The following is a 71751-nucleotide window of genomic DNA, read 5'->3' as shown; positions in this document are numbered from 1 at the left end:
GAAGTTTGTGAGAGCGTTATTAGTCTTCATCAACTTACCAGGCAAGTTCACTTTGACCATGTTTTTCATTCCTATGTTTTATTTGCATGTAGTAGCACCTTTTCAATAATCCCGCCAGTAGTGATATTGATTTCTTGTAGTGGAGTAGAATGCATGAGGTAGGAACCCATCTCCCTGTTATCAAGCCCGGAACGTTATATAGTTTTAATGCTACGGTATAGTAGACGGGGTTTGGTATGAGTGCATGAGTACGTCAATGGCGGTAACTTCATGATGGCACCGGCAAGGACTGCATCTTCAGGACTCCTCGAGATTTTGAGACTCAAGACAAGAATTCAATACACACTACTGGGTGAAGGACGGTTGACGGGCACCCTGGAGAAACCAGTGGTTGGTCGGGATGCATGGAGAAGCGCCATGACATCTTGCGGAAAGCTTCACCCAGACTCAAAGAAACGGAAGAATACTTCATGCCCGGAAGCTTACCTGTGCAACCGCAAGTCACTATGGGCTCTGGCTTGGTTGACCTTAGTTGTGATTCTGGCTGGGACGGTGCTAGCAGATGTAGAACTACGGTAGGATTGGATGAGCACCGGACAGTGGTCAGAGGAACTCTTCGGAAGACCATGTTTTGGTCATCTTGTTCTCAAACACCATGAAGTGCGAAAACATAAAAGAGGGATCGAATCTTGCGGGTAAAGTGTACAAACCTCTGCAGAGGGTTAAAACCTAATCGATTAGCCGTGTCCCCGGTTATGGACAATTTGAGCCTCTGGACTTGGATCTATCTCAGAACTCTCAACACCGGACTGATAACTTAATTGTGGGAAACTTATGATGATTTGGGCTATGAGACATCGGTTGGTGGAACCATGTCATGATAGAAAACTCCGTAGTACAGACTCCGGTTAATTCCTTTGATGTAGGGAAAATAAAACCAGCTTTTATGCACACAAAACTCAGATACAGAGCCACAAAACCATATTGCATATAATATAGTTTATCATTTGTTTTCTCTTATTGTGATCATGCCGGTACATTCAATGTACTGACCTACACGGCTGCAACGTATCATGTTGCAGATATTTCTTCGACGAGTAAGAGTTATGATACAGGGTTACAGTCTACACTCAACTTGCCGATGGCGTGGATGGGACTCCACACCCGATTGTTTGTTTCCGCTAAGACTTATGAGGTATATATCAGTTTTACGTTATTTATACATGTGATTGCACTTTGATATATACATTGATGTACTATGTGTGTCAGCATACCGATCCAGGGATGGCACAGATACACAGAGGCTTGACCGTCTGAGGCCAGGTCGCTACAGATATGGTATCAGAGCACATGTTGACTGTAGGATGTGACCCTAGAAATCGGAAAGCCCCTAGGAGAGGAAATATCTAAAACTTTATTTTCAAAAGAATCTATTACTTCTTATCTTTTCTGATTTTATAAAATATCCTCTCTTACCTCAAATAGTTAGAATACACCCCTTTTCCCTTTTGACCACACGGAGGATCAACTGAAGCCGATCCAAGAAGGACAAGATATCGGAGAACCAATGACCATTTCAGAGTAAACAGGATTTGACCATACATTAGAAGATTTGAAGCTACAACAGTTGAAGACTCCAGAGACTCAAAGAATCTGAAGACTCTAAAGATTTATTTGACTTTTAGAAGACCAAACCCCTGTTATATACTTACGTTAGATGCGACGATTTGTGAGCTATCATTTGTTTGATGTTTTTCCGACAGCCACAAATAAAACCCATTTTCAAAACTATTGTTTGTATTATGTGTATCCCTCCCCACCCCTCTCTTATCTCACCCTAAACCCTTGGACCCAGTAGATGATGAATGAAGTTGGACTGGTATTCTCTGGACCGAAAACCCAGCCGGAAGCAGAGCTATGGATTCAGAACATGGAGAATCACTTTAGGAGTAATTTGATTTCAAGGAAGAATGAAGTATCGTGTGCTCTTCAGTACTTTGAAGGAAGTGCTGCAACATGGTGGCAGATGCATCAAGCTATACAGGGATGGAATGGAGTAAGGACTTGGGAAGAATTCAAGAGGACTCTGACAAGATCCCATCTTATCCGGAAGCACCATGTTACCCCAAGAAATAAACCTCGTGCCTGCAAGATTTGCAGAGAAATAGGACACACCCAGGAGGAACACAAGGATGGATGCCCTCATTGTGAGGAGAAACACCCAGCTAAGGAATGCCCAACTAATCAGGTGACTTGTTTCTTGTGTGAAGGAACCACCCACTACCCAGCTCAGTGTCACATTTACCCCACGGTGCAACAAACTATTCAGAAGCAGGAAGAAGGAATGAAAGAAGCCCTCCGAGAAGTTATGAAAGAACCTGTGATTAAGGAAAGTGTTGAAGACCCTGATGGAGAAAGCCTCAACAGATTTTACTCCAATGCCTGTTATTCATGTGGAGAAGAAGGACATTTTTCATAGTATTGCACCAAGGAAAGAAAAGTGCATCTAGGATACTTCCCGACAGAAGCAGTGGAGTTTGATCCACAGGGAATAGAACATTTGATCAGAATGAAGAAAACCAGGAAGAGAAAACAAAGACACCCTCAGAACAACCCAATTTCTGCAAAGAGGGACAAGAGTCATATTACATGTTTTGAATGTAAGGACGTCGGGCATTATGCCAATGATTGTCTCGAAAGGAAGCAAGGAACTCAAGGAGCAGGCACCATCACTAAGAAGCCTCGAGACATGCCGGAAGTTATTTGTTTTCGTTGCAAGGAAGCAGGACATTTTGCTAGGGATTGTTCAAATCATGAGAAAGCTGGAGCTGAGTAGTGGAGATGTTGATATCAGTAATAAGGGTAGTAAGGAAAACACTTTTTCATGAGAATGCGGGGTTGAGTTATGTAATAGATTACTCAGAGATTGTAATAATTCATGACTCAATAAAGTTGATATGTCATATGCTGAAAGGCTTTAAGGAGTTGTTATATTTTATCTTGGAAATTAATATTCTGGGTGAACATGGAAGAAAATGAGTTGTGATGCATAAACTGGATGTTGGAAATTGAGTTTGAAGTTTTGTTTGGATGATATGAATGTGTACCCAAGGAGATATGTACCTTATTCTGAGCACCATTTTTGTTTTACAACTGCAGATGACGACCCTTTATGAGTCTTTCCTTAAGGGCCCGGAGACGATCATGACCCTGACAAGTGATCATGATTACCCAAAGATCCTGAAGGACATGATGAAGCATATTCACCTTGAAGGAGATGCAGTCTACAAAGGCTACCCCTTCATGCAAAAGGGAGTGGAACTTTGGTATGTGGAGGTATACCTCCACCATATGAAAGGAGTTTTCCCAAAGATGATGGGGCATTACTATTTCATCTCACGTGTACCACAAGAAACTTTCTTCGACGCTGTTCGTGAAGCAGCCATGGAAGCCATACTCCAGATCGGAGAAATACTTGAAGCAAGACTCCATTATACTCAGGAATACCTAAGAGAAGTGCATGCAGAGATGATGGAGATGAAGCTCAAGGCCACCATGATGAAACAGAAGATTAAAGATTTCAAGGAGCATGTCGCACAATTCCTGTGGGACTAAAGGATCCTCAAGGAGGAAAAATGAAAAAAGTGAGAAGTAATGCTTGACCATACCAAACCATGTGGATGGCGGCATTTGTAATGAAGTACCTTTTTGGAATTTGGATTTACGAAAAATGGTTAAGGATATAATAAAAGATTTGATATGAAAATAATATGATTTATGGATGAACTAGTGCATTTCATTTTAAGTGTGTTAGTACTTCGTAAAGCCACAGGATCAATGAAGAAATAAAGGTGTTGTTCATGACATTCCATAGAAAGGAGCCAGACGAAATAAGTTAGAGTTTGATTATGATGGTTACCCCAAGAGTATGACAAAATGAAGTACTATTGGATTTAAAGGAGGTGTAATGTTGGAATATGGAACAACTGTAACTCCACGGATGAGTTAACACTATGCAAGTGCTGAAGTGGACCCATAACCCACAGGCCCAGGATTTGACCAAGGCACAAGCACAATCTTGTTGAAGGAAGAATTCTGGAAGAATATGTGATTTGATCAGCAGACGTTACATAGGATGTTACGTAAACCCCGAGATTGTGAAGAACGATAGATGTTTTGTTCAGCTTACAGAATCAATGGATTTACCCGAACCCAGTTCGAGGACAAGAGAAATTTCTGCAAAGCTTGTGAGGATGCCCGAGTGTTAGAAATACGAGATTCGCTAAACCTTATACAGGGTAATGATCTGGGTGTGGAATGGATTGATCACCATACCGACTTACTCTTATCACTCACTCTTGATATTTGGAATGGTAAATCTGAGAGACTTACCCATAGTAAAGTGACGACGCTCATTGAAGCCTTGCTTAAGCCTTAAAATGGTATATGATAAACCCATGTACATGGCAGCTGTTACCAATCGTAGATTATACGGTGAGAATGAAGCCAAGGCCCCTTTTGTGCAGAAACCACTAATGGTAGACCACCATGAGTATTTCAATAGTTGTCTAGAATGGACGCAGACCTATCAGCTAAGAAGATCCAGTCTCGGACGAACCTCATCTTTGACGAAGCGATCCAAGATTTTGAGGAAAACGCTATGCCTATGACAGAAGAGCATCAATGAAGGAGCTATTGTAAGATATGTGAAGAGACAGATATCGTCGGCACTCCAGAGGAAGTACCTGAGTTTATTGGAACCCTAACCTTGCTTTTAAGCGTGGTAGCACCCCTGACCTTTCCGACCAAAATATTTGCTAGAAGACCCCCAGCCCCTAACCTTTTCTTGCAAGCCTCTTCGAATCTCGAGGGCGAGATTCATTTTAAGTGTGGTAGGTTTGTAACATCCCAAAATTCTAAATTTTGGAATGAATTTTGGGATGTTAAATTAATTAAATAAATTTTATTGGTTGTTTGATTGATTGACTGAAATGAGTGGAATTTGAAACACAAAACAATCGAATGAGAGGGAATAAAAGGACTTTCCCAAATTTTTCTATTTGAATCCCTATTTGATTTTTAGTTTGAATCTTGTAAAAATTCTCTGATAAAAAAATAATATGAGAGGAGGAAAATGACACTCCAAAAGATCAGAGACAATGTTGGGATTGAGATTCAAATTTGAAAAAAAATTGCAAATTATTTGGAACTCGGATTCTATTTTTGGAGTTATTTCGAAAATAAATGTTTTTTTGTATTTTATTTGGCCGTCAAAATATGTTCATGTTTTAGGAAATTTTATTCTAAAACTTTTGTTATATAAAATGCCTATATAGAATATTTTGTGTTTCTTCTTTTTATTAGCTTTCCTCACTGTTTAAAAATAATAATAAACATTTTTTTAATCCGCCCGTCCAGGCCAGCGAGGCCCTGCCACAGGACGGCCGAGCCTAGCGCTAGGGCTATGGCTAGCGCACGCGCGCACGTACGCTCGAGGGGAACTCCCAGGAGCGCCGCCGCCACCTCTCTCTCACGTGCATCCCTCTCTCCCTTACCGTGGCGTTGGACCCCACCCGTCATCTTCTCCCGTCGCACAAAATCCCAGCTCGAGCACGGTTGCCATGCCGCACGCGCAAACGACGGAAACCCTATCTACGGCTTGCCCCCTGCCTCAAGAACATGTCCTATAAATACCCAGCCACCTCCTCGTCCCACGCCCCCAAAACCCCACGCCGAAACCACTTCTACCTCACGTGATCTTCGTTTGGATCTCGCTGGAGCCGAGACAGTTCACCGTAGATCCCGACGTTGGTGAGCAACCCCGAACCACCAAATCTTGTCCAACATACTTCTCTCATCTTTGCGCATCTCCTTGACATCGTTTCCTCGTCCAGGGAGCACCGGAGCCTCGCCGTGGACCTCGCCCGACATTGCCGGAGCACTGAGTTCATCTCGACGCTCCGCTCATGTCCGTCATCCCCGACCTTCACCTTCAACTAAAAATCGGACCCCCTCGGAGTCCTCCACCCGCTGGACATCGCCGTCTCCGCCGCCGGTCACCGGAGCCGTCGCCCCCGATGACATCCACTTCCCTGCCTACACGAGCTCCTCTCTGTAAGCAACGAGCGCCTCCCTCCGTTTTTTCTGAAACGCTAAGTGCAAATAATATTAGATCGGTTTTTCTTGTAGATCGGTTCCTCGGTTTAGATCGAACCGGCTCCCCAGTCTTCTGTTAAATAAACGCACGTGTACGTATTGTTAAGTTTCGCCCGAGCATTTGGTAGCTACAGATCGCACCCCCGTAGGCCCATTAGCGCCCGTTTGTTTTTTTCTATATTTTCTTTTCTGTTTTTAAAACAGAAAAGTTTCAGTTTCGTAAATTCTATATCTCTTAGGTTATTTAGAGTTTTTGATTGATTCTTTTTGCTCTAGTCTGCAAATTTCCTCTAGTTTCTGTATAACATAATTTCGGCCATGTTTGTAGTTTTAAAAATTGTGTTATTTAAGTTTTAGTCAGATTAGTATTTCTGCTATAAAGTGAGCTAGGATTAAAAAAAATTAGTGTTTCTTTTTTTACTGCTTTGTTTTGACCTTGCCTTAAATTGGGCATTTATAGATTTTCTATAAAATTAGTTTATCACAAAAACAAGCATGTTTTAGTTTATTTCATTTTGTTGCTGTTTTCTGTTGTTTTTATTACTTGAAATATTGTTTCTGCCTTTGTTTTATTTTATTTCTGATTATTTTCTATACTTATAGAGGGTGAACTTTTATTTACAGAAAAATATAATGTTTATTTCTTTTTCTTATTTTGTTTTAATCATAACTAGAGTTTAAAAAATAGTTTTTAGGTGTTTCTTTTTGCTAGTAAAAGTTTATGAAAAATATCTTCTGTTATTTTAATAAACACTATATTTCCTTTCCGTTAATTTACTTTAGTGTTTTAATTGCTATTAAGTTTTACTTAGGGCAAAACTATATTAGTTGTTTGTAGTAAAGTCTTAGACTTTCCCTAGTAGTTTTCTATGTAGTTTTATTCGAGGGTTCTTTGGAATTTGTTTGAGTTTTATTATTGAGTTTCCTTGTTGTTTTGATTGTTATTTTGAGTGGTAGAATGATTGCTTATGTGAATGCCATGTTTATTATTATAGATTTCATAGGAGAGTTGCGTATAGTCTTATCAAGTTTCTGAGAGTGTTATTATTCTTCATCAACTTACCAGGCAAGTTCACTTTGACCATGTTTTTCATTCCTGTGTTTATTTGCATGTAGTAGCACCTTTTCAATAATCCCGCCAGTAGTGATATTGATTTCTTGTAGTGGAGTAGAATGCATGAGGTAGGAACCCATCTCCCTGTTATCAAGCCTGGAACGCTATATAGTTTTAATGCTACGATATAGTAGACGGGGTTTGGTATGAGTGCATGAGTACGTCAATGGCGGCAACTTCATTATGGCACCGGCAAGGACTGTATCTTCAGGACTCCTCAAGATTTCGAGACTTGAGACAAGAATTCAATACACACTACTGGGTGAAGGACGGTTGACGGGCACCCTGGAGAAACCAGTGGTTGGTCGGGATGCATGGAGAAGTGCCATGACATCTTGCGGAAAGCTTCACCCAGACTCAAAGAGACGGAAGAATACTTCATGCCCGGAAGCTTACCTATGCAACCGCAAGTCACTATGGGCTCTGGCTTGGTTGACCTTAGTTGTGATTCTGGCTGGGACGGTGCTAGTAGATGTAGAGCTACGGTAGGATTGGATGAGCACCGGACAGTGGTCAGAGGAACTCTTTGGAAGACCATGTTTCGGTCATCTTGTTCTCAAACACCCTGAAGTGCGAGAACATAAAAGAGGGATCGAATCTTGCGGGTAAAGTGTACAAACCTCTACAGAGGGTTAAAACCTAATCGATTAGCCGTGTCCCCGGTTATGGACAATTTGAGCCTCTAGACTTGGATCTATCTCGGAACTCTCAACACCGGACTAATAACTTAATTGTGGGCAACTTATGATGATTTGGGCTATGAGACATCGGTTGGCGGAACCATGTCATGATAGAAAACTCCGTAGTACAGACTCCGGTTAATTCCTTTGATGTAGGGAAAATAAAACCAGCTTTTATGCAAACAAAACTCAGATACAGAGCCACAAAGCCATATTGCATATAGTATAGTTTATCATTTGTTTTCTCTTATTGTGATCTTGCCGGTACATTCAATGTACTGACATACACGGCTGCAACATATCATGTTGCAGATATTTCTTCGACGAGTAAGAGTTACGATACAGGGTTACGGTCTACACTCAACTTGCCGATGGCGTTGATGGGACTCCACACCCGATTGTTTGTTTCCGCTGAGACTTATGAGGTATATATCAGTTTTACGTTATTTATACATGTGATTGCACTTTGATATATACATTGATGTACTGTGTGTGTCAGCATACCGATCCAGGGATGGCACAGATACACGGAGGCTTGACCGTCTGAGGTCGGGTCGCTACAGCAAGTCTCTTCGAATTATCAGTTTGGTTTAGCCTACTAGATTGATCTTTCTTGCAATGGGAGAAGTGCTTAGCTTTGGGTTCAATCTTGCGGTGTCCTTTCCCGATGACAGTAAGGGCAGCAAGGCACATATTGTATTGTTGCCATCGAGGATAACAAGATGGGGTTTTCTTCATATTGCATGAGTCTATCCCTCTACATCATGTCATCTTGCTTAAGGCGTTACTCTGTTTTTAACTTAATACTCTAGATGCATGCTGGATAGCGGTCGATGAGTGGAGTAATAGTAGTAGATGCAGGCAGGAGTCGGTCTACTTGTCTCGGACGTGATGCCTATATACATGATCATACCTAGATATTCTCATAACTATGCTCAATTCTGTCAATTGCTCAATAGTAATTTGTTCACCCACCGTAGAATACTTATGCTCTCGAGAGAAGCCACTAGTGAAACCTATGGCCCCCGGGTCTATCTTTATCATATTGATCTCCTACTACTTAGTTATTTCCTTTGCTATTTACTTTGCCTTTATTTTACTTTGCATCTTTATCATAAAAATACCAAAAATATTATCTTATCATATCTATCAGATCTCACTCTCGTAAGTGGCCTTATAGGGATTGACAACCCTTATTTGCGTTGGTTGCAAGGATTTATTTGTTTTCTGCAGGTACGAGGGACTCGCGCGTAGCCTCCTACTGGATTGATACCTTGGTTCTCAAAAACTGAGGGAAATACTTACGCTACTTTGCTGCATCATCCCTTCCTCTTCGGGGAAAACCAACGCAGTGCTCAAGAGGTAGCAGGGTCAGGTCATGAACCAAACTGACCAATAAAGTTTGAGAGAGATTGAGGAGCCCCGATAAGGCTGAGTGGTGCATCAAATAGCTGATAGGGGGAAAGAGATATTCCATCCGCTCGATAATGCAATGCATGTAAATTTTTTTAGAAGTCAAACTTTGGAAACTTTGATCAAGTTTACGCGAATGTTATTTATATCTACAATACCAAAGATATATCATACAAAACTACATCTCATGGTGAATCTAATGGTATATGTTTGCCGTACTAGATGTAATTATTTTTCTCCACGTACATGGTCAAACTTTGTGATGTTTGACTTTTCAATAAATCTATATGCTATGGACCGAGGAGAGCGCCTCAGTCGAGACAGATCAAGTGCGTGTGAAGGAGAATGAGTAAGTGTGCAAAAAGAGTATGTGCGTGAAAGAGAAAGTGACAACAAACGATAAATTAGAGAGAGTGTGTGTTTTTTCGTTTCTTATGCGAACATATCACGCATGCATCTCCGAGATGGAAAAGCGAGGCGAGGAGATACACGAAGATAGCTAGTGTGTGATTGTTTGCAATGGAGAGAGACACCCCTATAGCACATGTCCAATAGAGGTCTGGCCAACAAGGAACAAAGGTCGAGAGGGACACATGGATGGCATGGACGCATGGGGAGGGAGAGAGGGTGTGTATGTGATAGAGAGATCCTGTCGAGATTGTGAGGGGACTATATGGGTGGGATATCGAGGGAGTGTGTGCGTGATAGAAAGATGCCCCGAGAGAAATCGAGATAGACCATGCACATGTTTGTGATGGAGACTAAGATTAGCTAGTCATATACATATAGGGGAGCCTGCGTGTGCCTACAATTGAGTGAGAGACCATCATACTTGGCTAGCTAGGCATGAGATTGTGTGTGTGTGCGCGCGTGTGAGATGGAGAGAGAACGAGGGGGAGAGATAGAGTTTTAGATGGGCCTATCGATTGCGAGTGAGATATGCATGTCTATGTGCGACCCAGGTGGATGGAGAGTTTGAGAGAGGGCGGAAGAGCTCCGAGACGACATAGTGGTGCGTGAGAGAGTTACGGGCAAAGAGCCAAGGAATTTGTGTGCGTACGATGAGTGCACCCAAGATATCTAGCTTGGACTAGCTAGAGTATCATACATAGTGTGCGAGAGAGACCTATAGATGGTGTATATATGCATGCGAACTAGAAAGACCCCCCCACACACACACACACAAAGAGAGAGAGAGAGATGGAGAGAAAGGGAGAGGGACCAACAAGTTTTTGTGTCGGATGCGTGCGACAGAATTGAAGATTGTCGGCGAGAGAGAGAGAGAGAGGACAGGAGTCCGGGAGAGGGGTGGTCGCGTTTTATGCACCAAACACTGATATAAACCATGTTTCGATATAAACTTGCATTCAAATATTTAAATTGGAGAACATGTTGTCTGCAATCCACACATGAACGGATATATGCGTATATCAAACAAGTTCATTAATTTGACTTTCAACATGCTCATGGAGTACTATAATACTGTACAACATGCTACTCGATTGAGGTGTTCAATTTTGGATTTAGTTCACTATTTTGACCTACTGAACGAGCTATTTCATTGGATCGAGATATTTCATTTTGAGTTTGATTCGCATTTTTGAGTGGGTCAACTATTTGTCATATAGTAAATCGCTAGCAACGAGCATGTAAAAACACATTACTCCCGAGCATCATCTCTCCATCTAAAAAAGAAGTGGCAAGCTAATATTTCAAAATTTGATCTGAATCGACTTGGTAAGGTAGACGTGGATGCTCGTTCTCCCAAAATTTGAGCGAACCATTAAACATCCTCTCTGCTCGGTGGAATTTGCCCGAGCAAATAAATGGGAGACGCTAAATTACCGTCCTAGGTGGGACACACATCAATTGGCCCGTTGTACATCGAGGGTAGGTTCGTAAATTCATCCAAGCGCGCCTCTCCTCGGCCGAAATGACATGTGCTGAATAATTCATAAACCATGGTCGGCAAAACATGCTCCCCTCGCTCGAAATAGCTCGTGCCCACTATTTCAAAACACGCTCTCCTCGCCCGAAATCGCTCGCGCCCACTATAGTTCAAAACACGCCCTCCTCGCCCGAAATCGCTCCCGCCCACTATTTGGGGAGAAGCAAAGTTACTCTACTATCCCCGACCCTCAGTACACAGACCCAAGCCGAGAAGCCTATAGGCAAGGGTAGAACTGTAACTCCCCCTCACATTTCAGACAAATGCGTCCGTAAGACATGGTTCCACTCCCCTCCCAATCCCCCCCCCCCCCCCGCCGCCCGCCCCATTCATACCTCGTGGGCGCCAAATCACCTTCTCCCTGGGAAGCTCCCTTCTCCCGAGCCGCGAAACCTAAGCCCCACCTCCATGGCGCCCCCCACCGCACCAATTTCACAGCCGCCCTCCTCCCTAATGCCGGAGACGCTGTCCATTTGCCGTCGTGCACTGGGCCGTGTGCCACTTACTCCGTGCTGCTGGTGCTGCCTCGACGACGGCCGCGTGAACCGTACTGGAGCCGATTCACCCCCGCCGTTGTTCACGGTGCCGGAGCGGCTCCAACTTTGGATCCGTCCAGAGTCCTGGCGCTGCTTCCGCGTAGCCGTCGACCGTCGCGACATCGCTCTTTCCCTACCGCCGGTCGCCACCGCAACCGCGCCGGCCTCACCGACTCGGCAGCTGGACCTGCCTACTTCACCATGCCGCTAGATAGGTCGCACCCTCATCTCAAATCACTTCATTTAGGCGTCAATTGTCTGAATTTTTATTCTGGGCCAATCGATTCCCAATGGGAAGCAGCACCCCTCGAGGCGGCAGAGCTCCTAGGCTGCCGGTTGGCTGGTGTCTAACGTAAGGGTGCGGGGCCACAAGTTCGCTACGGAAGCAGCACTTAGATGGCTATCTTTTAGAGTTGCGTGGGTTGAAGGTACTGTCGCCGCCGGATCTGGATGACGGGGAGTCTTTGTGGATTGGCCCGGGGCGGCGCAACCACGGCAGTGCGGTGGGGCGGGGAGCGGGGTTTTGGCCGGGGCCACGGACGGCGGAGGCAGGCTGCTCTGCCGTTGGTCGCTGGCTCTTCGGGGAAGATTCCGAACAGTGTCAGCCAGGAGGCACAAGACAGCCAGCCATCCGGCGTAGATTGGACAGTACCAAAATAAAATAAAATCATGTGACCCCAATTTAGTCTTCAGTCAACAGACGTGTGACCACTCTCGTACCTTGCTGTGATCTCTTAGTGTATTTTTCAGATCAAAGAGATATGTCGTTCTTAACATTATGTGTTATCTGCATCTTCAGACACACCGTCTTCCGACTCACCGCAGCTGCTCCAACAAGGGAAGCATACACCAGAAGGGAGCTACAGTCCCCACTCAACAGTTCCCTACATCGAATGCGCGTGCCCGACATGGACAGCCACAACAACTGCAGGGCCATCGACAAGTCAGCACATGATGCTCACTCCTATGGATGGCAGCCAGATAGGTTGTACCCTCATCTTACTTGTGTGCAACATTTATGGCTTTGTTATTCATCTAAGCATGGAAAATAGATCATCACATTTCACTGTATATTCATGCTCATCTCTTATGGGTCTTGTTCAGGAGTTAACGTTGTTCCATAGTTCAGCTAAGATACTTTGTTCTTTAGGTAACGCTGTTCCATAGTTATCATCCATCAGCCAATGCTATCCCACAGGCTGGTGATTATAGTATTATACCACTTCTAGTATTACCTATGTTGTTCTTTAATACTTTTGTGTGCCATCTAGTTAATCTCGAGTACAAACAATACATATTCTGTAGCTTTCATCTGTGTTCTCCCTTTAGTTTATGAGACCTGTTGCTGCTAGTTAACCCCAGTCCTACTATTTATGTCGTCTCCTACAGGCACTCATTACATAAATCTAACTACTAGTTGTCTTCCATGCATGTCAGATATAATTGCACACATTGATATATCCACAAGAACCTCACGGAGCAATGTAAAGGCCAATAAACTTGATGTCAATGATACCCAATATGATGGAACATGTAAAGGCAGTTCTTCAGAAGACTTGCAGAAAGATGATGAATCCTCTTCACCCCACAAGGTCCTTGCTCTAACTTGGCCTGTGATATGGGTACAACATGCATATAATGTCCTGGAGTGTATCTACTCTGTTGCAATGCCATGTGCTTAGCATGTTGATCATGCATGTAAATATGTCATGCCTTCCTGTTTTTCCGTACCTATTCCATTCATGATAACATGTTTTCAAATTCAAGTATTGTCATTCTACTTTATCGCAACGCCATCTGCTTAATTTGGACATCATGCTTCTGAATATCTTATGCATTGTTATTCATCAGTATATACTTCATATGTCTACCATACCTTGCAGTGTTGTTCTACTGCTCTGTTGCAATGCCATCTTATTTTCCCAATCATACACGTGTATGTTGCCTTAGTTATTTCTGTATGTATTCCGCTAGCATACAGTTTTACATTCAACTAGTGTTTTTTTGTTGTGTTGTCCTGTCGTATCCCTAGCTCTTACACCATACTCCCTCCGTCCGGATTACATGTTGCCGAAATGGATAAAAAGGATGTATCTAGAACTGAAATACGCCTAGACCCATCCATTTTTTCCGGATGGAGGGAATACATGTCAATATGCCATGCCTTTCTATTCTTCAGTACCAATTCCATCTCTCTGTTGTCACATGTTTTATAATTAAAGCACCATTCTTCTATACAAGGCATGCAAGGGGAAGACGACTATGTTAGAATCTGAAGGGTTACAAACAAGGCCTTTGCAAAAGATCCAAAAGCCAGGAGATAATAAACCAACTCCAGTTTTTATAGATACTGCTCCAGCACAGAGAAACCCAACTCCTACTGATAATAACCAGATTCCGGTGGCCAAAGAACTAGTCCGCTCCAGTCCAGCAAAAATATGTCAACTCAATTCTATTAAGCATGTGTGTATCCTTGCATCATGAAATTTTATAGCATGCTGATCATATTTTCTACATGTTTCTTACCCATCTCTCTTTTAGAAAATAAGCTTAACAGATAGAAGAATTTCTGCAATGGTATCGTTTATGAGGAAAGATTCTTGCAGGAATTCTCTGTGCTCCAATGTAGATGTAAGTACCTGTTGTATATCACTATATTTTTACATCAGCATGAATCGGCGTGAATCCAACCTTTATCTGATCTAAATTTAGTTGTAGCAAAATGCATGATTAAAGGCCACAATGTTGATTTTTGCAAGGAAAACTGCCTGGTAGTTTTACATCCTGAGCTGCATGAGTGTACTACCTCATATCAGTGGGTTTGAATACTTTGGTTCTGCAGTGGGTTTTTCAGTGTGTTTTTTTACTGTGTTGTCCTTTCGTATCCCTAGCTCTTACATCATACTCCCTCCGTCCAGATTAAATGTCGCAGAAATGGATAAAACTGGATGTATCTAGAACTAAAATACGCCTAGACCCATCCATTTATTTCTGGATGGAGGGAATACATGTCAATATGTCATGCTTTTCTATTCTTCAGTACCTATTCCATCTCTATTGTAGCATGTTTTATAAGTGAATCACCATTCTTCTATATAAGGCATGCAAGGGGAAGACGGCTATGTTAGAATCTGAAGGGTTACAAACCAGGTCTTTGCAAAAGATCCAAACGCCAGGAGATAATAAACCAACTCCATTTTTCATAGATACTGCTCCAGCACAGAGAAACCCAACTCCCACTGATAATAAGCAGATTCCAATGGCCAAAGAACTAGTCCGCTCCAGTCCAGCAAAAGAATGTCAACTCCATTCTAAGAAGCGTGTGCGTATCCTTGCATCATGAAATTTTATAGCATTCTGATCATATTTTCTACATGTTTCTTACCCATCTCTCTTTTAGAAAATAAGGTTAAATGATTCAAGACTTCCTCCACTAGGATCGTATTCGAGGAAAATATCTTAAGGGAATTCTCTATGCTCCAATGCTGATGTAAGTACCTGTTGTATATCACTATATTTTAACATCGGCATGTATTTTGTTAATCGGCGTGAATCTAACCTTTATCTGATCTAAAATTAGTTGTAGCAAAATGTTAAAGACGCCAATGTTGATTTTTGTAAGGAAAACTGCCTGGTAGTTTTGCATACTGAGCTGCATGAATGTATTATCTCATATCACGCACATTACTGAATTGTAGTGCTTCTCTGGTTGCCCATTCATTCATTGTGTCAATGTTGCTTTCGTATTACCTTACTTGGCTGATGATAGCTATGCCATATTGTGTTAATTTGGTGTAGGCTAGTTGCCCGAACGTTCGTTGTGTCAATGTTGCTTTCCTATTATCTGACTTGGCCAATGATAGCAATGCTAGTGTGTTAATTTTGTGCAGGCTGCTGAAGATAAGAAGACAAACTCTGAAAACAGCAAGGCAACCCCATTGTTTCTTTCCAGTAAATCTAGGCCAGGTAATATGGCAATAACTCATGATTAATCTGTTTGGTTCCCGTCCTAATTTATGTTATGATGCAGTGGTCGAGACACTCTCCACTATCAATAATACAAGCCTACCAAAATCGCCATCTAAATCTGTTCAGTATCCTCTGTCTCGAATGCAACGGAATAAATGTATGTTTGTGAACCAATTAATGGCTGAAGAAATGATGGAAATGGTGGATGAATCAGAGGTGCAGAGTCGTGCGACACAACAACTGATCAATGTTTTCAGAGACAGTGTAGCAAAGCAGCAAGAACTTACCCACATGCTTATGGGCGTCATCTGTGCTGAGGTTGCAGATTGTGACGTTGTAGATGGTTAGGTTCTGCTCATTTATTTGCACTGGCATCAATCTTTGATTGCCCAGTGGATGTAATTTCCTGTAATTTATGCTGGATGTGCAACGTTATTCCCTGTATGTCGTACCTTTGCTTGATCGGTTTTGGTCATGTGCATAATTGCTCATCGTAATGGGCTCAAATTATCTAATTTGGCCTAAAGACATGAACGAACTTTAGTGGGCCCATTAAGTTAATGGGCCGTTACTAGGCCAAAAGTTAATGGTCGGCCCTCTTACCTCCCGGGTCGTTAATAGGCCGACATCGAAGCGGGCAACAAGTGGCCCCAATTTATTTCACGGGCCGTTAATAGGCCGTTACTAAGTTTGGGCTACATATGGCCCAACTATACTGTAGGCCTTTAGTAGGCCGAAAGAGACAGCGGGCTTTTACTGGACCATGAAGAGCATGGGCCGCTAAGAGGCCGAAAGTCAGGTCGTATTGTAAACGGCCCAACTGTATTGTGGGCCTTTAGCAGGCCGAAAGAGAAATCGGGCTGGTATTAGACCATGAAGGGCATGGGTCGTTAAAAGGCCAAAACTAAGGTCCGACTACAAATGGCACAACTCATTTATGGTCCGTTAATAGGCCGAAAGGCACACAGGGCCAGGAATTGGCCCAACACTTAAATGGATCGCTAAAAGGCCAAAACTCAGGTCCGACTACAAATGGCCCAACTGATTTATGGGCCGTCAACAGGCTGAAAGTGACACCAGGCCAGAAATTGGCCCAACACTTAAATGGGCCGCTAAGAGGCCAAAACTCAGGTCCGACTACAAATGGCTCAACTAATTTATGGGCCGTCAACAGGCTGAAAGTGACACCGGGCCAGAAATTGGCCCAACACTTAAATGGGCCGCTAAAAGGCCGAAACTCATGTCCGACTACAAATGGCCCATCAGATTTATGGGTCGTCAACAGGCTGAAAGACACACCGGGCCGGAAATTAGCCCAACATTTAAATGGGTCGCTAAAAGGCCGAAAGATGTACATCCTGAAAATTGGCCCATCCATTAAATGGGCCGTTATTGAGCCCAAATATATAGCAGCCGATATTGAGCCCAAATATATAGCGGGCTGTTAACGGGCTCGAACTGATGATGGGCTGCAATGGTGTCAAATCTTTAACGGGCCATTGACGGGCGGAATTGGCACATCTCGTATGGGCCGTGGGCTTAAATGGACCTGACACAAGTAGGCCTTATATGGGTCGGGCTGCTAATTTTTACTGGGCCGGCCTTTTTCACTGGAATGGGCCACTGTTGGTCCGTGCCACGTGTCGACCTATCATAGGCGCCTCTTGTCCAATGAGTGGATGACATCTGTCCCAACGGTGAGGCAACACGTGTTTCCTGCGGCCAATGATGATTTTACACGTGGAAAATCCCCATTGGTCCGGGCTGTTAACGGGTTATCGGATCCAAAACCGGACCCGATAGCTTAACGGCGTTTCGTTACGGTGGATGCCACGTGTCGGTCACCCTTGACGAAAGCACTTCTATGACGCGCGATTTATTGTCATGGAAATGGACACTTCCATGATGATAATTTTGGTAATGTCATGGAACACTTCTACGACAGCACAGGTATGACTATCTTGATTCTGTCATAAAATCGTCATGGATGTACATGCATGACAAAAAACGCGACCTACTGTGACAAACACGTATCATCACGAAAGTGTATTTTTTTTGTAGTGATGCATTCGTATTTTATTAGTTAAATCATACTTATAAACTAGGACGGCGGTATAGTAGGTAATTAAATCGCAAACATTTTTTATTAACCGTATATGTGTGTGTCCTTTTGTCCTCCTCTCGCACGTCTTGTCATCCCGCTGCCGCAGACGGCTTACAGCGCAAGCTTGCGCAGCGCGTGGGGCGTTCTTTTGGCCAAATGGTGGCGCCAATGAATCATCGGTGAGCCCGTTCCCGCGCAACCTCGCAGGTTCCCGCACAAGCTTCCCGCCCGACTCGGTGAAATCCTCCAAAATCCCAATGCTTACCGGCTTGCTATATATAAACCCTCACGGCCGGCGAGTCCTGCGTCGCATTTTCCCCTCCCTCCATGTAGCTTATCTCATCTGCTTCTCCCACAATCGCCAATGGCACCAGTCCGTCGTCATCGCTCAGCCACTCCGCCATCATCACAGGACAACTCCAGCTGGGAGGCTACACCGCGGTGGCGGCGTAGTCCCCGGCATAGTGTAGTGTGTGTGGCGTCCCTGTTGGGTGTGAGCAGAACACCCACCACATGTTCTGCCGTCGCTGCCCGTTGGCAGCTGATGCCAGCCGCCACACCATCGTTGAAAGCCAGGGCCATCGCCCGCTCCGTCGCCGCGGCCCGAAGGCGGTAGGTGGCCGTCGTGGCTGCCACCCCACTACCGACCATAGTGGCCATCACCAGCTCCGCCATCGCGACCCGAAGGCGGGAGGTGGTGGTCATGTCCGCCACCCCATTGTCGGCCACCATGGCCGCCAGCCACCATCGACTGCCGGGGTCATCACCCGCTCCGCCATCGCCGTCCGCAGGCAGGAGGCGGAGGTGGATGCCCGCACGTGCGTCAGCGAACTTGCGAGCTACACCGAGTTCTTGCGGGAGGAGGACGAGCGCCTCATCGAGCATGCAAAGAGACTTACCGCCACCGTGGTCGCGGCACACGTCGCCTCAGGGGCGAGGAATCAGGAGATCTACGAGGAGAACCACCGCTTCGAGAGGGGTCGTCTAGAGCGGCAGAGGGCATTCGAGGTGAGCGTCGCTGAAGCTGCAGCAGCAGCAGCAGGCACCGTATTTGCAGTTGTCCAGCTCGTCGGTAGGCTCCTCCTCCTATGCCTCTTACTAAGTGCGCTCGTGTAACACCCCGGATGTAACTTTCCATATTTGTACTCCAACTCTTGCCATTTCCGGCAATGTGATATTATATTTCCTTCGTGGTTGGGTTTTATCTTTCGTTTTACTTTTTGTTCATGTCATGCATTTCATCTCATATCATCATGTGCATCTCATTTGCATTCGTGTTCGTCTCATGCATCCGGTCACTTTCCCCGTTATCCGTTTCGCAATCTGACACTCCCACATGCACCCGTTGCACCCCTCTAATCTTGTTTCATGAGCGGGAGAAAAACGTTCTCGGAATGGGTCGAGACTTGTCGTGTGGCCTTGGTATATCACCGGTAGGCTGCCTGTCAAATTTCGCTCCATTTGGAGGTCGTTTGATGCCCCAACGGTTAACCAGGTAACCGTAAAAGCCCCTCTCTTGTTGCAGCCCAACACCCCTTCAAAACAGCCCACTAGCCCATCTAAACCCCCTCCATGCTCTCCGTCGTTGGATCACGATCGTGTGGGCGAAAACCGCACCTCATTTCGACTCTCCTAGCTCCCCCTATCTATAAATATGCATCCCCCTTTCCAAATCACGGATGAAACCCTAGTTCACCTCCCTCCGCGCCGCCGGACGTGTCCATACGGTGCCGGACACGCCCTGCGCCGCCGCCTGCACCACTGACGTCGCATCACCTATCCCGTGGATCCGCCCCGCCGCCGCGGCCCGGCGAGCCTGCAGCGGGCCCGCCCGGCACGAACCGCCTCCATCGCCGCCCGAGATTCCTCCCGCGCCCGCGGACGCGCGCTTCGCCTCCTGCCGACGTCGCCAACCGTCGCCGCCGAGCCCGCACTTCGACGGTGCCGCCGCGCTGCCCCGCCATCGACTTCGCCCGACGCCGCGCCGCCTCCTCCGCCACCCCTCGTCGCCGGCGCCACCGGATCCCGTCGCCCCGAAAAAGTCCGGCGACCTCCCCGCGCTCCGGCCTCCGCCACTCCTTCCTCTCCGGCGAGATCCCGACGAACCTTGAGAAATGCGCCCAAACCCTAGATCAGGATCCGGAGGTTGACACCGCTTTTCTCTAAGTCTGTGAAGCTAATATCATTTGCATTTTGCCATGTTCCTTTGAGCTTGTTCTAGTGAGTTCTAGCAGGAGCTCAGTGTTGATGATTTGTAGAGCTTCATGTGTACTTTAATGCCATGTGCTTTGTTGCTATGTTGGAGTGTTGTAGCTTAGTTTCTTGTTGCATTCTAAGTTCCATGATGTTGTTAATCGCAGATTTGCATCATTTTTGTTTTGCTTGTCATTTGCAAACCATGCATCCGTTTTCGGTGATCCTTATATCGATTTCGAGCAAAATCACCCCATCTTTCCATCGGCACACTTGGTTTGACAAGTTGATGCCTTGATCATTCATTTCCTTCCGGAGAACCCATATGCATTACACATCATATCTTGCATTACATGCCATGTCTTGCATCATGTTGCTTGTGCATTGCACCGTGATTGATTGTTGTTCCATTGCTTGTGCTCTTGCTTTGGGTAGAGCCGGTAGACGAGTTCGTGAACAAGGAATCTGTTGAGTACGCTAACGAGGAGCAAGCTTTCGACAACTCTGAGAACTTTGCAGGCAAGATGACCATTACCCTCGATATCACTTCTATCTTTGCTTTCTAGTTGTTCGTTCTATCGCTATGTCGTGCTACCTACCACTTGTTTATCATGCCTCCCATATTGCCATGTCAAGCCTCTAACCCACCTTCCTAGCAAACCGTTGTTTGGCTAAGTTACCGCTTTTGCTCAGCCCCTCTTATAGCGTTGCTAGTTGCAGGTGCCTTGCAGGTTGTTCCATGTTGGAACATGGATATGTTGGGATATCACAATATCTCTTATATAACTAATGCATCTATATACTTGCCAAAGGGTGGAAGGCTTGGCATTTTGCTCGGTGTTTTGTTCCACTCTTGCCGCCTTAGTTTCCGTCATACCGGTGTTATGTTCCTTGATTTTGCATTCCTTACGCGGTTGGGGTTATGGGACCCCCTTGATAGTTCGCTTTGAATAAAACTCCTGCAGCAAGGCCCAACCTTGGTTTTACACTTGCCTAACAACCTATAACTTTCCCTTGGGGTTAAAAACCCGAGGGTCATCTTTATTTTAACACCCCCCCCCCTCCCGGGGCCAGTGCTCCTCTGAGTGTTGGCTCGAACTGGGCGATGTCCGACGCCCCCTGGGCAACCAGGGTCTCAGCCAACCCGGCATCTTAACAATCCGGTGTGCCCTGAGAACGAGATACGTGCGACTCCTATGGGGATTTGTCGGCACATCGGGCGGTCTTGCTGGTCTTGTTTTACCATTGTCAAAATGTCTTGTAACCGGGATTCCGAGACTGACCGGGTCTTTCCGGGAGAAGGAATATCCTTCGTTGACCGTGAGAGCTTGTGATGGGCTAAGTTGGGACACCCCTCCAGGGTATAAACTTTCGAGAGCCGTGCTCGCGGTTATGTGGCAGATGGGAATTTGTTAATATCCGGTTGTAGAGAACTTGACACTTGACTTAATTAAAATGAATCAACCGCGTGTGTAGCCGTTATGGTCTCTTTTCGGCAGAGTCCGGGAAGTGAACACGGTTTGGGTTATGTTTGAACGTAAGTAGTTTCAGGATCACTTTTTGATCACTTCTAGCTTAAGGACCGTTGCGTAGCTTCTCATCTTACTCTTATATGCGTATGTTATCCACCATACTTGCTCAACGCTTGCTGCAACTCCACCTCACTACCTTATCCTACCCATAAGCTTAAATAGTCTTGATCTCGCGGGTTTGAGATTGCTGAGTCCTCGTTACTCACGGATACTTCCAAAACAGTTGCAGGTGCTGATGATACCAGTGCAGGTGATGCTACCAAACTCAAGTGTGAGTTCGACAAGGACCTTGGTCGTTACTACGTGTCTTTTCGTGATGATCAGTAGTGGTGTCCAGTCAGGACGATCGGGGATCTAGCAGTTGGGTTTATCTTCCTTTTCATTTGGTTGTCCATAGTCGGACTATGAGTGTACTCTGATGATGTATGACTTATTTTAATACTGTGTGACGTGGCGAGTGTAAGCCAACTCTATTTATCCCTTCTCATTCATTACATGGGATGTTGTGAACATGACCCTCCTTGCGACAAAACCACCATGCGGTTATGCCTCTAAGTCGTGCCTCGACACGTGGGAGATATAGTTGCATCGTGGGCGTGACAAGTTAGTAATCAGAGCCATCCCCGACTTAGGAGCCCCCTGCTTGATCGAATCGCTGACGTTGTTGAGTCTAGAACAAAAATGTTTTGAGTATTAGGATTATATATATCAGAGAGTAGGATTCTTTTGCTTCTCAGTCCCTTCGTCGCTCTGGTGAGGCCTCCTGACGTAGATGTTTTGACTTTCCTCTCCTCAAATTTCACGAAAAAAATTTAGGATCACGCGGATATCTTGGGATGGTTCCGATATTGTTGTGACAAGAACATTCTTCTTGGTGCCTCCTGGCATTTAGGGGTTGTGGCAGTGTCTCGGGGAGTTGAGCTCCGAGGTGTTGTCGTCACAATTTTATCGTTGTAGTTCTGGAATACTTGAGTTCGCCGACATCGAAAATCTCTTTTATGCAGTTGTTGGTGAGATAACCTCGACGCCACCCAGTACTGAGGCAGGAGTTTGGGAGTATTGCCATAACTCGTATAACGTATGTTTTTCGAAGGTTGAGGTACATGATTTCCGAAGGTTTCTTGGTTATGTGTTGATGGATGGATACAGTTGGAGCGTAGGGCTTGTTAGTTGTGTGATACTAGCAAACATGCCCATGCGTTGCACCGGAGGATACACATTATATGACCCCGAAAACGGGCAAGGAAAAAATATAAAATGTTTTTCGTAAATTCAAAATTTTCAAGAAATGTTCAGAATTATTTAGATATTGAAAAAATGTTTGATATTCAAAATTTTGTTCATCGTTTAAAAAATCATATTTTTGAAATTTTGTCCATGTTTAGAAATTCCAAATTCCAAATAAAGTTCGAAATTAGAAATTTTTATCATCTTTTCAAAAGTTGTTCAGGTTTTAAAAAAATCACGTATATTGAACAAAAATGCTCACTGTGTATAAGTTTTTTTCATCTTGTATGGAAATTTTGTTCAACATGCATTTGAAAAAAGTTCATCATATATTTTAGAAATGTTCAGTGTTTATTTAAATATGGTTAACCGTATACTAAGAAATTGTTCAGTGTGCAGTTTAATTTTTTTAAAATAAAATTGTTCGCATTTCAAAAACAATAGTTCAGAATTGAAAAACACTACATTTTTTAGTTTGTGTACATATTTTTCAAAAAAAACTCATGCTATTATTACATTTCTGAAATTTGTCCACGGCTTTCAAACATTTGTTCGATTTTTTGAATAATTATTGTTAGTGTTGCTTCTTAGTCATCTGCTGTTGTTAGCTTGGGTGGTTAACCTCACTACTAACGAGCGTGAGGTAGCGAGTTTGATTCCCGCTATTGCCATTTGATTTTTCTAAGATTATAAATTGGGCCGGCCCATTTGCACGTGTTGTAGTTAAAACTTGTGTTCTTTATTGGGCCGGCCTGTTTGCACGTGTCATGGTCAAAACTAATGTTCGATATCTTTCGATCGATAAAACTGTTGTTCAATCGCTAAGCACGACGTACGAAGTTACGTAAAAAAAATCTTTGACGAAAGAAAGTAGAGAAACAATCCTCTCTTTAATATTAGGTATAGATATAGTGTGCCTCCCTGTATCCCCAACACCAGATTGCATAACCAGAAAGTTTCGGGAGTTTATAGGTGGGAATTCAAGTAGCTCTAGTTACTCTTCCCGCAGATATTTGGTTTGTGATTGGGTAATCCTTACCACTTATTTGTTCCAGCCGTACCTTGTTGTTTCATTCATCAACCTTTATCTAAGTGGCTTCTCAACTTAATGGATGTGTGATGTTAACTTTGGAATTCATTCGTTCAATCTCTGTTCGGATGTTTATTGTGAAGACTACATGTTGCAATTTTTGTCCATTGATTCAGCTTGTCTATCTGTCTATCATGGTTCTAATGGATGTCACCCTCTTCAGGATGGCTCCTCCAACGCGTCTGAATCCGGACTGCAATGAAGGGAGTCAGGCGAACCCTCCACCTCCGCCTCCGGAGGCATGGCAAGCTGTCATGGCAGCCACCAATGCCAACACCCAGATGCTTTTGCAACTCTTGCAAGAGCACAACCAAGGCCAAGGCAACCAAGGAAATCAAGGTCAAGGGAAGTTCAACAATCAGCCTCAATTTTCTACCCTCAACCAGTTCCTTGCAAATCAGCCAAAGTCTTTCAGCAAATGTGTCGAGGCCACAAACGCCGATGATTGGCTCGTGGACATCTGCAAGCATTTTGAATGTAGAAATGTCAAGCCTGAGGACTTTGTCAAGTTCGCTTTGTTTCAAATCAAGGACCAAGTTGTTGATTGGTATCAACAATACAAAGATTCCAGAGGAGGTAGAGTGATTACCTGGGATGACTTCTGCCGGGGTGTCAAAGCTCACCACATTCCTACAGGTGTTGCTGAGAGCAAGCGTGAGGAGTTCCACAGTCTCAAGCAAGGCAGCATGTCCGTTTACCAATACAACATCCAGTTTCAGAAACATGCTCGCTTCGCAAGGCAGGATGTTCCTGATGAAAAGAGCATGATCTATCACTTCAGAGGTGGCCTCAGAGAAGATCTGCAGTTAGCGCTCGTGCTTCTTGAGCCTGCTAAGTTTGATAAATTCTATAACATGTCCCTCAAGCAAGAAGGTGCTCATCTCAAGTGTGAGGCTTCAAAGAAGAGAATCAGGGATGCAGTTTAATCTTCTTCTTCCTCACAAGTGGCAGCTAAGCAACAGAAGTTCTGGCTTCCTCCTCCTCCGTTTCGTCAGCCCTACCAGCAAAAGAACAAAGGTGGCCATGGATCTTCTCACCCACCCAACCCAGGCTATCAGAACAAGTCTCAGACTCAAGCTCCAAGGTCAAGTGCTCCTTATCATCGTCCGCTCTCAGAAGTTACTTGCAACAAGTGTCAGCAGAAAGGTCACTATGCGAACAAGTGCTTCAACCAAAGGCACCTTCCGCCTCCTCCTCCTGTGAGGTCTTCAAGCAATGCAGTGGTCAAGCATAATCCCAAGTCTACAAGGGTCAACATGATGAATGCAGCTCAAGCAGAGGATTCTTCAAAAGTGATCATGGGTAATCTTCCATTTAATGATATTCCTGCAAAAGTCTTATTTGATACTGGTGCATCTATTTCATTCATATCAAGACCTTTTGCATCCATGCACAATTTGCATATTGTGGATCTGCCTAAGCCGATAGCGGTTTCCTCTCCGGGTTTGTTCATGAATACCAAAATGATGGCTCCGGATGTTTCTATCAAGATGGGCAACTATTTCTGTCTTACCCAATGGTTCTTGGCGACTCTGATATTGATCTAATTCTCGGGATGGACTGGCTTTCTAAGCACAAGGCTCAACTTGATTGTGCTGCCAGGGAGATTCAATTGACACACTTTTCTGATGATGTGATCATCTATGCCGCTCGGGACGAAACCATTCGATTTTTTCTCTAAATGAGAAGGGAGATTTAGATGCCATCTCTCATATTCCAGTTGTTTGTGAGTACCAAGACGTCTTTCCGGAAGAGCTTCCGGGAATGCCTCCTCACCGGCCAGTTGAATTCCTTATCGATCTTGAGACTGGCACTGAACCCGTTTGCAAGCGTCCATACAAGCTTGGACCAAAGGAGATGAAATAATTGAAGAAACAGCTCGATGAACAAGAGCGTCTGGGTTTGATCAGACCGAGTTCATCTCCGTGGGGTTGTGGTGTTCTTTTTGTCCAGAAGAAGGATGGCACGGACCGAATTTGTGTCGATTACCGTCCATTGAACAAGAAGACAATTAAGAACAAGTATCCACTTCCCAATATCAATGAGCTATTCGAGCAACTTCAAGGTGCAAAAGTATTCTCCAAGCTTGACCTCCGTATGGGTTATCATCAGATTCGCATTCGTGAACAAGATATTCCCAAGACAGCATTAAGAACAAGCTTTGGTTATTATGAATATACGGTCACGTCTTTCGGCCTTGTCAATGCTCCTCCAACGTTCTCTTGCATGATGAACTTCATCTTCATCCCCTACACAAATGAATTCATCCTAGTGTATCTCGATGATATCTTGGTCTTCTCCAAGAATAAGAAGGATCATGCCAAGCATTTGCAATTGGTGCTCGACAAGCTCCGAGAGTATCAATTCTATGCAAAGTTTTCCAAATGTGAGTTTTGGCTTGATGAAGTTATTTACCTTGGTCACATCATCTCCGCCAGGGGCATTGCTGTTAATCCGGAGAAGGTTTCTACAATTGTGAACTCAGAGCCTCCTTAGAATGTCAAGCAGCTCTGCAGTTTCCTTGGACTTGCAAGCTATTCCCGAAGATTCGTTGAGAATTTATCTAAGATTGCAAAGCCTCTTTCCAACCTCCTCCAGAAGCATGTCAAGTATGTCTGGACTCCTGAGTGTGACGTTGCTTTCAACACTCTAAAAGAGAAGCTCGTCTCAGCTCCTGTCTTAACTCCTCCTGATGAATCCAAACCATTCGAAGTTTTCTGTGATGCCTCATTGCAAGGTCTCAGCGCTGTGTTAATGCAAGAGAAGAAAGTTATGTCTTGTACCTCTTGTCAGTTGAAGCCCAACGAAAAGAACTACCCCACTCACGATCTTGAGTTGGCGGTAGTTGGCCATGCATTAATAACATGGAGACATCTCTTGTTGGGAAGGCAAGTGGACATTTTCACCGATCACAAGAGCCTCAAGTATATCTTCACTCAACCCAATCTCAACCTCAGGCAAACTCGTTGGGTCAAAATGATTCAAGAGTACAACCCAGATCAGCCCTCCCGAGAGAGTTTAGGGCTTGGCGGTGGCTCCGTATCGTAAAACGCGATGAATCCTTCTCTCCGTTTTTTCTTCCCGAAAGTGAATATATGGAGTTGGAGTTGAGGTCGGTGGAGCGTCAGGGGGCCCACGAGGCAGGGCGCGCGCCCAAGGGGGTAGGCGCGCCCCCCACCCTCGTGGACAGGGTGTGGGCCCCTTGACGTGGATTCTTCTTCCAGTATTATTTTATATTCCAAAAATAATCTCCGCTTATTTTCAGGTCAATCCGAGAACTTCTATTTCTGTACAAAAATAACACCATGGCAATTCTGCTGAAAACAGCGTTAGTCCGGGTTAGTTCCATTCAAATCATGCAAGTTAGAGTCCAAAACAAGGGCAAAAGTGTTTGGAAAAGTAGATACGACGGAGACGTATCAGTCCACGACAAGTAGACCAAAACGATTCTGCATCTACTACTATTGCTCCACACATCGACCGCTATCCAGCATGCATCTAGAGTATTAAGTTCATAAGAACAGACTAATGCATTAGGCAAGATGACATGATGTAGAGGGATAAACTCAAGCAATATGATATAAACCCCATCTTTTTATCCTCGATGGCAACAATACAATATGTGCCTTGCTGCCCCTGCTGTCACTGGGAAAGGACACCGCAAGATTGAACCCAAAGCTAAGCACTTCTCCCATTGCAAGAAAGATCAATCTAGTAGGCCAAACCAAACTGATAATTTGAAGAGACTTGCAAAGATAACCAATCATACGTAAAAGATTTCAGAGAAGAATCAAATATTGTTCATAGATAAAATTGATCATAAACCCATAATTCATCGGATCTCGACAAACACACTGCTAAAAGAGTTACATCAAATAGATCTCCAAGAAGATCGAGGAGAACATTGTATTGGGATCCAAAGAGAGAGAAGAAGCCATCTAGCTAATAACTATGGACCCAAAGGTCTGAGGTAAACTACTCACACATCATTGGAGGGGCCATGGAGTTGATGTAGAGGCCCTCCGTGATCGATTCCCCCTCCGGCGGAGCTCCGGAAAAGGCCCCAAGATGAGATCTCTTGGGTACAGAAGGTTGCGACGGTGGAAATAGGGTTTCATGGTGCTCCCGGATGTTTTCGGGGTATATGAATATATATATATAGGAGGAAGAAGTAGGTCGGTGGAGCCACAAGGGGCCCACAAGGGTGGAGGGCGCGCCCAGGGGGTAGGCGCGCCCCCTGCCTCGTGGCTTCCTCGTCGGTTGCTTGACGTCCACTCCAAGTCCCCCGGATCATGTTTGTTCCAAAAATAACTCTCCCAGAGGTTTTATTCCGTTTGATATTCCTTTTCTGCAAAACACTGAAATAGGCAAAAAAACAGCAATTTGCATTGGGCCTTGGGTTAGTAGGTTAGTCCCAAAAATAATATAAAAGTGTATAAATAATCCCATTAACATCCAAAACAGATAATATAATAGCATGGAACAATAAAAAATTATAGATACGTTGGAGACGTATCAGTGTGTCTGGGCACTCGTGAGCCAGCGCAGGACTCACGAGGCCCTACCTCAAGGCGGGTTGCGCCTGGTCTTGGTTCTTGATGGTTGCGGCGTTCCTGCGAGATGGTTAGACAACCTGCGCCGAGTAGATTTCCTGAGGCTATCGCGCGAGAAGGCCAAGCACCAACGACCCCAGGAGGTGACGTGAACAGGGTCGGCCCGCCAGACAGAGCTCAGTTGTTGAATTTATCGACGCTGCAGGGACGGGCCCGAGCATAGACGTCGTGCCTAGCCTTCTTATGCGAAGGATCCTGAAGAAAGACAATCGGCGCGCAGCTCCCTTGGTGGGTGACAATCAAGCAGGTGATAACCATAGATAGATTATGCATGAGAAGCAACTAGCTTAGGTAAATGTGAGGACGATACATGCCACTGGGTTGGACCTGAGCGGCCTGGGGTCGATGCAGCCCGAGGGGCACTCCCGGCAGAGTGAACTAAAGATGCAAGAGGATACATGCCGCAGGGACGGACCCACATGGCCTGGGGATGATGCAGCCCAGGGGCGCTCCCACCTGAATGAACTTGGAAAGATGTCACCTGGTTTGGTTGCTGAAGGGGTGTTGGGGTAGCTGAAGACACATAGCGAAGAAGCCGCTTCTCACGAGCCGCCGCGACCCTGAGCCTCAGGAGGCTCTGGAGGCTCAGGTGGTCTCCGGAGGACCGTCTCCATCTCCGCCAGGACCGCGTGGTGTCTGGCCTCCTGACCTGCCAGGATGCTCCACAGATTGCGTTGGAAGGCGGCAGCCACGCTCGGCAGGCCGAACGGCATGCGAACGTAGCTGTGAGGCGGGCCCTCACACCGGCCAGCACGCGAAGGCCAGAAGCGCTCCTGAGATGCGGCCCTGTTGAGCCCTGGGATGTCGATGCAGACACGTAGCTTGCCGCCCTTGCCTGGGTGAGGAGCAACGCCAGGTGGGCGGAGGTTGCCGCGTATTGCTTGCTTCCTAAAGCTCCTGAGATGCCTTGGTGATGAACTCCTGAGCGTCGGGCGCTCCTCGCCCGGTGTCCTCCTAAGGGAAACGTGTCGCGAAGCACGCCTCCACATGGTGCCTGAGCACCTCCCTCGTGATGTTGGACAGGTCTCAGGCCCTCCAGAAGGGAGCCCCCGAGCCCTGCCCGAGGAGGGCGCCGGGCGCACCTCCCTATGTGAGGGAGGGAGGCGTCCCAGGCGCTGGCGTGGATCCTGAAGTGGTGCCACTCCCCTGAGGCACAGCGCGGAGCAACTGCTTCTTCTTCTTGGGGTTGGCCTCAGGAGGGTACTGCGCACCCGCGCTGTCTGGGTCTTCGATTGATGCAGCTTGGAAGGCGCGCTCGAGGGAGCACACCGCATCTCTTTCTTCGCAAGGGAATGTGATGATTCCGCCGCTTCCTGGCATCTTGAGGACATTGTATCCATGGTGGGTGACTGCCATGAATTTGGCCAGTACTGGGTATCCGAGGATGGCATTATACGGCAGGCGGATGTGGGCGACATCGAAGTCGATGAGCTCGGTGTGGTAGTTGTCGCGCTGACTAAAGGTGACAGGGAGGCGAACTTGCCCTATCGGGGTGTTGGAGCCGTTTGTCACTCCTAAGAAAGGCTTGGTGGGTTGGAGCTGAACGTATGGCACTTGAAGGCTATCGAACGTCTCGACGGACAGGACACTGAATCCAGCGCCGCCATCAATGAGGGTCTTGGTGACTTGGACCACCTGAGCGATTGGACAGAGCATCGGGAGGACGCCAGCGGTTGCCGCGCATTTGAGCTGGTCCGCCGAGCTAAAGGTGATGGCGTACTTAGACCACCTGAGCGGGCGCATAGCTTTGAGCTTGGGGAGGGCTGCATTCACTTAGCAGGAGAACTGCTTGAAGATGCGCTGGGAGGCTGGGGCCTGAGCTGAGCGCCACCCAAGATGCAGGCGATGGCGCGCGGCTCCTGGAAGCCCCCAGCCCCTTCGTCCTGTTGGTGGTCGTCGTTCCTTCTTGGCGGTGGCAGCGGAGGGACACCGGGGTTGCCCTGAGGGCGATCCTCACGATGCTGGTCCCTCCAGGCGCCCTCACGAGGTTGGTCCTGCCAACGATCCTCACGAGGCTGGTCGCACCACTCTTGGCGGGGCCCACGGTCATCCCAACGTCCTCCACCTTGTCCACCTCCTCGGTTGTAGCCCCGGTCATTGCGCTCGGGGCGTCGACCGAAGCGTCCATCTCGAATGGCCCTGAGCTCTTGACAATCGTTGTGTTGTGTGTGCATAGGTTGTGGAAGGCGCGGAACGTGCGGCCGCCCTTGGATGACTCGGGAAGATCTCGGTCGTGCTTGGTGTCAAGTTCTTCCGCGAGTACGGCCACTCCTTTGCGCTTCACATCCTTGACCTTGGCCTTCTTCTCCTCTAGATCTGCGGCAGGGAGCTCGAGGAGGGAGAGGCGCCCCTCCTCAGCCCTTGCACACTTGGTTGCTATGTTGAATAGCTCCAAGGTCGTGCATAGCTCCTCATGAATGGCGAGCTCCCCCTTCATCTTGACGTCGCGGACGCCGTCAGAAAACGCTGAGATGATGGCCTCGTCCGTCACCTTGGGGATCTTGATACGCGCGTTGTTGAAGCGCTGGATGTACTTCTGCAAGGTTTCTCCCGGTTGTTGCTTGATGCGGCGCAGGTCACCCGCGATCGGGGGGCGATCGCGCGTGCCCTGGAAGTTGGCGATGAAGTGGCTGTGCATCTCCTCCCAGGAGGAAATCGAGCCTGGGGGCAGGTTCAGGAGCCATGAGCAGGCGTCGTCCTTGAGAGCCATGGGAAACTAGTTTGCCATGACCTTTTCGTCACCGGTGGCCGCTTCGATGCTCAGCTCGTAGAGATGCAGAAACTCTGCAAGGTCGGGGGTGTCGTCGTAGCGAGGAGGCAGATCCGGCTTGTACTTTCCCGGCCAGACGACGCTACGCAGCTCAGGAGTGAAGATGCGGCAGCCCGCCATGGCCACCGGGGCCCGTCGTGGAGGCCGAGCTTGACCTTGGCGTCCCTACACTGCCACGGCAAGTGGCACATGGCCCTGCCGCCTCAAACGATCCTGACGTGGTGGTGCTGGAAGTGGTGAAGCATCTTCTTGCAGACGGGGAACCTCCTGGCAACTTCCTTCTTCGCGTGCGGGCACACAGCACGGCAGATCACGCCGTTGGGCCGCGCATCTTGGAGCGAGGATGCCATCTTGACGCGGGGGAGGCTGAGGCGCTCCATGAGCCGCGCGCCTCGGCGCGAGGGAACCATCTTGGTGCTGAGGGGGCGGAGGCGCTCCGTGAGCCACATCGCCCGCAGCCGGGGGCGGGCGAGGCAGTGAGAGGGACGGTGCGGGAGAGCCCCCCGCGGCACTGACGAGCTTGGCGATCCGGTCCAACCAGTCCTTGTAGAGGTCGTCGACTGTGCGGTAGTGCAGGAGCTCATGTGCCATGAGCAGCACGACCTGCGCGTCTGTGGGGGCGCGGTGAGCGTGAGACGATGAGACGGCCGGAGTCAGCGATGGGGTGGCGGTGCGACCGTCCCGCCGCACAGAGGGGTGCAGTGAAAAGGCTTGCTGCTCGTTTGTCGTCGGGCCGGTGGCAGCGTTGGCGGCGGGTGACGGAGAACGACGGGGAGGTCCGCCGACAGGGGTTATCTGAGCGACACGGTTGGCTAGAGCGGCCCGGCGCTTAGCGCGGGCCCGACGAGCGTCGACCATGAACTCGGCGGAGTGGCGAAGCGTGGATCGACGAAGAGGAAAGCTTTGGCGCACCCCTACCTGGCACGCCAAATGTCGGATTTCGGGTTCCAGCAAAACCCTTGAGGTTCGAACACTGGGGTGCGCCCAAAGATCTCTCCCCCTCTCTAGCTCGCACACTCTACGGTCTCACGGCCTAGCTCGACGATCCCAAAGAACATGAGACACAAGATTTATACTGGTTCGGGCCACCATTGTGGTGTAATACCCTACTCCAGTGTGGTATGGTGGATTGCCTCTTCGGCTGAGGATGAACAGTTAGAAGGGAAGAACAGCCTCACGAGGAGAGGTGTTCTTGTGCTTGGTGAACTTGTCTGGTGGCCTTGGTGGAATGGATCCGGTTCAAGATGAGCTCGATCCCTACGGTGGTGGCTAGTCCTATTTATAGAGGCCCTGGTCCTCTTCCCAAATATTGAGCGGGAAGGGATCCCACAACGGCCAAATTTGAAGGGAGACAACTAGTACAAGCTATCCTGACAAAAGTAGTCTTCACCTGCCAAAGGCTCTGGTGGTGATGCCGTCTTAGGCTCCATGATGACCTCTGTCCTGCTATCCTGCTGGTCTTGTTCTTGTTGCACCGATATGGAAACCTTTGCCTGATGCCTCGGGACTCCTCGTCTTCGCTTGCCCCTTTAGCACCAAAGATAAAACGAAGACATTGTGCGCGCTGGCGCCCACCTGGCTCAAGTCATCATGGCTTGCGTCACAGAAACCTCGCGAGGTGCCCCTCGCCTTGATCTCTCCGCCCCTCGCGAGCCAACCTGGTGAGGCCGCCCCTGAGGAGGTCTTGCGTCGTCCGCCTCGCGAGGCTTGGCCCCTCACGAGGGTCTTGAATGTTTGTTGGTGAAGATGGGCCGTACAGGGCCGCTAGTGGTGCCATGTCGTGGGCCGCAGGCAAGCAAGTCTGGGGACCCCCGTTCCTAGAACGCCGACAGCAGGGGCGAGCGGCGGCAAAGGTGCGTCAGGAGGAAGGCGAGTGGCGGCTGAGGATGGCGAGGGGCAGAGAGGGAACCCGTAGGGAAACCAGATGTTGGGCGCGGTGGGGGTGGGCCTAGGGCACGACATCGGCCCGGCAGGAGCGGGTCGGCCTGCTAAGGACTCCCTAGCTGGGACCGGATCCAGGGCGCGGCAGGCTGAACACGCCACCCCCACCTGACGGCCCACCGGGCCACGGCCCAGGACCCTAGGGCCCAGGGAGCAGGGCGGCGTACCCGCTCGGAGGGTTTCCCCTCGACGAGCAGGCGCCGCCGCCGGCGGCGCCACGGCCGCGGGGGAGCACGGGGAGGACAGATGGATGCGATGGAGCGGAAGCGGAAGCGGGGCATGGAATTGGAGACCGGAAGACCCAAAGCGCGCGATAAACGGCCGAAACAGGGAGCGGCGGGCGGGGAGGGCGAAGTCGAGAGCAGCGCGCGGCGAATCCATGCCGGAGGCCAGCGAGCCAACGGACGAAGGCGGCGGGGGCGGACGCCATGAGGCAAGGGCAGGGCCAAGATCAGACCGGCCGGCAATGCCCCACGAGCGGTGGCGGCTCCAGCAAGACCCAACATGCCCCAAAGCTCCAGCTTTGGCACCGGTCCCCGGCCACCTCGGCGGCAGCCTCCGCGAGCCCGAGTCCGAGCCCCGCACGAGGGAGGCTGGACAGGGAGCCACGCTGGACGGCGCGGCCAAGGCAGCGAGGGCCAGGCAGCGGGGAGGGGACGGAGGAGCAGGGGAGTTGGCCGGCGCGGGAGCCACATCCTCGTCCACGAGATCCGCCCACCGGAGACACGTCGGGGCAGGGCTCGAAGGAGAGTCCGCGGGGGCCATCGCGGGAGCCAGGGTCGACGTAGAGGCGGGGTCCGGCGCGGGGAAGGGGCTGCAAAGGCGGAGGAGGCGTCCGGCGAGGGCGCGGGCGGGTCGCCCGAGCTCACGGTCGTGGGAGCCATCTCACGACCTCCTATGTTGTTTCTGAAATCTGAACTTTCTATGGTGTTATTTTAGTACGAACTCTTGGGCTATTTGTGACGCTTATAGGAATAGCTCGATAGATTGATCAGAAAGGATAACTTTGAGGTGCTTTCGTACCCCACAAACAATTTTATCTTATGTTCTCCGCTAAATAAGAATGGGTGATTCTTTGTCGCACGTTGAGGGATTGCTATATGATTCAATTATGTTAGCACTGTTGAGAGATTGCACTAGCGAAAGTATGAAGCCTAGGCCTTATTTCCAAGCATTTCAATACCATTTGTGCTCCATTTTATCACTTGCTACCTTGATGTTTTTTTATTTTCGGATTACAAAAACCTATATCTACTATCCATACTACACTTGTATCACCATCTCTTCGCCGAACTAGTGTACCTATATACAATTTACCATTGTATTGGGTGTGTTGGGGACACAAGAGATTTCTTGTATTTGATTGCAGGGTTGTTTGGGAGAGACCATCTTCATCTTACGCCTCCCACGAATTGATCAACCTTAGGTCATCCACTTGAGGGAAAATTGCTACTATCCTACAAAACTCTGCACTTGGAGGCCCAACACGAGTCTACAAGAATAAAGTTGCGTAGTAGACATCACACCACCTCAACGTTGATCCTAAAATGAAACCAGTCCGGCAGTAACTCCGTCGTTTCAATGAGGAAAGACGAAAAGCTATTGGTGAAGAAGTAGGATTCATCGTTGAAGTTTTTCACCTAGGGTAGTTGGCAAATCCAATGCTTGTGTTGAATAAAAATGGGACTTGGCGAATGTGTGTTGATTACATAGACCTTAACAAAGCTTGCCCCAAGGATCCGTTCGCTCTTCCTCGCATTGGTCCAATCGTCGATTCCACGACTGGTTGTGAGAGTTTATGTTCCCTGGACGCTTACTCTGGGTATCATCAGATAAAGATGGCCATTGAGGATCAGGAGAAGACGGCCTTTATCACACCCTTTGGGGCTTTCTGCTATGTATGTATGCCTTTTGCGCTTAAGAGCGCGGGAGCTACTTATCAGTGTTGTGTACAGAATTGTTTTCACAATCAGATCGGGCGTAATGTTCATGCTTATGTTGATGATATCATGGTCAAATCACAAAAGAAGGAAACGCTATTGGACGACCTCAAGGAAACATTTGACAACCTTCGGGTTTACAAGATGATGCTTAAACCAACCAAGTATGTTTTTGGCGTTCCTGTAGATAAATTGCTAGGTTTTCTGGTGTCTGAACGGGGCATTGAAGCTAATCCGGAGAAAATCAAGGCGGTGACCTCCCTTGCTAAGCCAGCCAACATCAACGATGTCCAGCGTATGGCGGGTCGAATCACCGCCCTGAGCCGGTTCATAAGTCGCCTTGGAGAGAAGGCAATTACTCTATACCAAATGATGAAGAGGACAAACAACTTTGTCTGGAGTGATGTTGCTAATGATGCTTTAGAAGCCCTCAAGAAGCAGTTGGTTGAGCCGCTCGTCCTCGTTGCTCCCATTGGCAAAGAGCCTGTGCTCATGTACATCGCTGCTAATAACAAAGTAGTGAGTGTGGCAGTTGTCATCAAGCGAAAGGAGGCAGGACAAGAGTATCTAGTCGAGAGGCAAGTTTACTATGTTAGCGAAGTTCTGACTGAGTCCAAGTAGGCCACAGGCCCTCTGGGAGATATCATCCAAAATATGGAGGCCACAGGCCGAGTTGCTAAGTGGGCGATTGAGCTTGGGCCACATCATCTAAAATATGTGCCCCAGGAGGCTATCAAATCTCAGGCATTGGTGGATTTCATCAACGATTGGACTGAACTTCAAGTTCCCAAAGAGAAGACAGACAATACATATTGGACGATCCATTTTGATGGTTCCAGGCAATTGGAAAGCTTGGGGGCTGGAGTTATCATAGCTTCCCCACGAGGTGACAAGTTTTGTTATGTTCTGAGGATTATGTTTCCCTGTACTAGCAATGCAGCTAAATATGAGGGCCTCCTTCACGGCCTCTGTATGGCTAAAGAGATGAATCTCAGCCGCGTCAGGTACCTGAGCGGCTCTGATCTAGTTGCTGAGCAGGTTTCTGGAAAGTGGGATTCCAAGGACCCTCTCATGGCGGCTTATCGACAAGCAGTGACTAATATCGCAGGACATTTTGAAGGTTATCAGGTTGATCACATTGATCGGCGGCTCAATGAGGCGGCTGATGCATTATCACGACTCGGCTCTCACGTAAGCCGGTTCCTCCCAACGTGTTCCTTGATGTTCTCCATAATCCTTCTGTCAAACTGCCGTCAGAAGAAGATTTTGCTATACCTGACCCAAAGGCACATTTGGTGGCTGCTCTCTATGCTATACCAGATTGGGCGACCACTTATTTCGCTTATCTGACTCAAGGAGAACTCCTTGAGGATGAACTCATTGCTCATCAGATCATGCGATGCTCCAAGTCCATGACCATTGTCAATGGTGAGTTACACGGAAGAAGCATCACAGGTGTTTTTCAGCGTTGTGTTTCCCCTGAAGAGGGACAAGAAATCCTTAATGAGATTCACTCTAGTGATTGTGGTCATCATGACAGCTCAATATCCCTGGTGGCGAAGGCCTTTCCACACAGTTTTTATTGGCTAACGGCTCATGCAGATACTGAGGATATCGTGCGCAAGTGTGATGGATACCAAAAGTTTGCATGTCAGGCTCACATGCCGGCTCAAGAACTCTGGATGATTCCAATCACCTGGCCATTCGCAGTCCAGGGGCTTCATATGGTTGGCCCATTCAAGCAGTCTAAGGACAAGAAGACTCACCTTGTTGTTGATAAATTTACCAAGTGGGTTGAAGCAAAACCAATAAGCAATTGTGATGCAGCCACAATAGTCAAGTTCCTGAAAACGTTGATTTTCGTTTTGGTTATCCACACAACATCATCAATAATAATGGCACTAATTTGTCTAAGGGAGCTATGAAGCAATTATGTCAGCGAGAGCATATCCGGCTTGATGTAGCATCAATAGCACATCCTCAGTCCAATGGGCAAGCAGAACGCGCTAACCAGGAGATTCTACGAGGTATCAAGCCAAGGATCATGGTTCCCCCTGAGCGTACTCCGGGTTGTTGGGTTGAGGAGCTCCCCTCTCTCCTTTGGAGTATATGGACCACCCCCAACAGATCAACAGGCTATATGCCTTTCTTCATGGTCTATGGCATAGAAGCCGTGTTACTTAGTGATATTGGTCATGATTCCCCCAGAGTTGCAGCTTATGTTGAAGCAGATAATGAGCAAGCTCGACAAGACTCCTTGGATGCTCTGGAAGAGGAACGTGACTTTGCCGCAGCATGATCAGTGATCTATCAACAAGACCTGCGTCGCTATCATAGCCGTAAAGTTCGCAGCCATACTTTTCAGGAGGGCGACTTAGTGCTCCAGTTAATCCAAGAACAAGCCGGCATGCATAAGCTTTCACCTCCATGAGAAGGGCCTTTTGTCATCGGCAAGAATCTCAACAACGGGGTCATATTACCTGATTAACATACGTGAACGTAATAAATCGCGCACATCTGAGGAGGAGACCAACAGACCTTGGAATATTGCTCATCTCCGACCCTATTATACTTAGAGCCACTGGATCCAGCTTATTGTACATACCTTTGTATATATCTTTATGATCATTATAATAAAGCCGGCATCCCCGAAACTCGGGGTCTGTCGTTCTCATCTCATAATTTGTGCATGAGTCTTTATTTTTTGATCATAGGTCACTTGGGCGCTTCCAACTCATCGATTCTAGCTATTAACATCCCTCTTAACCTGTCATATGCCATTATAATTATTGGTTAAACCTGCCTGTCTGCTTGATGCTACTCCACCAAGGTGACCCGGCGTACTCTTGACAAGTCAATCTATCACGACCATGAACTTGTCAAGGTTAAAACGCCGGCTTACGTCACGTGAGAGCCGGCTTACAGAAAGCTAGGGTAAACCATGGGCTATCAAGCCAGCTTCATTGAAACAAGACTCGAGCCTCGAAAACCGGTCTTTGTTATCGTGCCTCAAAAGCCGGTTTAACATTATCTATATATCTTTGAATCTTCTTCTATTTTACAGGATTTCTGCTCCTTGATCACTTGTTGCATCGACCATGAGTCGCCGGATTAACAAGTACCCCGGTTTATTTTGATCAAGATTGAGCTCCTATCGACCAAGAGTCGCCGGGTCATTATACATCGGATCTCTATTAATCAAGGATTGCCCTATTCACCAGAGTCGCCGGTTCATGAATAACTGACCCCGGCTATCATTCAAACAATGGCGCATTGCCACAAACAGAAGGCCACTACAAGTATTAAGGACAAATCGGCGGGTTAGCACACACCACGCCAGTTCGATATCTTGTGCCAAAATCCCCAGTTCCAAGTGCTCGATGGCACCACAGATGAAACAAGTATTTTACTCTCCTATTACAAAGCCTCAGCTGGGCTCAAAATCAGGCTAACATCACGACTCGCCTAAGAGGACTCCGGGTCAGCATCTCCTTGGTGGCCTTCTTCGTCAGTCGTCGCCAGGTCAGCCTGCATCCGCTCATCCTGCCCGTTCTGGAGGTCTCTTGGTTTCCGCTGGATAGTGGACAATCTTTGAAAAACTGAGTCGTCGGTGATAATAGCGTACGGGTTGACGTCAGGGGCGAAAGTTTGCTTACGACGTGGTGGAGTAAGCACAAAGGATTTGTGCTCTGGCGGGTTGATACGCTTGTTATCTTCCGAGTAGCCAGGCTGATATTTCACCAAGTCTAGCTCCTCCACCATTTGAGTCGCCGCCACCCAGTCTCCTTCACGCAGCGTGCAAAATCTTCTGGAGAGAACTCTGTACCATCCATATTGAATTGAGGAAACCTGCCCACCATCTCAGTAGGATCTATCTCAGGGAAAAAGGCTTTGGCTCAGGCGAGAACCATGTGATAGGCAAACTATTTTGAGCCAAAGTCCACTGAAAGAATTTTAGTTTTCTTTCAATCTTGAGCCTCCAGATCAAATCAAGTTCAGGATTGGCAATAGAGCTAATGAACTGGCGGAGTAGGCTGATCTGAAAGTGTATTGCTTAGCCTCCGTCCAATTCCAGTGGATGGCGTCTCGATCTTCAGTAAGAGTAACATTCTGAACATTTTCCCAAAGCTGTAGGAAAGCATGTAGTTTATCATGGGAGTATAGTCTTTCCATCCTCTTCATCCATCTTTGGTGTTGCAGTTCCCGAGTGACAGTGTGGTTCCTCCTGCGATCCAACTTGAAAAGAGTGAGCGCAAGTTCTTTTTGAGCAACCCCATCAAGCCATTTTGACTTCCAGAAACTTGCACTATGCCCATCTCCTAGGCGCACAGTGGTTGATGCATTGAAAAGCTGCATATCTAATTCAGAGCAAGGTAGTTGCATGCCGAACCAGGGACGAGGTTGAGTCTGTCACGCGAACCAAGCCCACCATACTTTTTGAGGTGCAAACCTGCTGCCAATTGACTGCATAGTTCCCTTAGCCTCCTCATCGCCACCTTTCCATAGAAATCTTCTCGAGAGAAGTCCACTTTTCAACCTCGAACTAACCACTCGGTTTGATTTACAACCCTGAACTACGAAACCGATAGAAATACACCCCGAACTAACTATAAGGTCCAAAACTCAACCCTGGTTTCGGTTTTGTGTCGGTCAAGCGGTTTTGACCAAAGTCAAAGCTGACTGGACTGCTGACTAGGCACCCAGGAAATTTTTAAAAAAAACTTCTCTCTCACTCCTACCCCTCTCTCTCTCTCTCCGCCGCCGGGTACTGGATGCCCGTGCCTTGCTGGACTCGGTCCTTGCTACTGTTGCCGCTGCCTGTAGAAAGTGAAGTGAGGACAACTGTATTGATTCACTCAGTGTACATATACAGAGATTACACACGGTACACAGCTATCTTAACTAACTTAGCTATGCACAGGCTAACCACCCCTAGAAATGAGTAGTAGCATGCAGATCGTGGGCGTTGGCACAGCAACAGCACGCACGTTTGTGCATGCACTACTACCTGAAAGACCGGTTCCAACACTGCCGTCCCGAGCTCCGCTGACGCCCCTCCCCGACCACTCCCCGCCGTCCATCACGCAGTGCCCCTTTCCCGGCCATGCAGCAGCGCCGCCAACTTGAAGCAGCTCGGGGGCGAGGTCAACGGCGTCGGCACCCTTCAGCCAGTACCGGACGACAGGCTTGTCCGGATCTTCGAGGTCCATCCGAGGAGATCCCATCCATGAGGGCTCGCCGGAGTTGACGAAGATGACAGGGCAGTGCGGTTCTCGTCAGGATCGGTGTTTCCTTGGTCGTCTTCTTCCGTGGGATGGCGCGGGAGGTTCGTAGTGACGAGGCAACCGTACAATCATGCTCGGAGGCACCGGTTTCCATCTCCTCAGGCGGCAATCTCTCGCCGGAGTTGACGCAGCGAGGCGGCGGCAGAGAGCATAGTATCCTCCCGGTCGTCATCTTCCTATACAGGCGACGGCGGCCCGGAACGGCTGTTCCAGGCTTCCAGCTAGAGGCTGCAGTTGGTGTTGTCTGGCGACGGCGACGGACGGAGGTACTGCATCGGTGCTGCCTAGGCGCCGCGGACTGGTTGTTTGCGAGCAGCTAGAGCGGTTGTTCCGGTTGCAGGCTGCAGGTGATGTAGGCTGCCGCCGACGGCAGACAGAGGCAGGGGTGGCTGGGCGATGAACAGAGATAGAGAGAACGAGCTGCGCGGCTGCATGCATCCTTTTACTCATCGGCGGAGAGAGATAGAAGAGGGGGTAGAGTTTGGTTCTTGTTTTTTTATTTCCTGGGTGCCTAGTCAGCAGTCCAGTCAGCGTTGACTTCGGTCAAAACCGCTTGGCAGACACAAAACCGAGACTAGGGTTGTGTTTTGGACCTCGTGGTTAGTTTGGGGTGTATTTCGACCGGTTTCAAAGTTGGGGGTTGTAAATCAAACCGAGTGGCTAGTTCGAGGTTGAAATGTGGACTTCTCTCAATCTTCTCCTTAGCTTATCAATCCTTTTGATTATCATTTGCTGGGGGCGAACAACGTCAAAAAGTAGATGGTGATAGATGTAAGAACCGAGTTTATCAGCGTAAGCTAACCCACTTTGTTCATTAGCTTGCCTCTCCATCCTGCCAGCTTGCAGCAATCTTATCGGTCAATATTTGAAATCAGCTCGCCTAAGCTTGCGAAGGCTAAGGGGAAGCCCAAGGTATTTACATGGCAAGGAATCGATGGTTTTAGCAAACTCTAAGAGCACCTCAGTGATCAGCTGGTCATCACAGCAAATGGGGAAGGCCGAGGACTTGTTTAAGTTGGCGAAAAGCCGAGACCCACATGCCGAAACTATTGATTGGGTGGCCTTCATCTCCTGTTTGTAAGGGTTTAAGAAAAGAGCGGCAGCATCGGCGTATAGGCTTACTCCGATAGAGGTCAATTTGTGCATGATAGGCTTGAAGATACCAGCTTCAATGACGTGCGCGAAGATGCGCTGTAGAGGTTCAATGGCAAGCAAGAACAGGAATTGAGAGAGGGGGTCGCCTTGTTGCAAGCGTCGTCGAACAGCAGCCCAGGTGCGCCATTCTGAATTACCTGGGAGGAAGTGGGGGAAAGTGATATTGCAATGCATCTCTGACCAAAACCCATGTGGCAGAGCACCTCGAGTAGGCAATGCCATCTGACGAAGTCGAAAGCCTCGGCAATGTCCAACTTCAGGAAGATTGCACCTTTCTTGGCCCTGTGCAGACTCTGAATGAGTTTCTGGACATAGAGAAAGTTGTCTTGAAATGCACCGCTCAACAACCTGATTCACGAGTTCATAAATAATGAAGACAGACGGCACAAGATGGAGTACTTTGAAGGACGAAATGAAATTTATTGCTGAAATGCAAAATCAGCGAAGCATGGTCCTACAAGACATGCTCCCGTTCCAGCACCCACAAACTTGTTACCACTAAACTATTTGCTACAGTAGTACTCTATTGCTATAGCCACAGGCTTAAGTTGTGTTACAAAAAATCTCTGCACAGCAAAATCAAAGGCAAGATCGCACTAACTGCAAACAAATCGAGAAAGATCCTTTACATGGGGGCTGCCGAGTGTCATCTCTGCTACACAAAGAATCAATGCAATCAAAATTCAAAGAATCAGGTCACTTGGTTTACCAATCATCCGAAGGACAAGCTGGAATCACAACGATTAAGAGCTTGTTCTGTCAGGGATCTCCTGTTTACCAATCATCTGAAGGAAAAGCAGGAATCACCACGTGTAAGAACCTGTGCTGTCAGAGTACGCTTGTTTACCAATCACCTGAAGGAGAAGCATGAATCATCGCAATTAAGAGCCTGTACTGTCAGGGCGCCAGAAACTCTTCCTGGCAACAAGAAATTGCCGCCTCATAATAGCGGTCTTGTAATGCAGAGAGCGAAGAACGCGGTCCATTTTTCTGATCATTCCAATATTGTCTTGCAACACAAACCATCTACCAGGTCTAAGTATCCTGTCAATTTCCGCTGCTATTTCAATGATATCACACCTAAAACAAAAGCATAGGCATAGGCATAAGCTTGCTTGCACAACTATAGAAGAGAATGTTATAATGTACAGTACCAGTTATTCAAGACTCAAGGCAAGCTAGTGTACCTATTTGCGAGGCTCTGAAGGAGATAGCTCATGTGAAGAAGATCATAGGTTCGTGGGTATGTATTAAAAGATTCACACCAGTCATGATATACACCTATCAAACCTCTGTTGAAAATGATAGGCAAAGTGTCTGGCTGATCAAAGGGTACAACATTCATCACCCATAAAGGTCGATCAATGAATGATGCTGCAAATCTGGAATAAGAAATCAACTTTGATAAATATCTTAACATGAAACGAAGCATGTAACTAGAGTGGTCGGCATTTTGAAGGAAATTAGGAGCTGTGAAAACAAAAAATGCTATACTTCAAGCAAACGCAACCAGCCAAAGGAAATCAGGAATCATGTAAACATGTCGTATGTGCTTTAAAGATGGGTCATTAATTTAACAATCTAGTGGCAATCAACTAGATACCATTTTTTTTCTAAATTCATTGCTGAGAATAAGTAAAAACAGTATCCTCCTGTCTTCTGCAACCAAAAGATACTCAATAAGGAATGACAAGTACTGGGTCCAGTGCCTTAACTGTGCTCATCAATAGTCAGAATATAAACCAACTAACAGTCTACACTATTCAGCAAACAAAGGGCAAACATCTTCAACGGGATCTAGCAGAAGCACCAAATATATGAATGTCATGACTTGTTAAAAAAAAGTCTATTGCATAAAGGAACAAACTGAGTTTCCTTACCCTCCAAAGCCAGCATTCATGTCCATAACATTCCGAATACTAGACCAATTAACTGCAAATTCACTGGAATATACTTCTGAAATAAGGCCATTCCAGTTTTTTGTATCAGAATCAAAATTTTCTTGAGAAAACCAAGTAGAAGAATTCTCAGATGAAGTTGAAGATCTGATGTTAAGCCTTTCAGGCCAGGATATGGGCCAACTATTTCCTTCACTTGACTTTGACAGAACAGGCAACAAGAGACAACTGTCGAGAGGAGTATACCTGAATAGGATACATTAGAACATTAGTATTTATCATATCACTGGCATAAAGGAACATTACCATAAATATTATCTGATGCCTATATCTCCATAGCCAGCTACTTTCACATGGCACAAATCATACATGGCCCACCAATGCATCAATCCATCCGACAGAATGATCCTAACCACTGGTAACTACTCCCTCCGTCCCATAATATAAGAACGTTTTTGACACTACACTGACACTAGTGTAGTGTCAAAAACGTTCTTATATTTTGGGACAGAGGGAGTATAAGACTAGCATATATTACAAGCCTGAACTGCATGTGACATTATATGAACCAAAGGTTATCCGAAGAAAATGTACCATGGAGAGCGGCCATTGCTCCCAGAGCATAGAGGTGGTTCATTATTTTTCCTCTCAGTGTAGCAAGAATTTGAGGTTGGCTTTTGGTAAATAACAACTCCAATCCTATTAACATCCTTTGATTTTACAACTGTCCTCCAGCAGATTGATTTGGTCAGAGTAACCATTGCTGCCAGAAGTTGAACACATCGAATTAGCAAGAAGTTGATCACCACATGGATGCAAAATAGACAGGGTTGTTGGCCTAAATACAAAAATTCTAGCTCCTAGGTAGTAATGCAAACCTGTTTTATTAACCTTAGTGGAAATGATGTCCAATTTTTAGAAAGTCTTACCACTTACCACTTGTCTAACTGAAAAGATGACTACCATTCATATGTCTTGAATGAATTAACTAATGAACTACATCAACTGACACAGCTACCTCATTGTCTGTCCATTGTTTTTTATGGATTCATGTTATTAGTTAGACGGTAAGAAACGGTTTTGCATGTTGATATAACAAAATGAAAGTATATACGAGATCATAATTTTTGTATATGGTGCTATTATATATGCTTAGAGATCATGAAACCTTGCCAGAGACAAATTATCTCCAGTTCAGTAAACATGCATAATTTGTTCAACACTAATAGTAGGCTTTGTTCAACGCTAATAGTAAGCTGAAAACTTATGTTGATAACAATCATTATGATGGGAAAATATAGATCTTAACCATTCCAGTCATCTTCATCTCTCTTGCCACGTCGATAGACTGGCGTCGCAGACCAGATGTAATATCCTCCAGGCCTGAGTACTCTATTGAGCTCCAACAATGGTTTTCCACCTGTACGCCCCAAGGTAGTAAAATTGTAAATTAAAAATGCTTGCACCAAGCCACCAACTAAAAAAAGCAAGGCGGGCAAAAGAGGTGGATTTGATGCTCCTGGAATCATATGGAACCCATTTTTATTTGCACTTCGAAAATACTCAAGCAACTCATATATTTAGAGCACATTACGATATGTGCAAATGCAATAATTTGTGCAAAATAATGATAATACATGCACTGCAAAATGAAAAAAAAAACAGACTTAAATTACATAAGATGTGTATTGACTACTACTCTAAACACTCTTATATTCCTTTACAGAGGGAGTATATTTTTGTAGAGTACATGTGTGATCATATTTTTACACAGGAATTGCATGGCACATATTCTCACATGTTTTATATCCATGATTTTTTTTCGAATTACACAAAACCAAAACATGGGATCATATGATCCTGGGAGCAGATTCCTTTCCTCCGCAAATGCTGAACCTTGAAAATAAATAGTAGCAAAACTACACAAGATAAATAGCAGGAATGGTTCAAAGTACTTGCCATCAGCATACCAGTGAACCCTACAGGATCACATCAAATGAATTATCAGGGAAGGGAAGTTTTTGTGTTCCAATCACTGCCAACAATGCCGGAATTCCCCGCTCTAGCGCAAATTGTATCTGAGCTTCATGCTCGTCTTTTGGGGCAATAGACATAGTAATGACATTCCTGTCAAGCAAGTATCCACCAAAGCTGGCAACACCACATCCAACATCCAGCACAGTTCTTGCATGAGTTCCCCATTTAATTTGTGGCATTATCTATTGAAACAGAATGACTGCAAGCTGTGAGATATCGCAAACAAAAAGGGGAGCTATTATATTAGCAATACTGAAGCCATAAAATAAGAACTTGCACCGATAATCATAGGAATGCACCATGTTTTTTTTGAGCCGGGCATAACCCCTTTCCATTACTTGCATAACGGAAATACAAATAGTCTTAAGAGTTCAAAAGGAGACCTAGAAAGGGGAAATGCACCATGTATTTGATGTTGATTTTAGAAGCATGTCACTGAAACAATGAACTTATGGTGTGCAGTCGTCTTAAAAGTTAAGTATCACCAAGAATGTGAATAAATAGATTTATCATCATAAATATGCAACTTCAATGGAAATTCATGAGGTCAAAAGCAAGTAAAGGGCACAAAATAATATACCTGTTCAATGAATCGGATGTATCTGGTCACACCTGCTTTAAATTGAGTTCCACCTCCAGGAAAGACAAAATAATTACCAGACTTCCTCACCCAGTTCTGGTCCTTCTTGTATTCCACTAGCTTTGGGTGAGGAACATTGTTATACCAAATCTGAAATTTGCAAAAGGAATATGCTATGACAAGGTTACAAGTCATGTTATATAAAAAAGAACATGCTCTAGCTTATTGCAAGCTTGAACATAGAAGAATCAGTGCCTAAGTACGTTATTATACATGCCCGAATATCTAGTGGATACACATGTAACCATGTGGCAAAGGTCGTTTGCAAGAAGCAGTTAAAAAGGGTGATTCATAAGTATTACCAAAAGGATATACACCCTTCCAACCTGAAACTAACAGTAGGACGGTATAACAAGATTTGACAATAAAGGGTACAATCCCAACAGAGCACTCTACTGTGTTTGGAGGATGTGCAAATATGCACATTTCTCCTCACAATCAACTGCACTAGCAAACCACACAGGACAACACTGCCTCTAATCGGACATAAGATCACAAATTAGCAATATTAAATTACTACTACGTTGTGGAATAAGCGAGCAAGCACTAGCAAACCACAGCACAAAGCTACCTTGTGGAATAAGCGAGTATTAATTAATCAGAGCATGAGAGCACGCCTTAGCCATGTTAAAGTACCACTACTACATTGTTCAATAATCAAACAAGCTGCGAAACCGCTTCCTCGTTTACCGAAGAAGACAAGCAGGCATCCTCACCATGTCACGGCTGCGCGGCCAGGGCAGGGGAAGCCGGTACCCCGCGGGGAGCGGCACCAGGCACCTCGGGCGCGGCTTCGTGGGGCAGTGCCGCTCCCGGTGCTCCATGTGCCGTATCGACTTGAGCGCCTTGACGGCCTTCACGTTGTCCAGGCACGGTATGTAGTCCGCGGGCTCGACCCGCCTCCCCACCGCGCACAATCCCCACGACGGTGCCTCCACCGGCTTCTCCTCCCCGCCGCCCCCCTCTGCGCCTCGTCCGCCCGAGACGCCGGCGGTGATCTCCTTTGTGTCGACCGATGTGCTCACTTGTGCAGCGGCAGCGGGCAGCGTGCCGTGACCCAGCTGGGTTGCGTTGGTGTCGGCGACATCTGCAGTGGCGGCAGCCTCTGGTCGGGGTAGATCGGCGGCGCTGCTGCTGCTCCCGCCAGATGCTGTTTCGTGTGAAGATGCGTCGGCGGGGACCGGAATTGGGGTTTGGGGCGGCGATGGAGAGGAGACGGGCAATGGGGTTTGGGGAGGCGCTGGAGAGGAGACGGGCAATGGGGTTTGGGGCGGCGCCAAAGCGGAGATGGGCAGTGGGGTTTGGGGAGGCGCTGGAGCGGCGCGCGAGGAGAAGGAGGAGAAGCGGGAGGTGGGGGAGAAGAAGAAGGGGAGAGCGGAAGGGGCGGGGCTGAGGAGGAGGAAGAGGGAGGAGAGGAGGATGAAGAGGGCGACGGAAATCGCGATGGGGCGCTTGCGATCGGAGAGGGCGGAGGAGATGGCCATTTCCTCTGCTTCCCGTGCGGGGACGGGAAGCCGGAGTTGCGGAAAGTGAGCGGGAAGGGGCAGGGGGAGAAGGTATATAGATCTCGGGGGACGCCGGGACGGCGGCCGTGGCCGGGGAAGGAGGTGCGGCGCTGTGGGGCGCGCGGTGGCGCGGGATGGTTTCAGTGAAGTGAGGACCCACGGGCCAGGGAGGCCAGGAAGGTGAGCCTAGTCGGCTCTGTTTGTTGGGATATTTTTGCATGCCGGCGTGTGGGCAATTTTTGGTTGGCCATCAGGCCTGAACGGCAGGACCGAGCAGGAACAAGAGAGCTTCTCCGGGATTCCATTTTTCTTAATTCACACATGAGTCAGTTTACCAAAACATGTTTTATTACTTATTACTTACTAGTAAAAAGGGCCCGTGTGTTGCAACGGAAGAAAAAAATTACGAACTTTTTTAAACTCATGAACAGTTTTCAAATTCATGAACACTTTAAAAAAATTCGAACATTTTTTGAATTCATGAACATTTTATACCATTTGCAAACATTTTTTAAAAAATATGTTGCATTTTAAATAATTTTCTTGAATCGGCGAACATTTCTAGAATGGATGAGCATTGTTTTGGAAATTGGTGGAACATTTTTTGAAATTCACGAACATCTTTTGAAATGCATGATCATTTTTAGGATCAGCAAAAAATTATAGAATGAATAACTATTTTAAGTCACAAACAGTTTTTGAATTTTTAGGATATTTTTCCATTCATGAATATTTTTTGAATTGGCTAAAAGTTGTTTAATTCCATTAAAAATCATGAACATTTTTTGATTTCCTGAACATTTGTTTTCAAAATTTTGAACGCCTTTTGAATAAGCAAACATTATTTATAAAATCGCGAACATTTTTTGAATCCACAAACATTTTATTTCAAAATTCTCAATTTTTAATTTCCAAACCTTTTTGAATTCCCAAATTGTTTAAAGTAGAAAAAATGAAAACAAAAAAGTAAATAAAATTTCAAAAATAGGTCGCTCGGACATGGGCCGGCCTAGGTGCCCAACAAATTGAGCCATATTGTTTACCAATACATGTTTCATTGCTTATTATAGTATTTTCAACACCCCTTTGGCCCTTCCCAGCCCTAGCTGCTGCCGCCATCTCGGTTCGTCGACGGTCTAGAAGCCTCGTCGGTGGCAAGAGAGGTCTGTTTCTTTTGTCTTTCCTTAGGTTTTGTTTCTCTGTCGGCATCGATGAGTTAATGTCGTTGTGTTTGAATAATGTATCTTCGGCCTTTCCCTACCTCGATGACATCTGATCTGGGAATTTGTGTCGCTAGATCTGTTCATATATGTTTAGATCTTGGCAGTTGGTGTGTCTACGAAGGACATCAATTGGTTGGCTATTGGTCTAGTGACTTTGACATCTTCTTTCATCATGTTATGAGGCATAGTCCGGGGTCTCGAAATGTATGGATTGTTGGTGTTGGATTGCAAGTCTGCATGTGGTGATCTTCCAATGATATTTCTTCAGCGACTTCTAGATCTCGTTCCAAGCGGTGACTTGCTATTACGATCTTTAAGGTCTGATATAGCAATGGGCGTTTACAGGTGTTCCTTTTCTTTATTGTTGCTTCAGTGCGATTTTGGCAGACGACAATCAACCCAAGGAAGAAGAAGGCTAGTTTGACTTTCAATGTGATTTTAATTTTATTGGTCGTTTCCATTGTTCTGGCTATTTTCCTTTATAATATCGAACCTAAGTACCTAACATACATTAGGGTGAAACATCTTTTTATCTGTTAGTTATTACAGAGTCGTCATATGCCTTTGGATCACCATAATTTATGGAGAGCGCTTCATATCGAGCATGTGGGCCTCCATATTTGGAGTCGGGGCATTGATATGGAGCGGCCTCCATCCATAACCGCTCGAGCGGGAGGGTAGTCTCAGTCCGGATTCTTCTTCCCGCACGCAACCCGGTCAATGGCGTTGTCACCGTCTCGTACGGCTGCCACTTCTGCCCCTGCCAATGTTACAACCGCTTTTCCATCAGGAAAGAGCGCCAATTAAAGGTCGATGTCATGTGTTGCACATGTTTTCCGCTGGAGCACGCTGATATGTCTCAAACGGATTTATAATTTTTGGTTGTTCTATGGTAATACATTACTCCCTCCATTCCAAAATATAGTGCGCCCGCGCTTCCCGATGTCCAATTTTGACCATAAATTTAACCAACGAGACCAACTGCGGCGGGAGAAAAAATTATATAATTAAAAACTTCTTTCGAATACGAATTCACTGATATAATTTTTGCTCCTGCCGCAATCGGTCTTAATAGTTAAATTTACGGTCAAAGTTGAAGCACGTGGATAAAGGAAGCACTACATTGTGGAATGGAGGGAGTATCATTTTTGTATATTTTTATATTTATATTTATTCTAGACTAACATATTAATTTAGTGACTAGTGTCAATTCATGTTTCTGCATGCTTTTGATTTTATAGGAAAATCAATATCTACGGAGTCCAAAATAACTTGTCGATTTAATATGATTTTTTCGAGCAACGATGGACCTAGGAAGCTTAGCGAGAGATCGAGAGGAGCCATAGGGGCCCCACACGGCCACCTAGCATGCCCCTGCCCTAGGGTCGTCCCTAAGTCATATGGGGCCCACCTGCATCGCCTTTCGTCCATTCCATTGCCATAAAATCCTATAAATACCGAAACCTCCCGCCATATTTTTAGAAGAATTTTTCTACCACCACAAGTTCCTATTTCGCGAAGATCCAATCTAGAGTTATGTTCCGGAGCTCTGAGGGGGAATCCATTATCAAAGGCTTCTTCATCAACCTTATTGCCTCTATAACTGTGTGTAAGTAGTTCCATCAGAACCTTAGGGTCCATAGTAGTAGCTAGATTATTCTCTCTCTCTGTTTGGATCTTCAACACCATGTTCCCGTGAGCTGCTTCACATGATCGGGGTCAATTCAATGTATTTCCGTAGTGTGTTTGTTGGGACATGATGGATTATCACTTTATGAATCAGATTGTTCATTGAAATCAGTTGAATCTTTTGAGGGTCTTTTTGGTATAATTAAATAGCTTTGCATGCTCTCTAATCTATCTATTTTCTTTGGCCAAGTTTGATGAGTTTTTCTTCAGAGGGAGTGGTGCTTCGTAGTGGGTTCAATCTTGTGGTGCTTTATATCTCAGTGACGGAATGGGACAAGACACGTATTTGTATTGTTGCCTCTGAAGATAAAACGATGGTGTTTCGTCATACTGATTGATGTCTGCATTATATCATCTTGCTTATTGTGATGCTCTGTTTCTTGTAAACTTAATACCTCAAGATGCATGTTGGATAGTAGTTTTAGAGTAGAGTACTAGTAGTACATGCAGTTGGATTAACGGTCTACTTATCACAGACGTAATGTCTATATGAGATTATGCCATAAATGATCATAGTCATAAATATTGCAATATTAATCGATGCCCAACTGTAATTTCTTTACCATGTCATTTTCTTGTTTGAGAGAGATGTCACTAGTGAACCTATGGCCACTTAGGTCTATTCTACACAATTGTTACGGTTATCATTGTACTTTGCTACCAATTATCTCTATCTATTGCGTTTAATCTTGTGACTTGCGAGGCAAGGGGCTTGACAATCTTCTTGCTGTGTTGGGGACAAGTTGTTCTGAGTGTTGTGTGCAGGTATTGCTTACTTTGTTTGCTGGGAGAAGTTCCTACTGAATTGATAATCTTGGTTCTCTAACTAATGGAAATAGTTGCTATTGTTCTACTTCGCCCATACACTTGGGGGAATCCCAACAACTCCTACGGGAGCAAGCACACGCTCATTCGCGGGTATATAAAACCACCATCGCCGTTGCCACCGCACTCACCCTCATCGATGCCCAGGCCGGCCGTGACCCTGCCCCTTTCTTCGCCCTTCCCAGTCGCCGCCACAATCACCACCATCGACCATGTCGGTGTGGCTGCGCACTCTCGGGGACCTTTCCTCAACGAGACCGAAGAGGACCGCACCGAGAGAGATTTCTGGGAGAGTGCGTGTGACTACTCCGAGTGGGTCGAGGACGACACACGCGATAAGGCTGAATCAGTTGTCGGCCGCAACCGCTTCCCCGCAACCCTCGAGTATTTCGACCACATCTCGACAGATGCTTGCATAGAAATGGAAGCCGCACTCACTTGGACCTTAAAAATGTGGTTGTATCCCGCATCCAGGATGCCCAAGTGTTTATTGATTGCGTGGTCGGCAAAAGTCGCGGCAGCTGACCCCTCACCCGGTCTGCCCGCCTATGATGTCACTTTCTAGAGGAGGAAGAGCTCCTGGTTCATTTAGTAGAGAATCGTAGTGCCCAAGGTTGTTCAAATCCTAGTTGTAATCCTTCTTGAAATCCATTTTGTTAATCCATGTTGAAATCCTAGTTTAAAAACTTTCATTATCGAGGTGAGGAAGGATGGTGTCTTCTAGCCATTGACAAACCGGTCCCACGTGGGAGAAAAAATTATGTAAGGGGCTTTTATGGCGATTCTGTGTTTGCACTTTACCTCGGCAATCTCCATATGAATATGGAGCATGCTCTATATACAGTACGGAGGCCGTCCACTTGGCAACTCCGCTAGAGTTGCTTTTACCGTGCTCGATGTGAACTATCTTCTGAGTGAGGACATCAACCATGGGTCGTTGGCATTCATGCCCGAAATCTAACGTCTTTCTTGTATTTTCTTCCTTTTTAAAATTGTTCTTTGCTCTTTACACTTTAGTAAATAACTCTGCTCATTCTCCCATTTTCCTATCTTAATAATGAATTGACCAGAGCGTCTGCCTTTTTGCATAAAATGAAAGCAATAATAACTATTTTAAAGGATGTACAATTTCCCGTTTCAATATATGCAGCTACTGCTATTTGTTAGTGGACTATCTTGACCTGCCTCCGAAAAAGTTCGGGTTAATCTTGATGAAGTATCGCTTCAGAACCACAGAGCAATGCAAAAAGCAAGTACAATGGCCATCTCTCTTGGATTCCTCTGTGTTATAAGAACATGAAACCCAATCAGGCATGTCTCTGAATATAACAATGCGAAGTGAAGTGCCCATGCCCAAAAACAAAAGAAGAAGAAAACTAGGCTTCCATAAATTGGAAGCAACTTCTTGTCGGGCAAAGTGCATCAATGTTCATTGTCATCGCAAACAAAAGGAAAAACTGCCATCGCAATCCTTTCAGCAGAAGCAAATACGATTCCGATTGTAAATCGGTACATCTAGACCCAGTAGGCCAGCTGAAATGCAGCATCTTATACTGAAACTTTAAAGATCAGTTGACAGTTCAGTTAACGGGGCAAACCTTGTGTCCTGGGCTTGCTCTTTTGTGCTGAACAATTTGCAGGTGCTTTCCCCTGCATGCCTCTGGAAGTTCGCCGTCATAAGCGTTGCAAACGTAGGCTTCAAAATTGGTGTAATCCTTGCAGAATGACAGGTAACGCTAAATCAGACCGATAGATTCAGGAAAGTGTTTCTCGGATGAAAGTAAGCGGCAACTCACATCGCCAAGGGGTCTCCCGTTCACGACCACCCAAGGCACAAACTTGTGTGGGGGCTGGAGAGCATTCGTCTCTGCCGCGTACTGGAGTTCAAGCTGCAAACTCAATTGGTTTCTTAGCAGATGATTGTACAGTCTCAACTGCCATTGGTCAAGACAAACAATTCAGCTCACCTGCCTGCCGTATCCTGAGTTGTAGCAGTCCAAGACAGGCTGAGAGGCCAGACCAGTTTCGTGAAAGCACGACTGCCACGCGCCCCATTTCTGAGTCAGGGCCAAATGCTCGATGCAGTATATGAAAGGGAAATGCCGTTCCTGTATGTATTCAGGAGAAAGCATACTGACACTTAGTGCACTGCCTTAAATTCAGTTTCTCCGAGGGACAGATGAGCTCGAGAGATTTATCATAGATGGATGATTACTGAATTGTTACACGCTAAAGCATGAGTTGGACTGTTGGATAAAAGAAACAGAGGATACATGCATGAAGAGGCATTACCGCATCAGGCCAGACACTGATAACGCAAGCTTGTATCGCGTTGAGTCGGCACTCATCCTCCCCATGCTGCAAAATCAAGAAACCCAGCAGAGGTGAATACTTCGAGGAGGCAATGCATAAAACGAACTCGTAGTTAGGGACATGAGGCCTACGATGGGGAGCAGACCTGGCAGGTCATGGACCCGTCGGGCGAGAAGCGCCCATTGCCGAAAGGGACGAGGCGGAGGTCGACATTGGAGGAGAGGCCGTTCCGGAAGATCCTGGCCAGCTCGTTCACGACGAAGCCGGAGCAGAACGGGCACAGCGTCTCGTAGTAGACCGCCACCGAGACCCTCCGGGCAGCGCAGGCCGGAGAGAGGCAGAGCAGCACGAGGAAGGGGACGAGGACCTGAGGAAGAAGAGGCAGGGAAGCCATGGCGTGGCGGCGGAGAAAACCCACAAGCCACTGTAGTTTAAGATCGAGGCTAGGTATGCGTGTGGATGAATCTATTCTATGCCGCGAGAGATGCTTTTCTTTGGAGGGGGTAGGAGAGGGAGGAGGAGATGCTCTTGATCTATTGGCAGGCAGCCTTTGTTGGAGCGGTTACCCTTTCTCCCAGGTTGCGCGGGAGGGAGGTTTTTATGAAGTTGTGCTCCGGGGAGGGTCAGGCCGGCGCATCAAATCGAGTGACCCAGCTTTGAAGCTTTTGCCACTTGCTAGTGTATTCTAGTACCCTTTTCTTTTGATGGTGTGGCATGTCATGTGGGGCTCAACGGTTCCAAGTTCCATATCACACATACCTCGGAGGGCTGCTCTGCCTATGATTCGCAGGAACCCTTAGGATTTTTTCCTGCATTGGTCGTCTGGTTCATAGTATTGGATCCTATAAGATTTTTTTCTAAGAACTCATGTGTACTACATTTCATAGTAAATCTAGCATCCATTGCAATCCTTTTTTTTACAATTCATTTGTTTTCGTTGTGGCATTAAACACTCTCTACTTAATCCTATAGGATTCAAGTGTATATGTAACTCTAGTCAGTGGCGGATCCAAGACCCAGGCCCGGGGGGCTGGACCTGGGGCGTGAAGAACAAACGATGTGTTCAGTGTAGCGACACTAGGGCACTGTAGCAGGCCTGGGCCCCGGGGCTTGGCCCAATCCTGACTCCGCCCCTGACTCCTTTGTGATGTTCCAGGTGTGTAGTGGCTGCATTTGCAGCCACATGCGGCGGCGAATGGTCAACAATAGTATAGATCCTGCCTAACCGGCCAGCAGTGGCGGCGATTGCCGCCCTAGTTCTCTAGACATGTGGGGAGATATAATGTGAGCATCAGTGATGGATCCACACGGGTGGTAGCACATGGTTGCTCGGCTATTGTACATTACTAGTGGTTGGGGCGCCACCTGTGGCGCCTTCCGAGAGGAAGTTTGTGCGGTGCCAGGTAGGATAACGCCCATTCAACAGCTCTTTTTGGTCAGCTTTACAATCTAAAATACATTTCATTCAAAAAAGATGGTTGCCTACCACATCGGCGCATTTCACATGATCAGTACTACAAGTTCTATCTCTTTACAAAATAATATAGCAACGCTGCAAGCTTGTTGCACTACGCTGGCGCAAAGGGCAACACGTCATGCCGAGGCCGTAGACGATTTGCGCGTTCTGTTGCTGGTAGTTGGTAATGACGGTCTGATCCCATGCCATCACGTCTAGCACCAGGCACATGACCTGCTCCTCGAACACGTAGTTCCCACGCGGCAGCTCCTAGTTGCCGCTGTTCAGGTGGAGCGTGAGCGACGGCACCAGCACGGGTGTGGCCAGTGAAGAAACAATGGTAGAGTAAATGACACAAGTATGGAAAATAGTAGTAAAAAGACTAAAGAAGGATAAAATATGGATTGGGATCCAACAAATAATAATGTCGCTAAAAAATACAACTAATACAGATTTAATCATACATTAGCAAATACATGTAAAGCAAACTGTTGTTAAAAATTTCGTGTATACAGCATGGTCAAGAAAAGCCCTAGAGCCCGAATTACAGAGGAAGATTCCTCGCCATGTCAGTATTATCTTCATATGCATTTATTGTGTTTTCTTTGGTGGTGGTGGTGGTGGTGGTGTGGGGGGCAGAAAAGCGAAAGGTTTAGTTATACTTAATTCAGTAAACATACTGACTGCCCTACGTGCATGCTCAACTGTCAGCCAAGCCAAAGGATTATACTTGCAGCCAGGTGGAGTATAACCAAGAGCATAGAACATAGATTTTATTTATTTTCCTTCAGTTACTCATATGGCAACCCCTGGAACTTTTTGATATATCAACAAACTTCTCAACCCAGAATTATGTGATCATAACTATCATCGAGATGGTCGTGGGTCAGCAGGCTTTCAAAAGTTCGTCTAGAAAACTTGCATCAAGAAAATCTAGTCAGAGTAACTACGTATAGTTCACCACAGTAGAAGTGGCACACGGACAATGCACACGGAGTGTCCATGAAAACAGGCTTTGGAGAGTTGGTTTATTTCTGTTCTAGTTTCCCATAGAATATGCACTTATAAGCCTCACATATAGAATACCTTTCTCGGCACGAATGCAGACTGCATATGGGTTAGCAAACTGAGCCAATAGGCATTTGTTTTTGTCTCGGCCTCATGTTTCATCAGCAGTGTCCTCTTTGCCTGAAACATGCAAAAATGCTAGCCAAATTAACAAGCAGAAAAGTATGGTGCCTGCTAGATCATGTTCTCGTAGTCAAGGGTACACATTAGAGCTGCAAAGTTAGTCGCTGCCAACGCAAAGCAGAGGTCCAGCTCAGTTCAACAGATAGTAGTAGGTTGTACCTCCTCTTTGACAGGCTCCAAGCCCTTACTGATGTTCCCACGCCAGCCTGAGGAGGCTGGAAGCTCTAGTATTACCTGCATTACATGCCTGATCATAAATTCAAAAACAGCTTGGCTAAAACCTCATATAACTTTCAGAATAATAAAACATGCAAAGCAGAGTTCTATAACAAAAGCATGCAATGAACCAGGATTTTTGATAAATAAAATCAAGAGACCATGTTATACTCCAACAAGCTATACTACATATTGTCAGTTCTATCATCACACCGATTACATAATAGATGCATTGTTCAAGCATACTCAGGAGATAAAATTTAGATTTAAAACTGAAAATACACAAAAATCAATTGTCATATACATCCTCACAACCAAAGAAAGCACGAACGGAGAAAGTTATAGTTTTTCAACATATTCCTTCTAGGTCTGCAGCACACCCTACATTAAACTAAACATGCCCCCCAGGCAATTTCGGAACTCGTTTCGAACTACAAAGTTCATCTAGAACTGATAATACGTAACATTGAATAATCCATTTAGGCTAAAACACCCAGAGTCTATTCAAGAAGACCGCCTCGACAGTGCAGATGTATCAAACAGACCAGTCTAAATTTTAAGCACCAACAAATTCATTTTTTTGCTGCTCCCCACAGGCTATAGATATGAATACCAATGGAGTTGCATACAGTAAGAAATGCAGAAATAGGAAAGTGATTTGCAGTTTCGATACCTCTCGCCTGAGGTCATCGCTGACGCTTCCTTCATCCCCGAGATCCTCCTTCAGTGTTCCGCTCGCTTCAAGCTCTGAAATCAGCACGCACGCCACACCACACAGAAGAAACACCAAATCAAGCGGTCAGCTGTCCATCACTACCATATACGTATCGAATGCGACCTGGTCGGCGCAACAAAAGATTTAAAACCCACTCACCGTGTCGTCGTCTAGGAAGCGTCCCGAGCCGGCTCTAGCAACGAGCTGATCCTGAAGAAACAGATCATCGCCATGCAGACCAAAAACGAGGAAGATTTTTCCTAGATCGGGCCCGATCGCAGCCACCACTGCACCAGCGCAACCTCGAGCTCGGAGTTCGATTCCACCTTCAACCTTCCAAAAATCTGCAGTAAGCAACTCACTTAGATGTCGGGCTTGATAGAGCTCTGAAGAAATTACACTGCATGAGTTACTGCTTGCTAAGTTTAGGAGTTAAAAAGTGTTCTGGATGTGTGGATAGGGGCTCTGTTTCTACTCTATGTGGGAAGAATGGTTCATAGATTTGGAGTCTGAATCAAACTGAATTTTCTGTACATTGAAATGGAGATGCATCAATAATTTTATGTACATTGAAATGGAGAATTAGGCTTGGATTGGATTCCCATTACTTTTATCCTACCTCAGCAATTTTTGGCTAGGATAAAATCATGGGGTCCCCCCCCCAAAAAAAAAGCCCAGTAAGAAAGTAATCATAAGAATTAAAGCCTAGCAGAGAATCAGTTGGCATGTCAACAATCAGACAAAATAAAACCTACAGTCCTCGATTTTTGTTCCATCTAAAAAAGGTGTAATGTTAGAAACGGGACTAAAATAAAATGTTGTGCAAATGAGAATCCAGAAAATTCATATAAGCAATGAAGCAAAGATGAAGAATAAATTTAATCTGCAAAATTCGTCTCGAGACTACCATACTTCACCCAGGAGCTAGGAAAGCTAGAGTGCATATCACACACACATTCAGGCAAGTAAATTACTTCAATTGAATCCATTCCTTTTCATATATGGCATAAAGGCATCTAGAGAAGAAAAATACTCGATGATGTCAGTTTACCTTGCTAAGCTCATAAAATCCATCCAACTGATTAAGAAGCTCCATCATCGTCGGCAGGATCTCACGATCATCACTGGTTCTGGCTGCTCTGCGCCTCGGGTGAGGGCTGCTGCTGTTCGATATTTACATTCCATCACACCAAATCAGCAAAACTGAGAGCTGTTGACTTCAGCAAAAGTGAGAACTGTTGACTTCAGCATGATAATAATGCACAAACCACACCAAAGATGGGGGCGTACTGTTTTTGGGGCCGTGGAAGTGGATGAAGAACTATTGCATCCCATAAAAATGACTTCACCTGCCCATTACAAGACCAGGCCAACGCAGTTCTCCCCGGACGCGTCGGTGAGGCCGTCGTTCTGCTGCACGAGCGGCAGCAGCGTGCCCTGGACCTCCTGGCGCAGATCCCGCTGTCCCCCTCCCGCGGCAGGTCGCCAACGACCTCGTCCAACCGGATCCGCGCGGCACCGGCCGGCCAACCCAGCACGGCGACGACTCAACTCGAACGGCGGAGGAGCAGGGGATGGAATGCGGCAGGAGAATGGGGGAGAGGAGAGGCGGGGGCGCCAAGAGGGGACGATGGGCGCGAGGGAGATGCGGGTTAGGTCGACGGGGGTGGCGTCTGGCGGGTTGTTCTCCTCCCGGTGGCTTCCTAGATCTGGCGGCGGCTGAAAGAAACGAGATGAGGAGGCGGCGGCGTTTCTGGGGGAGAGGAGGTGAGAGAAGGCTGCGTGTGGTAATTCTGGCGTAACCCCCCATCTCCTTTTCCCTCTCACCCAATCGCTACCGTGTTTTTTTGGTCGTACCTGTGATGACGTGGCTATCGTGGACAGGCGCCTTTGATGCGGAGCTGAATGGTTTTAATGCCGGCGGACACGCACTATGTGCTATCGGTTGCATGGCGTGAGCACCGCACATGGCGAAAGCGGTGGAAGAATGGGTCTACAAGGCTTTCGTGCAAGTTTTGCGCACCTGCATGCTCAGTGTCCCGTCTTGGACCGCGGTCGGATGCCCTCGTGTGAAGATGGAGCATGGCTGTCGGATGGCCCTGTTGGGTCCCTTGGCGGTACCAACGGTCTTTTGTCTGCAGTCTGTAGTCTGCGCCTGATGGATGGCCTTTTTGGTGGGATCTTGGTGGTGGCGGTGACCTTGTTGTTGATGGCGAGTGTGCCATGTTTTGCTCCTCCTGTACGTGATACTAGATCCATGAGGCGCGCGTTGCCGCACCCGTCTATTTTGACAATATAGTGATAATAAGTTTCATAAGTATATAAGGGAGTTCTTGATCACCAAATTGGAAAGTAAAGTCATTTTTATCTGAGACAATTTTGCATTACTCATTAGAAATTAGCAAGGTAAAAAAATCGGCATCACTTGTCCAATAGTCAACATCCATCAATTCACTATCATAAAATTAGACATACAAAGCAAGAAGATATAACATCATTCATCCACATCACATACTGAAATGTGGACTTTACAACCACTGGTAGCAATACTTCCATGACATGTGCTTGTACCTTGGAACGGTGTCCTCCTAATATGGATCTTTTGGTCCTTCCATTACTTGTGCTTGTCAAAGAAATGTGCCTTTTCCAACCTGGATCTTTCGATCAAATACAACCACATCCTACATTAGTACAGCACAAATAATTAATATGCAACAATATGATATAAGAAAGCATGTATCTTTGATCTTATAATAAAATGAAGATATCTTAGCTTGGGCTGTAACGAAATACACAAAATGTTGTACTCATAATTGCATGTAATCGTACACATGGTCAAATAGTTTGCCAACTTTCTACTTTGTGGAATAAGAGGAACGCATAGATTAACTAAATCTCACAAAATGAGGGAGCTCAGCAGCTAGAGAAGAGCACTGTAGCAAAACTTCAGAGTGCCGAAGTTGGTTAAGTCAGAGTCTATCCTAAACAGGCAGAACAAAGAGAGTTATTCCATGGGATAACAACCTAACCAGGAAAGTCAAGAGCTACAAATAGTTCCAATTGTAACATTGTGTCCTCTTGGTACTTCTCACGGAATTAGTAAACTACATTACCCATACGAACGATAAGTCCACTACAAATATAGTAAAAAAGGAGAAATATTCAATTTATTATTGTCATAGATGGTCATGATGATCGAAGCTGGCCAAGCTTTAGAAATGATAAGCTCATAACCTAAAGAATATTATTCTTTACTTATTTTCTCCGAGCCTAAATATTTTCCTAGTACAATAAAAGTAATGTTTAGTGGGCTCAGGCTGCGCTAGCGGGACGAAATCTTAGTCATGGACCCAGGCTCACCTATGAAATAGTCTGCAGTCATGTTAATGGTTCAACTAATTGATGGACAACAGAAAATGAAAAAAACCATAAAACTGCAAGGAAAAGGGCTCACATATGGCTCATAGTAAGTATTGTAACACATATATCAATGGTTATCTCTGCTTAGAAATTTTACCTAGAGGCAACAGGCAAGTGCAGAGTCACAAAAATATGTGATACAAAAAGTTTGAGAATGGTAAGTTAGTAATGGGTAAAGCAACTATGACACCAATTTAAAAGAGTTCTAGATATCAATCGTTACAGTGCTAAACTCACAAATCAGGTAGACTCAAAAAATAAGAAGAAAACAATCTGTAACAATATCTATTGAGTTAAACCTCCCCTCAAATATCCAGTATAAGCATTACTCTGTACAAAAAGAGCTTTTAAGAAGCAATCTATCATCATGTAAGCCAGAGCAATCAACATTTAACATACTATATGTTCCACTGTTATTGACTTTGCCCTATCTCAGAAGTTAAAATTTGACTATTTATTTTGTGCGAATTCATTTATTAAATGGGAAGGAAATGCATGGTGACCAAAAAATGTAGGAAACCTGTAACCACACAACTTTTTTTAAATACCATCAGCGAAAGCTTTCAGGGTTTGATTAGTCGGACACTGGGGGAGCACTTTATGAGGTTTGTAGGTTGAATCCACCGCAAGATGTATAAACCTTATTACTTATAAGCAACTAAAGCCTCTTACCTTTAAGATTATATGTGCCGTCATTTATGACAAAGCTTCATCCAAGCTGAAAGCAAAATTTCCCAAACTACATGGGCACCGCCATCACAATACCTCCGAGAAATTCCAAGTTTTCCCACCTTCCAATTTTTTCGAAATCTTTTATTTTGCTAGATGAGCAAGATTCCTGTCATCCCATGGAAGGCATTCAAGAATTATGCAAGCCAAATAAAATTTTACGTAAAAAACTTGACTATTTTGGAATGTACAAATTTAAATTGAGATGCTCACTAACATCATTTTTCAAAGATGGAATTCCACTTTTTTTACCAAATTAGTACAAAGAAAAGAATTAATGTAACACTGGATAACTTAAAAGAGGCACGTAACCATCCTCGTTGTACATCCCAGCTTCTAGTATAGTTGCTGCACAGCAAATCAGAAAGTGGATTGGTTACTGTACTAATTTCAAGAGATGAAGAGAGAAATTAAAAATAGTAATGAATGCACAAAATAAATAAGAGAAACACATAGATGTTGGTAAGCCTGGTTATACAACTAATTCTTGAATTTTTCTGCATGTGGTTTCCCCTCAGATTTAAATGCATAAGAAACTTGAGCATCAACTCCTGTGACAGAATTGAAGTATTTTCCAAGTACGAACCTTTCATTGTTAAAGCAAACAAAAAATCATATTCTTTTCTTTCTGCTCAATTCTGTAAAAGAGAAAGAACAAATTAAAAAAGTATCACCAACATAAATTTTACACTTCAGAAAACGATCAAACTCTACATAAAAGAATTAAGAGAAATTTGAGTTTATTTGGAATATCTTGAACAAGTAGAAAAAAATGATTAAATAGATACAATGGAACTCACATGATTCAATCGAGTGTATCAGTGATAATTGTCAGGGGCCTTGTATCATGTCAAAGCTCTCGCGTAAAGAAGATATTCTAAGACCTAGCAAGTTGCATGAGAGTGTCTACAGCCATTTCTTTTGGGATGATTCTCGTGTTTTCATCGTCTGAAGCATGGCATTCCCCTGTGGCCTAGGCATATGGCATAAGGGGGAAGGAGAACTGTACCTGTAGGCAAGCGACTACCAACGTGGAGCAAGTGCAGCAGGGCGGCGGCCATCTTGAGATGTACCTGTAGGCAAGGACGACCAGCGTGTAGTAAGTGCAGCAGGGCAGAGGCCATCTTGGAACTTGGATGGCAACGCACATGTGGCTGACGACCTACTTGACAAGCAGGAAGAGATTCAGATCGGGTCCGAAGGACCAGAACGGTGAAGTCGGTGCCTAGCCTAGGTTTTCCCCGAGAGGTGTCCGCTGCAACCACATAGTAGCCCTTGCGAGTTCAACCAGCGCGCCACGACAGCCGCTTCCAAACCCCTCTCCTTCATTGCATCGGCCGCCTACATCGCCTCGCCCTGCATCGATCGGTGAAGCCCTACATCGCCTCACCCCGCATCGATCGGTGAAGCACGCATGGCTTCGTGTCGCTTCGCATCAGGCGATCACTCGCACACGAGGGATTGGAATGAGACTGGGTTGGTCGGTGACGGAGGATGCACAGAAGTAGGAGAGATACACAGACCTGTAGAGGACGGATGGAGGAAGTGACTCCGGCCGCCTCCTTTGCCATGATCTCCTTTTTTCGTGCGAGATTTGGAGGCTCGGTCTAGAAGGGTAGCGATCTGAGTAGCTCCACTCCGCATGATGTGCTTGGCGATCCGTTTGGCCCGCCATTGACATTTTCACCACACCTCTCTCTATTTCTCTCTGCGGATACGACCACAGCGGCGGCGCACCTGGAGGGATCGGGTGGAGTGGAGGGTGCGGGGAGGGGATTCTTCCTATTGCATCTTGAGGGTAAAAACGTGAGAAGGAGGATGGCGGCGGCTGGGCGAAGAAGAGGCGTCCTTCCACGGATGGGGATGGGGATTTCGGCGGTGGCTGCGCAACTGAATCCCAGACGAGAGACGAGAGGTCAGGCCGTCAGGGAGTGGGGGCGAGGGGAGGACTGCTCATGTAGTGGGAGCATCGGCCCGGCAGGCCCAAACAACAGCAGATCGCTGATTTTGTTGCGGGAGCATCGTCCCAGTCCGTTTAGGGCTCCGAGCGGGGTGGAAGGTGCATCCAACGGCCAAAAACGCCTAGAAGTGCAGATCCGACGGTTGAGATACTAATTGCCTGAGAGGGCTGGAAAAGTGCTCGGTTGTAATGTTTCTAAATGTCTGGATGTGTGGTGTTGTCCACGTCAAGGTTGTGCGCGTGTATAATTGTTGAAGTGTGACAATCTGGCTTGCAGCAGTGACTTCTTTATTAAAAGTGGGGCGATGATCACAGTTACTTATGTCGGGTGGTGTTGGGGATATGACTACCAGATATGACCCGCCCAGGAGGGGCCGGGTCAACCACAATGGCGGTTCACCTGTATGAAGCCCAAGAGTATACAAGATGGCAGTTCACAGTTAGGCTTAAGATAGGCCCAAGCCCAGAGGCGGCTTAAGGCCCGTAATTGTAAACCGCCATGTATGAATAGATTTGTAATATAAGGCATGTAAGATACGTCGCCGATCCGGACACGTTGTATGAGCCGGCCGGGACTCTGTAGGCAGCATGGCGTCAACCCGTGTATATAAGGGGACGACCCGGTGGCAGCTTAGGGCAAGAAACAAGAGAGATCGAGAGCCAGGTTAAGCATATTTGCTCCCTGGTCATCGAAACCCTAGCAATATCACCTCAAAATGGACTAGGCCTTTACCTTCACCGCAAGGGGCCGAACCAGTATAACTCATCGTGTCCTTTGTATCGTTTAACCCCTTTAAGCTTCCTAGTTGCGATGGCTCCACGATTAAGTCATTTCACTAGGACATATGTTGTGACAATTCCACGACAGTTGGCGCCCTCCGTGGGGCCTGCGCACGGTGGATTTGAGTTCTTGAAGGGCAACTTCGAAGGGCTCAAGGGATACGTTGTGGGCCGGATGACAAAGAGTCGTCGCGGCAAGCTCTACATCGACGATGCTGGCTGGGGCCCCGACGCCGGCTCAATTGAGTACGGGTACCGGGTCCCCTTCGGCGGAATCCATGTCTTCATTGGCCAGATCGGCGAGCCGGGCCCTGAGCCGGACATCTGCACCGATATCATCGAGACGGCTCAGCGCACGAGACCCGCCCGGACTCAGCCCGCCGTGAAGAGTACCTTCGTGGGATGCATCCATGGAGGAGAGTTCTCTGAAGGACCGGTGTCTGGCGATGAGACGGCCATCTTCTCTGACGGTGGCTCGTCTACAGGTGAGACGGATTCATTGTATCAATTGCAAGACGGTGGGCTTGGGGGTTGTTCTGATGGCAGCAGTATTCCGGACCCCTTTGAGCCGCCAAGCAGAGCAGGGATCTTCATGACTAGCATGCAACCCGTTCAAAACTCTACGGTTGCGGCAGCAATAACCTCCAGGTCAGCGGCGGCCGGGGCAGGAGGCCCTGCGCGCCCGCCGGCTCAGGTGCTGATGGATCTCATGGATAGGATGACAGCCCTGTTGACTATCGTGGTTAACCCGGCGGATCAGGCTCAGCACGATGCAGAAGTGGCACGTTTACGTGAGGAGGTAGTACAAGCCAAGGAAAATCTAGCAGCGGAGGACGTCAGGATGGCCGTGGAGCGGGCGGCTTTGGATGCTCGAGCTCAGCAGATTCAATCAGAGGCTTTTCAGCTCACGATGGATCTAAACGCATCAAACGAGGTCATGAGGAGAAGACACCAGAAGGCTCAATCATGTTTGCCTCTGACTTACGATTCTATAAACCTCTTCCGCACACACGGTGCAGGCCCCAGTAACCCGCCGGAGGTAAACCGGGTGGCAACGCCCGGGGCTGGGGCACCGGTTCAGCCACGGGTGATGGAACCTCCTCGTATGAATACTGCTCCACCTCCTTATGTACCAACACCACCGGGTCATTATTCTAACCCTTTGGAGAACATGATCGCTGCGGCGGTGCAATTGGCGGCTCTCCCAGTGGAGGGTGACTCTCCAACGGCGATTCAAACCCGAAGGGTCAGAGAACTTCTTCAGACGGCTCTGGCGCAACAGGAGGCATATTCTTATAGTCGAGACAGGATTCATTCGAGCCCTCGCCCAAGCCAGAGCCCGAGTTATAGCAGACACATAGATTCAGCAACCATTTCAAGCAACGCCCGGCACCGTGACCAGCCACGCGGGCATGACCCGACATGTGATGGAGCTCTTAACTTGGTTGACCAAGACAGGATCCGCCAAGAGGTTGAGCGGGCGGCTCAACAGGCAGCTGAGCAGGCGGCTCAGCAGGCGGCTCACCAGTCTTTTCCGGTTCATCCGACGACCTCTGTTGAGGCAGGCGTGGCCACAAGGACAGGAGGTGTCCCTTGCTTGGTGTCGGCTCTGCGTAATGAGCGTTTGCCAAAGGATTTCAAGGGGCCTCGAAAGGTGCCTAATTACACGGCCGATTTACAGCCAGGGGCATGGATTGAAAGCTATGAGATGGCCACGGAGCTACTGGAGGTCAGTGATGCAGCAATGGCCAAGTACTTCACCATGATGTTAGATGGAACGGCTCGCACTTGGTTGAAGGGGCTGCCACCCAATTTCATCGGCTCATGGGCAGAATTAAAAGCCCGATTTATTCAGAATTTTAAAGACACTTGCAATCATCCCATGTCAATTGTGGATTTGACTAATTGTAAACAAGAGGAAGGTGAGTCCACGACCCATTGGGTGCGCCGGGTCAAAACCATAATACATTCATCTGATAAGATGGATGCCGGCTGATACGTCTCCAATGTATCTATAATTTTTGATTGCTCCATGCTATATTATCTACTGTTTTGGATGTTTATGGGCTTTATTATACACTTTTATACCATTTTTGGGACTAATCTATTAACCCAGAGCCCAGTGCCAGTTTCTGTTTTTACCCTGTTTTAGGGTTTCGAAGAAAAGGAAAATCAAACGGAGTCCAATTGACCTGAAACTTCACGGAACTCATTTTTGGAAGGAAAGAAGCCCAGAAGACTTCGAGTGCATGTCAGGGGATCTACGAGGAGGCCACGAGGCAGGGGGCGCGCCCACCCCCCTGGGCGCGCCCTCCACCCTCATGGGCCCCTCGCGGCCCCCCTGACGTACTTCTTCCGCCTATATATCTCCATATACTCTAAAAACATCAAGGAGCACAATAGATCGGGAGTTCCGCCGCAAGAAGCCTCCGTAGCCACCGAAAACCAATCTAGACCCATTCTGGCACCCTGCCGGAGGGGGAATCCCTCTCCGGTGGCCATCTTCATCATCCCGGTGCTCTCCATGACGAGGAGGGAGTAGTTCTCCCTCGGGGCTGAGGGTATGTACCAGTAGCTATGTGTTTGATCTCTCTCTCTCTCTCTCGTGTTCTTGAGATGATACGATCTTGATGTATCGCGAGCTTTGCTATTATATTTGGATCCCATGATGTTTCTTCCCCCCTCTACTCTCTTGTAATGAATTGAGTTTTCCCTTTGAGGTTATCTTATCGGATTGAGTCTTTAAAGATTTGAGAACACTTGATGTATGTCTTGCCGTGCGTATCCGTGGTGACAATGGGATACCACGTGATTCACTTGATGTATTTTTTGGTGATCAACTTACGGGTTCCGCATAGGGGTTGGCACACGTTTTCGTCGTGATTCTCCAGTAGAACTTTGGGGAACTCTTTGAGGTCCTTTGTGTTGGTTGAATAGATGAATCTGAGATTGTGTGATGCATATCGTATAATCATACCCACGGATACTTGAGGTGACATTGGAGTATCTAGGTGACATTAGGGTTTTGATTGATTTGTGTCTTAAGGTGTTATTCTAGTACGAACTCTAGGGCTGTTTGTGACACTTATAGGAATAGCCCAACAGATTGATTGGAAAGAATAACTTTGAGGTGGTTTCGTACCCTACCATAATCTCTTCGTTCGTTCTCCGCTATTAGTGACTTTGGAGTGACTCTTTGTTGCATGTTGAGGGATAGTTATATGATCCAATTATGTTATTATTGTTGAGGGAACGTGCACTAGCGAAAGTATGAACCCTAGGCCTTGTTTCAACGCATTGCAATACCGTTTACGCTCACTTTTATCATTCGTTACCTTGCTGTTTTTATATTTTCAGATTACAAAAACTATTATCTACCATCCATATGTATCACCATCTCTTCGCCGAACTAGTGCACCTATACAATTTACCATTGTATTGGGTGTGTTGGGGACACAAGAGACTCTTTGTTATTTGGTTGCAGGGTTGCTTGAGAGAGACCATCTTCATCCTACGCCTCCTACGGATTGATAAACCTTAGGTCATCCACTTGGAGGCCCAACAACGTCTACAAGAAGAAGGTTGTGTAGTAGACATCAAGCTCTTTTCTGGCGCCGTTGCCGGGGAGGTTAGCGCTTGAAGGTATATTTTTAGATCTTGCAATCGAGTCTTTTAGTTTCTTGTTTTATCACTAGTTTAGTTTATAAAAGAAAACTATATAAAAAATGGAATTGAGTTTGTCTCATACGCTTCACCTTTTTAATATCTTTCGTAAGTATGATGGAAAGGAAAATTGTGCTCAAGTGCTAGAAGAAGAAATCTATAAAATGTTTGGCACTAAATCTTTGAATGATGAGCATGATTGCAATGTTGTTAGTACGAATTCTTTGAATATCCATGATACTAATGATGATTGCACTAGTGATGATGTCTCCTATAAACATGTTAATTTTTGTGGAGTACATTGGGTTTGTACGCACCCACCAAATAGGGAAGATAGATATTGCAAGAGGCATGAGTACTTAGAAACTAAATTGTTGCAAGAAAGGCTAGATGAATGTGCTGAAAATTTAAATTATATTGGCCATACTTGTAAGCTTTGCAATGAACACGATCATTTCAATACCCAATGCAAATTGTTTCATGATCGTATCGTGTCCAAAAATTGTGATGACTTGATTTCCCTTGCACATCATAATGAACTTAGTTTGCTTATGGGTTACGAAGAAATGAAACGTATAACTAATTATCTTCCAGAATTTGCCCGTTATAAACTTCTTGGATTTGATCTAGAGGAAATTTATATGTATTGTGCGGTAAATTGCATTGAAAATCCTTATATTGACAATTACATAAAGAAAAGAAAACAAATAGAAGATGAAGAGAATACTAATGAAAGGGAAGAGACTTCCCAATATCCTCCTATTATGTCTTATGATGAATCAGGTAACGAGGAGGAGCCTCCTATTCAACCAACCTCATTAATAAGGAGCTCCAAAAAGAGGATTGAACCCACACATGATGTGGTGAAGAAGAAGAAAAGAAAAAGGAAGAGAGGTAAAAAGATATCTCCCCCAAATAGTGTTGCTCCTATTAATATTGTGCCTCATGAAAATATAATTGTGGAAGATAATGATACTTCTTATGATCTTGAAAATCTTTTTGGCACTTGGTTGGAAGAATATGGTAATTGCTATACTATTGGTGCTATCCATACAATTAGTGATGAGAGTGATTATGCTTATGATATGAAAAGGCCCAAGCTTGGGGATGCTACGTTTAATGAATATGATATTTCCAGTCTCCCAAGTTTTGATATGCAAATTTATAATGATGATAGCATGCCTCCTACTTATGATAATTATTGTGATGATACATATGCTATAAAAAGTAGTGATGACTATATTTATAAAACTTGTCATGATTATGATTACCCTTTTTCTGAACAATACTCTTCTAATGTGGAAACAACTTATAGTATTCGAGTCTCTTATGATACTCCCACTATCCCGAATAAGAAGAATTTTGTTTATGTGGAGAGTAATAAAAATTATATGCTTGTAGATCATGAAAAGAATGCTTTAGGTGCTGGTTATATTGTTGAATTCATTCATGATGCTACTGAAAATTATTATGAGGGAGGAATATATGCTTGTAGGAATTGCAATAATATCAAGTTTCCTCTCTATGTGCTTAAAATCTTGAAGTTATGCGTGTTTTACCTTCCTATGCAAGTTGATTCTTGTTCCCACAAGTTGTTTGCTCACAAAATCCCTATGCATAGGAAGTGTGTTAGACTTAAATGTGCTAGTCATATTCTTCATGATGCTCTCTTTATGTTTCAATTCTTATCTTTTATGTGAGCATCATTGAAATCACCATGCCTAGCTAGGGGCGTTAAACGATAGCGCTTGTTGGGAGGCAACCCAATATTATTTTTGTTCCTTTCTTTTTCCTCCTGTTTAGTAATAAATAATTTATCTAGCATCTGTTATTATTGAGTTTTTATGTTTTAATTAGTGTTTGTGCCAAGTAGAACCGTTGGGAAGACCTGGGGGAAGTCTTGTTGATCTTGCTGTAAAAAACAGAAACTTTAGTGCTCACGAGAATTGCTGCCATTTTTATTTGGAGAGTGATATTTAGTTAATTATTTTTGCAGATGATTAATAGATAAATTCCTCAGGTCCAGAAATTTATTTGAGAATTTTATGAGTTCCATAAGGATACGTTTGATCCAGATTACTACAGACTGTTCTGTTTTTGACAGATTCTGTTTTTCATGTGTTGTTTACTTATTTTGATGAATCTATGGCTAGTAAAATAGTTTATAAACCATAGTGAAGTTGGAATACATTAGGTTTAACACAAATATAAATAAATAATGAGTTCATTACAGTACCTTTAAGTGGTGTTTTGTTTTCTTTCGCTAACGGAGCTTAGGAGTTTTCTGTTAAGTTTTGTGTTGTGAAGTTTTCAAGTTTTGGGTAAGGATTCGATGGACTATGGAATAAGGAGTGGCAAGATCCTAAGCTTGGGTATTACCAAGGCACCCCAAGGTAATATTCAAGGACAACCAAAATCCTAAGCTTGGGTATGCCCCGGAAGGCATCCCCTCTTTCGTCTTCGTTCATCGGTAACTTTACTTGGAGCTATATTTTTATTCGCCACATGATATGTGTTTTGCTTGGAGCGTCATTTTATTTTATTTTGTTTTGATTTCTGTTTGAATAAAATACCAAGATCTGAAACTCTTAAATGTTAGAGAGTCTTCACATAGTTGCATAATTATTCAACTACTCATTGATCTTCACTTATATCTTTCGGAGTACTTTGTCATTTGCTCTAGTGCTTCACTTATATCTTTTAGAGCACGGTGGTGGTATTATAGAAATAGATGAACTCTCATGCTTCAGTTATATCATTTTGAGAGTTTTAAATAGCATGGTAATTTTCTTAAATAATCCTAATATGCTAGGCATCCAAGAATAGTAAAAACTTTCATATAGAGTATTGAATACTAAGAGAAGTTTGATGATTGATGATTGTTTTGAGATATGGAGGTAATAATATCAAAGTCATGCTAGTTGAGTAGTTGTGAATTTGATAAATGCTTGTGTTGAAGTTTGCAAGTCCCGTAGCATGCACGTATGGTAAACGTTGTGTAACAAATTTGAAACATGAGGTGTTATTTGATTGTCTTCCTTATGAGTGGCGGTCGGGGATGAGCGATGGTCTTTTCCTACCAATCTATCCCCCTAGGAGCATGCGCGTAGTGCCGAGGTTTTTTATGACTTGTAGGTTTTTGCAATAAGTATGTGAGTTCTTTATGACTAATGTTGAGTCCTTGGATTATACGCACTCTCACCCTTCCATCATTGCTAGCCTCTTCTGTACCGTGCATTGCCCTTTCTCACATTGAGAGTTGGTGCAAACTTCGCCGGTGCATCTAAACCCCGTGATATGATACGCTCTTTCACACATAAACCTCCTTATATCTTCCTCAAAACAGCCACCATACCTACCTATTATGCATTTCCATAGTCATTCCGAGATATATTGCCATGCAACTTTCCACCATTCTGTTTATTATGACACGCATCATCATTGTCATATTGCTTTGCATGATCATGTAGTTGACATCGTATTTGTGGCAAAGCCACCATTCATAATTCTTTCATACATGTCACTCTTGGTTCATTGCATATCCCAGTACACCATCGGAGGCATTCATATAGAGTCATACTTTGTTCTAGTATTGAGTTGTAATCATTGAGTTGTAAATAAATAGAAGTGTGATGATCATCATTTTCTAGAGCATTGTCCCAAGTGAGGAAAAAGGGAAAAAAAGAGAAATGCCATAAAAAAGGGAGAAGGCCCCCAAAAAAGAGAAAGGCCATAAAAAGAGAAGGCCCAAAAAAATGAAAATGAAAAAAATAAAAATGAGAGAAAAAGAGAGAAGGGATAATGCTACTATCCTTTGCCACACTT

General features: G+C 45.9%; 2 protein-coding genes across 9 annotated transcripts; both read right to left on the bottom strand.

Moving 5' to 3' along the window:
* Window positions 1–42065: 42065 nt before the first annotated feature.
* Window positions 42066–47936, bottom strand: LOC125545186 (putative methyltransferase PMT23). Of its 3 annotated transcripts, XM_048709067.2 has the most exons (8): window positions 46958–47932; window positions 46182–46331; window positions 45524–45783; window positions 44874–44984; window positions 44159–44327; window positions 43547–43810; window positions 42854–43048; window positions 42066–42746 (listed from the first exon to the last, which is right to left on the bottom strand). In XM_048709067.2, the coding sequence occupies exons 5-8, from the start codon at window positions 44323–44325 to the stop codon at window positions 42548–42550; spliced, it is 825 nt and encodes a 274-aa protein (XP_048565024.2). In that variant the 5' UTR covers window positions 44326–44327; window positions 44874–44984; window positions 45524–45783; window positions 46182–46331; window positions 46958–47932; the 3' UTR covers window positions 42066–42547. The 3 variants fall into 3 exon arrangements, with proteins under 3 accessions (XP_048565024.2, XP_087369544.1, XP_087369545.1); XM_087513418.1 differs by lacking the exons at window positions 42066–42746; window positions 42854–43048; window positions 43547–43810; window positions 44159–44327 and having other exon boundaries at window positions 46958–47936; XM_087513419.1 differs by lacking the exons at window positions 42066–42746; window positions 42854–43048; window positions 43547–43810; window positions 44159–44327; window positions 44874–44984 and having other exon boundaries at window positions 45673–45807; window positions 46958–47936.
* A 4514-nt stretch (window positions 47937–52450) lies between these two features.
* LOC125545184 (gamma-interferon-responsive lysosomal thiol protein) lies at window positions 52451–59433 on the bottom strand. 6 transcript variants are annotated; one of them, XM_087513413.1, is made up of 12 exons: window positions 58665–59433; window positions 58426–58584; window positions 57534–57718; window positions 57333–57406; window positions 56603–56677; window positions 56339–56440; window positions 53942–55532; window positions 53776–53841; window positions 53451–53591; window positions 53280–53372; window positions 53082–53198; window positions 52451–52764 (listed from the first exon to the last, which is right to left on the bottom strand). In XM_087513413.1, the coding sequence occupies exons 7-12, from the start codon at window positions 54188–54190 to the stop codon at window positions 52708–52710; spliced, it is 723 nt and encodes a 240-aa protein (XP_087369539.1). In that variant the 5' UTR covers window positions 54191–55532; window positions 56339–56440; window positions 56603–56677; window positions 57333–57406; window positions 57534–57718; window positions 58426–58584; window positions 58665–59433; the 3' UTR covers window positions 52451–52707. The 6 variants fall into 6 exon arrangements, with proteins under 6 accessions (XP_087369539.1, XP_087369540.1, XP_087369538.1 ...); XM_087513414.1 differs by having other exon boundaries at window positions 56603–56690; window positions 58426–58537; XM_087513412.1 differs by having other exon boundaries at window positions 58426–58534.
* Window positions 59434–71751: the final 12318 nt, after the last annotated feature.

Source organism: Triticum urartu, chromosome 3A (genome assembly GCF_056163025.1).
Source record: "Triticum urartu cultivar PI428250 chromosome 3A, HENAU_Tu73, whole genome shotgun sequence".
NCBI lineage: Eukaryota > Viridiplantae > Streptophyta > Magnoliopsida > Poales > Poaceae > Triticum > Triticum urartu.
The sequence above is the reverse complement of the archived record's forward strand: the minus strand, read 5'-3'. Positions and strand labels throughout refer to the sequence as shown.

Bases quoted from the DNA above. Each gene is read 5' to 3' on its own strand.
- LOC125545186 (XM_087513418.1), bottom strand. From the start codon at position 47,725: ATGGCCATCTCCTCCGCCCTCTCCGATCGCAAGCGCCCCATCGCGATT. The intron at 46,332-46,957 runs GTGAGGATGCCT...TGCAAATTTCAG, and splicing joins GGCCGCGCAGCCGTGACATG to ATTTGGTATAACAATGTTCC. The intron at 45,784-46,181 runs GTATATTATTTT...CTGTTTCAATAG, and splicing joins ACATCCGATTCATTGAACAG to ATAATGCCACAAATTAAATG.
- LOC125545184 (XM_087513413.1), bottom strand. From the start codon at position 54,190: ATGGCTTCCCTGCCTCTTCTTCCTCAGGTCCTCGTCCCCTTCCTCGTG. The intron at 53,199-53,279 runs GTGAGTTGCCGC...TCATTCTGCAAG, and splicing joins ACGGGAGACCCCTTGGCGAT to GATTACACCAATTTTGAAGC. The intron at 52,765-53,081 runs GTTTGCCCCGTT...CTTATAACACAG, and splicing joins GAGCAAGCCCAGGACACAAG to AGGAATCCAAGAGAGATGGC.